At 37.1% G+C, this 52,115-nt stretch overlaps 1 protein-coding gene across 1 annotated transcript; it reads left to right on the top strand.

Annotated features, from left to right (window-relative positions):
- Window positions 1–12,937: 12,937 nt before the first annotated feature.
- Window positions 12,938–40,024, top strand: MTPAP (mitochondrial poly(A) polymerase). The gene is made up of 9 exons (XM_077771756.1): window positions 12,938–13,103; window positions 16,496–16,668; window positions 17,158–17,391; window positions 19,707–19,931; window positions 23,671–23,882; window positions 25,886–26,112; window positions 36,776–36,868; window positions 36,960–37,033; window positions 39,272–40,024. The coding sequence occupies exons 1-9, from the start codon at window positions 12,953–12,955 to the stop codon at window positions 39,632–39,634; spliced, it is 1,752 nt and encodes a 583-aa protein (XP_077627882.1). The 5' UTR covers window positions 12,938–12,952; the 3' UTR covers window positions 39,635–40,024.
- Window positions 40,025–52,115: the final 12,091 nt, after the last annotated feature.

The following is a 52,115-nucleotide window of genomic DNA, read 5'->3' as shown; positions in this document are numbered from 1 at the left end:
ACTCAGAGTGAGCAACCCACAGAAGAAAGAAACGCAGCGAAGCAAACTGGCTTCCCTCTTGCTTCTTCAAAGGATCTTTTCTTTCTTCTTTCTTCCTTTCTTTTCTCAAAGAAAAAATAGTATCAAATGTGGGAAGAAGAGAGGCTCCTGAATGGCTCAGTTGGTTAAGTGTCCAACTTCAGCTCAGGTCATTATCTTGCAGTTCGTGAGTTCTGGCCCCGTGTCAGGATCTGAGCTGACAGTTCAGAGCCTGGAGCCTGCTTTGGATTCTGTGTCTCCCTCTGTCTCTCTCTGCCCCTCCCCTGTTCATGCTCTGTTTCTCTCTCTCAAAAATAAATAAACATTAAAATGTTTTTAAAATGTAGCAAGAAGAGGGGTGCCTGGGTGGACCAGTTGGTTAAGCATTAAACTCTTTGGTTCAGGTCATGATCTCATGGTTTGTGAGCCCACATTGGGCTCTGTGCTGGCAGCGCAGAGTCTGCTTGAGATTCTGTCTCTTCTCTGCCGCTCCCCCTCTCCCCCCTCAAAAATAAATATAAACTTTAAAAAATGAGGCAAGAAAAGAAATGCCTATTTCTGCCCTGATGACTGTGTCTGAGTGTGCGGGCTTGTTAGGGTCTAAGTTTATAGAACTCAGTATTAAAGTTGGCTTCACAATCAAAATTGATATACAGTATCTGTGAATCCATAGAACTCTTTGTGATCCAAGCAGAAAATTAGTATAAGTGATTCAGCAGCTATAGCAGCTATTCTTATTATCATTGTTATTCTGAATATGGCCAGAAAGCATTAACCTATTCTCCAGGGAGAAAAGTAGCAATAATCTAGCAATCACTAGATTATGTGAAGTGTTTTTCATGTAAAAACAACCTCTTCAGAAAAGCTAGACTTCCATGGGATCATACACACATATAGTGACAGTCTTCAGCGGTGGTTCTCAAGTTTTAGCACACCTAACAGGTTGTAAAGAATGCAGATTCCTGAATCCCACCCCTAGATAGTCAGATTAATAGAACTGCAGGTAAAGCCCAGAACTCTTGTATTTTAATAAGCTCACCAGATGCTTCTGAAGCAAGAATCAGGTCCCTGGACCAATTTTAGAAAGCCTGGCCTCCCAAAAAACACTTAGTCTAGGAATTTACAAATTCAAACTGCAGCCACATTGGTGTGACATTCCAAAAGCTGATGTTCACATTTTCAAAACATTTATTTATAAGCACTTGTACATGAAGTTAAATCTAATTGACCACTCATGGTCCCAAAGTAGCAGCAACTGCTTAGAAAAAAAAAATCATACAGGAGGGGCAGCTGGGTGGCTCAGTCAGTTAAGCATCTGACTCTTGGTTTCGGTTCAGGTCATGATCTCATGGCTCCTGAGTTCGAGCCCTGTGTCAGGCAGCAAAGAGGCTGCTTGGGATTCTCTGTCTCCCTTTCTCTCTGCCCCTCCCCTGCTTGTCCTTTATTTAATAAATATAAATAAATAAACATTTTTTAAGAAAAAATCAAACAGGAAAGAGAAAAGTTGTCAATGCTACTTATTTGCATAAAGCATTTAAGAGGGTAGTGAAAGATAACAGAACTCTAACCTGGGGTAGAGTTACTAATTTTTAAAAAAATCTTAATGTTTATTTATTTTTGAGAGAGAGAGAGCATGAGTGGCAGAAGAGCAGAGAGAGAGAGAGAGAGAGAGAGAATCCCAAGTAGGTTCCGAGCTCTCAGCCCAGGGCTCAAACCCACGAGCTGAACTGTGAGATCATGACCCGAGCCGAAGTCAGTTGCTTAACCGACTGAGCCACTCAGGTGCCACAGAACTCTTTCAGTTAAGACAACTTTGTAGGTCAGAGTTCTATGAAATTCACTGAATCAAAGACATCGTTATAGTCCTGATGGAAATGCTTCCTATGATTTCAGGCCTGTCCAAAAGTCCTCTGTGTATTCTGAGGTGCCCGAATTACTTTGTTTGAGGAGCTTTGGTAGTTTTGGTTTTTTTTTTTTAATGTTGTTAAAATACTATATGTTTCCTTCAGAGAGAGGAGGAGAGAGACACTCAGAGATCTATCAAGTTGGGACTGTTGGTCACACTGATCACTTTGCTTATGGATTTTTTTTTAACCTGGAGCAAATTATTTAATCTCACTGTGCCTCAATTTCCTTACCCATAAAAAAAGAGGTAATAGCTTATTTTATTAATTCTAAGATAAACATTTTCTCCATATTTTAAAATCTCTGAAACTAAAGTGTGCTTCACCAATGACAATGAAAAAGCATAGTGTCCTAGGTTAATTGGCAGTGTTTTTCTTAGTGGTGCATAAAATAACGGAGTGTTTTATAATGATGGCATACCTACATCCTAGGTTCTTGTGGTGATTACCTGAGTCAAGAACCAAAATACTTAGAGCTGTGACTGGCTGGTATTATTCACTTAATAAATTAATGTTGTAGATTCTAAATGAACGAGTCACTCCTTGTTGAACCTCTATATTGTCTCCAATATCCCTACATCATATACTACATTGAATATCCTTGTATGTAAACCTTTATGTGTATTTCTATTTTTTTAAAATATTTTTTATTTATTTCTAGGAGAGAGAGAGAGACAGCGTGAGCAGGGGAGGGTCAGAGAGAGAGGGAGACACAGACTCTGAAATAGGCTCCAGGCTCTGAGCTGGCAGTCAGCACAGAGCCCGACGCGGGGCTCGAACCCACGAACCACGAGATCATGACCTAAGCGAAAGTCAGACGCTTAACCGACTAAGCCACCCAGGCGCCCCTATGTGTATTTCTAATCCAGAAGTGGAATTACTAGGTCAAAAGCACGAATAGATTGAAGGGATGGAGTTATAATCATGGTGACTAGAAGTCAGTCAAACCTGGGTTAGAGTTACTACTTTGTGATCTTGGTCATTTTACTTCATCTTTCTACATGTGTTTTTGCATCTATAAAGTAGGAATAATAACATTCACAGGCATATTGCGAAGTTCAAATAAGATGATGCAATTAGACATAATATAGCACAGTCCCATGGTAAGTTCCAAATCAGTGTGAGCTATTTTTTAAAATATTTTTTAACGTTTATTTATTTTTGTGAGAAAGAGAGACAGAACCTGAAACAGGCTCCAGGCTCTGTGCTGATAGCACAGGGCTCAACTCATGAGCCGTGAGGTCATGACCTGAGCCAAAGTTGGACGCTCACTGACTGAGCCATCCAGGTGCCCCAGAATAAGCTATTTTTATTAGGACATTGGGACACAGGTAGTACTGCATGGCCTCCTGCTAGCTTTGGAGAATTATGATCTCCAGTTTTCAACAGTGTCCCCATGTGGCCATAATTGGCACAGCAGCAGCAGAGAATGGGCGTGTGTAGTCAGAACTGGTCAGATTCGTCTGTTCTGGTAGTGCTGATAGAACATTTGGAAGGCAGAATCCTGTGCTGAGGATTCGTGCGTAATCTGACATAGACAGACTCAGGAAACAATGAATGTTGTCAATCTGATGAGGGCCTGAACGATTGCTTTAAATACTGAAGGACGATCTCATTTAGATCTCATAGATATATGCGACCTGGTGAAAGATTTCAACATCCTTTCTATGGATACACCATAGAAACAGTATTTCTTTGCATAGTAGAACCATGAGAATTCACTTAGACAATTTTATTTGGACCCTATAAATCCTGCCAAATTCTACTAAGACTGAATTTTAGTGAGTGGTTGGGATGGGCATGCTGATATCCAAGCTGTAATTCATGATAGGCCTCCTGGCTTGAACTTCTGGAAAAAATGGGATGCCTAGAGCTCAGAAAGACAACCGGAAGTGATCATGTAATAACCACGTTGAATATTCAAAGGCGGATGCTTAACTGACTGAGCCACCTAGGAGCCCCTACAATCAGTAAGTTTTATCAGCAAAACCATAGAAATGCAAAGATATGGGTGTGGATGATCAGTTTGAATTATAATAAATTTAGAATATATAACTATGAAGCTTTATATGATTTTTAAGTGTAGTTTGACTGTAATTAGGAATTTATGCAATCACCTTATTAACAAAGTTATATGAAGTATCTAAAGTGTTTAAAAATACATCTTTTTTCCCCTAAATATGCAGGGTACAAAATTTAAAAGGTGCAAAATGTAGACAAGGAAAAATAAGTCTCCCTGGATCCCCTGTTAACTAGATACTCAATTTATCGCCTCTGAAGCAAGTAGTAGATCTGAAGGCATTTTACATTTTTAATTAAGAAGTATTTTAAATCCTTAAAATAAAATTTAGAGCTACAGCATGTTTTTAAATATTTAAAAATTTAAAGGTACAGAAGGTATAAGTAATCCCTTCTCCTGCTTGTTTCCAGCCATTTAGTTCTGTCTCCAAAGTCAACCAAAGCTACCAGTTGTTGGTGTATCCTTCCAGAAATAGTTTGTACACGTACAAGCGTGTGTGTGTGTGTGTGTGTGTGTGTGTGTACAGTCTCCTACCTCTAGTTTGTTTTACTTAGCAATTTTCACAATGTACCTTGATAGTTTCAGATCGTTAAATAAAGATCCTCCTCATTCACGTAGGTTATTTCTTATCTCCTGCTGTAGGAAATCAGCTGTGAGATCCAACAAATATACACAATAAATTTCTACAAGTAGAACTGCTGACTCAAAAGTTGGATGCATTTGCAGTTCTGATAATTATTGTCAAACTTATCGAAGGACACTTTTATTTATTTATTTTTAATTATTTTATTAATTTATTTTTTGAGAGAGAGAGAGTGAGAGAGAGCGAGTGCACAGGCCAGGGAGAAGTAGATAGAGAGAGGAGGAGAGAAAGAATTCCAAGCAGGCTCCATGCCATCAGCGCAGAGCCCAATGTAGGGCTCAAACCCACAAACTACAAGATCATGACCTGAGCTGAAATCAAGAGTTAGATAGAGTCTTCACCGGCTGAGCCACCCAGGTGCTCCCCTCCTGCCCAGGACACTTTAAAAAAGCTATTCTTTAAGTAGTTCAAGGAAATTTAGATATAGTTACATTGTAATTTTCACTGCAAATCTTGGCTTCAAAAATAGCAGAAAGGTAACTGTCATCTAATCTCTGTCCAAATCATCTTAACTCCAAACTGGTAGAATATTAATAAATTTTTAAAGTTTTGAAACATGTAAAATTATAATAAAAATCTGTTTTCTTTAAGGGAACAAATTGAAGAAAAGGACGATTAAATTAGTTGACATGAAAAGCAACAGGCAAGCTTACAAATATATGCCCTATGTCAGCTGAGCTATTCTCAGCGGATACATTTGGCTTTGAACACGAAAATCCTTCTTAGTGACTTGAACAGGAAACTAGGATCTGAAAGGATATTAGTAAGGTAACCATATAATTTATTGTCCGAACTGGAACACTTTAAGAGTGAAATAATAATTGCATGGTCTCAAACAACATATATATATATAGTCTCTGAACCCTAAATCACTCATGTTCACTTTTTATCAAAGACTAGCTTAACTTACAATAAGTGTTTAGTAGCATGTGAAATAGAAACACATTTTTTTGCTCTTTTCCTATTGGCTTTCCAATATGCATAGGATTGTTTTTCTTTTTTTTAATGCTTACTTTCGAGAGCAAGAGAGCGAGAGAGCAAGTGGGCAGGGCAGAGAAAGAGGGAGACACAGAATCTGAAGCAGGCTCCAGGCTCTGAACTGTCCACATAGAGCCTGATGTGGGGCTTAAACTCAAGAACTGTGAGATAATGACCTGAGCCAAAGTCAGATGCTTAGCTGACTGAGCCACTCAGGCACTCCAAATTTTCTTTCTTTATAATGATGCAATGAATACCCATTTGTTTTTTAAGATGTCAATATGTTAAAAGTCCCTCATTTCATAGACTCCAGTTTCCCTCCTCACAGGGAACTGTCACTACTGACAGTTTGGAGAATGTCCTTCCAGACGTTTTCAATGGAGAATCTCTCAAATGAAGAGAAGGGCTCATTGCTTAGTGGTGCAAAATACACTGAATCTGATTGATAACTATGGCTTGACATAACAATAATATTGATAATAACTATACATATAAGGCAGATGTATTAGTTTGCTAGTTCTGCTCTTAGCAAAATGCCACCATCTAGGTGACTTGAAAATGACAGGAAGGTTTCGTTCACAATTCTGAAGGCTAGAAATCCAAAATCAAGTGTTGATGAGGCTATGTTCCCTCTGCAAGCTATAGGGGAATCCTTCCTTGTCTCCCGAGCTTCTGTGGTTTGCTGGAAATCTTTGGCATTCTCTAGCTGTGGCTGCATAACATAGTCTCTGTCTTGTCAACATACAGCATTCTTTTCTCTATCTCTGTCTTCACACGGCTGTCTTCTTAGAAGGACACCAGTTGCATTGGATTAGGGACCCACCCTAATCTAGTACGGCTTCGTCTTAACTAATTATACCTGCAACAATCCTTTTTCCAAATAAGGTCATATTCTGAGGTACAGGGGTCTAGGTCTCCAACATAGCTTTTGTGGAGGACACAATTCAGTCCTTAATAGTGGATACACTTTGCAAACAAAAAAAAAAAAATTAAGGTCACCATCTGTAACAAATATTCAGTAGTACCTGGAAACTTGATTCTTTCTTCCCGTATTTGAGAGAATCTATGTGGACAATTATTGACAGACAGAGAAACCTGGATGAATGTACCTCAGCTAACTAAGACCCTCAACTTTTGAACAAAGATTTATTTGCACTAACCCTTTCTTTTTTTAACTTTATTTTACTTATTTTGAGAGAGAGAGAGAGAGGCTGAGAGAGAGAGAGCAAGCATGGGAGGGGCAGAGAGAGAGAATCTCGAGCAGGCTCCACACTGTCAGCACAAAGACCTATGTGGGGCTTGAACTCATGAACTACGAGATCATGACTAGAGCCAAAGTCCAGAGTCAGTCATTAACCGGCTGAGCTACCCAGGAGCCCCTGTATCAGCCTATTTAAAAGAGAATCATTAACAAGAAAATAATCAGATATCATGGATATAACTTTTTATTAAATATTAAGTAGATACAAAATAATATTTACAAATATGTGTATGGTAAGGAGAATTCTAATACAATGAACGCATGTGGCCCCACCACAGTTTAGAAAATAAAACATTACTATATCTCTGAAGTGTCCTATATGGAATTTTCAAGTGATAAAGTTAATATATTGAGACATGCTCATTGTAAAAAAAATTGTATATAATTAGAACTCTGTGGTGTAAAAACTTGAAGTGTTGTCATGCCAGAGGTACCCTCTAAACAAAGTAACTCATTCTTTGTAATAAAGGAAGAGAGTTTCATGGTATGTGTATATCCTACCTGATGTAACCAACAATTGATATTGAAGTTATTTTTCTGCTTTTACATTTAATGCTGCCATAAGCCTTGTTGTATATATAAACTTGCTCACTTGTGCAAGTCTATCTAAGGATAAATTTCTAGAAATGGAAATGGTGAGTAAAAGTCATGAATGTATATTATTCTAAATTTACACAATTTGAGTTGGTTTTCTGATACATCACATTAAAGTGCTTCCACGTAAAAGAATTGTTGCAACATTCTTTAGAAAATGATAACAAGTCAGCATTTGAAACCAAATTTGATATTGTAGACTATAACTTAGTTGACCATACTACATACAAAGATGACTTCAGTTGACAGAGGAGACCAGGGAAAGCCCCACGATGCAGGGCCACTCGTCAGAATTTTTGGGGGCAAGTACTTTACTATTGGGATCAACAGTGAGTCATTCATTTAACAAACACACCGTCTACCTACATCGTTTCCACATAGTACAGATTCCGAAGTCCAGTCCCTCCTCTTGGGAACTAGATCCCATCCTCTCTCAAGAACTACTAGAGGACATAGCTTAGCAATTTTCTCCTTTGTCTCCCATAACGCCTATTTTCTATCTCTACTGGATTGCTTTGAGCAGCAAGCAAACATGCTACTCCATTTCTCTATTCACCTTAAGAGTAAAATCCCTAAAATAATTTTCTGTATCACTTGTTTTTATTCCCCCCCCCCATGTTCAATTGAACCCATCCCAATTGGGTTTTCATTGTCCATCTTCCATTAAAACTAACTTTTTGAAAAAAAATTGTTAATATTTATTTATTTTTGAGAGAGAGAGAGAGAGAGATAGAAACAGAGCATGAGCAGGGGAGGGCAGAAAGAGAGGGAGATGCAGAATTTGAAGTAGGCTCCAAGCTCTGATCTATCCACATAGTGCCTGATGTGGAGCTTGAACTCAGGAAGCATGAGATCATGACCTGAGCTGAAGTCGGATGCTTAATCAACTAAGCCACCCAAATGCCCCTAAAACTGTTGTTATCAAGAATATTAGTGACCTCCATATTTCTTGCAAAATCTTTCTCTATTCTACTTATAACCACTGACATACTCTATATTTTAATTATATCTGTTTATGGAATGTCTCTACTTACTAAAAGATAAGCTTCATAAGAACAAAGATTTTATGTGTTTTTGTTTTTTCATTTAATCTCCAGAATCTAGAACATTGTTCATAGTAATAAGTCAATAGTACTTGTCCAATAAATATGTAAATATATTTATTGAGCTTATGCTGTACTTGAAGAAAGATAGTAAGCAAAAACACCCATATATATATATATATATCCTTACTATCTTTTGTATATATATATGTATGTATGTGTGTGTGTATATATATATAATGTCAGATCATAAAATATGCTATCAAAAAAGAGCAGGTTAGGAGAATTCCAAGCCATATTTGGTGGGGTGAAAGCACTGTTATTTTATAAGGTGATCAAAAAATGCTTTTCTAATGAGGCAACATTTGAACAGAGAGGTGAAGGAAGTAAAGGAGTAAGCCATATGGGAGAAAAACAACCAAGGAAGAGAATACAGCAAGTGCTAATGTCCTGAGGTGCAAACTTTCTTGGAATTTTGAGAAATATCAAGTAGACTAGTATAGAAAGAGCAGAGTAGATAAGGCAGAGTGACAGGAAATGTGCTCTAGAAGAAGTGAGAAGCTGGTTTACAAGAGACCTGGTAAGTTTTTAAGCTTTTACTCTGGAGTGAGAAAGAATTCCCTTGAGGGTTTTGTAAAGAAGAATGGCATGATCACAACACTGTAGCCAATGGGCTGAGAACTGACTGTACGGAGCATGGTAGAAAGAGGCAACCCGGTTAAGAGGTTAGAGCAAAACTACAGGTAAGCTGAATGCAGCAATGCATAAAAAGGATTACACACCATCACCAGTGGGATTATTGCAGGAATGCAAAATTGGTTTAACAGCTGAAGATTAATTAACATTATATACCATATTAAAAGAATGAAAGACAAAACCATAAGACTATCTTGATAGATGCAGGAAAAAACAAAACAATCCAATGCCCTTTCATGATAAAAATGCTTAACAAAGAGAAAAGGAAGGGAACTTTCTTCAACCTGGTAAAGAGTATCTATAAAACACGCACAGCTAATATCATAAACTATACAGGAAGACTAGATGCTTTCTCACTAAGAACAGGAACAATACAGGATGGTCATTCTCACCATTTCTATTCAACATTGTGCTGGAGGTTCTAGCTAGAGTAATTAAGTAAGGAAACTAAATAAAAGCTTCCAAACCATCAAGGAAGAAGTGAAACTGTCTCTCTTTGTAGATGATCTTGTATATAGAAAAGTTCAACGCAGCTACAGAAACAAACAAATAAATAAAAGAAAACACTATTAGAACTGAATCTGAGTCATCAAGGTTACCAGATACGATATAAACATACAAAAACCAATTGTCTTTCTATACACTTGCAATGAACAATCCAAAAAGAAAATTAAGAAAATAATTCCATATATAGTAGCATCACAAAGAATAAAATACTTAGAAATACATTTAGTAAGTGTAAAACTTAAACACTGAAAACTGGAAAACATTGTTGAAAGAAGTGAGAGAAGACCTAAATAAATGGAAGGGCCTCCCATGTTCATGTTTTAGATTTAAGGTTGTTAAAGATGACAATACGCCTGAAGTTGATCTACAGATTCAACACAATTACTATCAAAATCTCAACTTCCTTTTTGGCAGCAACTGAGAAGCTGATAATAAAATTCATATGGAAATGAAAGGGCTCAAAATAGCCAGGGCAATTTTGGAAAAGAAGAACAAGGTTGGAAAACTCACATTTCTCAATTTTATAAAACTTTATACAAAGCTACATTGATCAAGACAGGGTGGTACTGATGTAAGGAGAGACATATAGATCAATGAAATAGAATTGAGAATCTAGAAATAAGCATGGGTATCTGTGATCAATTGTCTTCAACAATATTCTGATACCATTTGATGGGCAAAATAGAGTCTTTTAAACAAATAGTACTGGGACAAATTGAATATCCACATCCAAAAGTATGAAATTGGATGCCTACCTCATACCATATACAAAAATTGACTGAAAATCGATCAAAGACCTTAATGTATGAGCTAAAAATATTAAAATCTTAGAAGCAAACATAGGGGTAAATCTTCACAACCTTGGGTTAGACAATGTTTCTAAGATATGACACTAATATACAAGCAACAAAAGAAAAAATAAATTAGATTTCATCAAAATTAATTCTTATGTTTCAAAGGACACTATCAAGAAAGTGAAGTTGAACCCAAAAAATAGGATCAAGTGTTTGCAAATCACGTATCTGATAAGGACTTATATCCAGAATATATAAAGAACTCTTAAAACAGTAGTAGAAATAATTCAATTAAAAATGGGAAGAGGATCTGAATAAACATTTCTCCAAAGAAAATACACAAATGACCAATAATCACATGAAGAGAGCTCAACATTCATCAAATGCAAATCAAAAGTGGGTTACCACTCATACGCATTACAATGGTTATTTTTTAAGAAAGCAAAAACAAAAACCAGAAGGGGTGCCTGGGTGGCTCAGTCCTTTGAGCATCTTAGTCCTACTTCACCTCTGGTTGCGATCTCATGGTTCATTGGTTCAAGCCCCCCGCACTGGGCTCTGTGCTGACAGCTCAGTCTGGAGCCTGCATCAGATTCTGTGTCTCCCTCTCTCTCTGCCCCTCCCCTGCTCATTTTCTGTCTCTGTCTCTCAAAAATGAATAAACGTTAAAAAAATTTTTTTTAAGCAGAAAATAACAAGTATTAGTAAGAATGTGCAGAAATTGAAAACTTCTGGGGTGCCTGGGTGGCTCAGTTGGTTAAGTGTTCGACTTTGGCTCAGGTCACGATCTCACAGTTGGTGGGTTTGAGCCCCGCATCAGGCTCTGTGCTGACAGCTAGCTTAGAGCCTGGAGCCTGTTTCAGATTCTGTATCTCCCTCTCTCTCTGACCCTCCCCTGCTCATGCCATCTCTCTCTCTCAGAAATAAAGAAAACATTAACAAATTAAAAAAAAAAAGAAATTGAAAACTTCTTACACTACTAGTGGGAATGAAAATGGTGCAGCTGCTTTGGAAAACAGCCTGACATTTCCTCGAAAGATTAATCATGGAGTTACCATATGGCCCAACACTTCTACTCATATTTACGGCCCAAGAGAAGTGAAAACGCATGTTCATACAAAAACTACTACATGGATGTTCATAGCAGCATTATTTATAATATCCAAAAGACAAAAACAACAGAAATGAGTAACCATATGTGACATATCCATCGTTAAAAATAAGACAATAGGCCCCAAATAGCGTCACTTGTGTAAGCCTCATGTAACCAAAACAAACCTTAATTACAGTTTCAACTCTCCCAGAAATAGAATCTTAAGCCAGTCAATCAGGAATCACCTGATTAGCACTAGTTAATTAATTTGTCTGATACACTGGGACATCCCCTAAAGGAAAGTAATTTTGCAAAAACCAATGTGGTTTTTGCTTAGTATAACTTCCTCGTTCCTGCTCTCTTCTGCCTACAAAAATCTTTCACCTCTATTTTCAAGTCTTCTCTTCTGTCTATAAACACCCTTTCTATCTGCTAGATTGGATGTTGCCTGATTTGAATTTGTTTTTGTTAAAACAATCTCTTAAAAATTTTAATATGCCCCAGTTTATCTTTTAACATCATATTATGGAATCTTATTTGGCCATAGAAAGGAATGAAGTGCTGATAGATGCTATAACATGGAAGAACCTTAAAAGTATTATGCCAAGCGAAGGAAGCCAGTCACAAAAAACACAGAGCACATAATTCTATTTGTATGAAATGTCTAGAATAGGCCAAAAAATGGAGACAAGAAGTAGATAAGTAGTTATGTAGGGCTGGGGGGAGTGTGGTGATTGGGGGAGTGATAGCTAATGGGCACAAGATTTCTTTGGAGGTGATGAAAATGTTCTAAAAATGATTATGGTTATTGTTGCACAACTTTGTGATATACTAATGGTACACCTAAAGGGGTGAATTGTGTAGAATATGAACTAAACCTCAGTAACCTTGTTATAAGAAAAAAAATAAAAACTTTGTACCAGATAATCTAGGTTTAACTCCCATCTCCATCCCGGACCGGCTGTGTAACTTTAGAAATGTTACTTAACTTGCGAATGCCTAAATCTCCCAGTAAGTAAATGCAGATAATAATAGTCCCCATCTCACAGAGTTGTTGTAAGGGGTAAGAGTCAATACATCTAGCGGTCTGATAAAAATGTTATCATTTATTATACTCTAAGTACAGATTCCCAAGGAAGTGCTCCTTTCCTATAATCTTGCGTTCCGGTTCTATTTTCATGATTCTATTTGAAAGAGTAGGTGGCAGGCTCATTCTACCGGGGCCTCTTCTTTTAGAGAACTGCGGGAGAGCAAAACCGAAACCAACCTGAGAGCAAAAGCATCTTCAGGCTGGCAGCTTTGCTCTAGTTTGACCCTCTACGCTTCCCGTTCCTCACGCCTCAGCGCGCATGCGTAGGAGGCAGGTGCCCTTTTCGTCTTCCAGCCTCTCCTACTTTGACAATGGCGGCTCGCGCCGTGGGGTTTTTGGCCACTTTACCCCTATGTGCTCAGAGAAGTCAAGTGCTGCGTCCTATCCACAGGCTTTTCAGTTGCCCAGGAACTGCCGCAGAAGTTAAAAGAGAAGAGCGGTCGTCGGGGAGCCTAGAGACAGGTGATGGCACCGTGTCTTCGGTTTGCTCTGTGGCCGCTACCAGCTGCGGGGGAGGGAAGGGGGAAGAGACTGGGATCGCGGGCGAACGCGTGGCCTGTGAATACGGCCGAGGAGCCTTTGGCAATAGGGTGAGGTTGTGTCCCATCCTCCTCTGATCTCATGAGGGGAACTTAGAGCCACCCATTGCTCATGGTATATGACGTTTCTTCGGGGACGCCTGTGCACAGTAATGAAGTTATTTAAATCTCTGTGAACTTCAGGCCAAGTTTTGCTCATATTTTTTAATTTGGCAAAATAATGTTCCCAGTGATAACAGTGATGCCACATATCAGTTGCTTCATTCACGAATGTGCCTGATTTACAAGTTGTTGATGGAGGATGGGTGTATTGAAGCGTTAATGAAAAACAGTTTTCTTGGCTTCCAAATGTAGGATTCTTCCTTCTGAAAATTATTGCCTTGTCCTTAATTCTTTAGGCCATTTTGGTAACCTGGTAATAGGTTTGCATTCAATGGAACAGGCTGGCGACCCGCAGACGTTTTAAATTTATATGCTTCTTTGTGTGTTGAAGCCCTGTTGTGATGCCCAAGAACTGTGTGTGTACAACTTTTAAAACAATCTAGCAAGAAATGTATCACTGTCTCCTCTTAATAGATGGATATAGAGGCTCAAAGAACTAAGTAACTTGTGTAAGGTTACATAGCCGAGTTATTAGGCAAAATGTTGTTTCTACCATTTCTTGGAGCTCTAGTTTTAAGAGATGGAATTACTTCTGGTAATAGTTTTATATTAGACTGAACAAGTAAAACGTTTCCCTCTAAAATAAATGGTAGGATTGTTCTTCTCATCAGACCGTATAAGTTCATATCGACAGGGAGTGAGAATTGTTATTTAATATGACATTCATAGAAGTACTGATTGGATTGTATGGGATAGAAGCTGCTTCTGTTAAAAATTCTTAAGTAACTTTGAAAATTTGAGTAAGAATTCTGCCAAAGAAGCTGTTGTAATTTAGCATCTGAATAGTGGTTTAAATTTGGGAGTATTTTCATATGCTTTTTGAGAAAATAGAACTCTGTAAACTTGATATGGAAGGAGTTATTACTCTGGTTTACAGATGAGGAAACAGGCTAGTTCAAGTGGCTAGCTCACACTTACCCATCTATTAAGTAGCAGTGATAAGGGTAAAACCTGATTCCAAGGCTGTTCGCTTCATTTAGTACAGCTTTGTTATTTTTGTTAGGAAATGTGTTTTGTTTTATGTCATATAAGTGGCTAAATATTTAGGCACTCTTGGGCTGCGCAACAAAAACATCATTTGCATTTTTTTTCCATTTTAAAAAGAGAAGGAGGTAACTGCACCTTATGCTCAGAAGCATACAATTTTATCATTGGAAGGAACTTGGGAAATATCCAATTGAGGTTTCCATTTAGTGTGAGAATTTATTGGAAAACATTCCTAGTAATATTTTCTAGTAACAAGGAACACACTATTTCATTTATCAGCTAACTCTATTTTTTGGTTGGGCTGTAATGGTTGGAAAATGTTTATAATGAGCTAAAATCTACCAAAATCCCATTTCCATGTTAGTCTTAGTTTTGACATAGCTTTCATTTGAGTAGTGGTAAAGAACCCCAATTTTAAGAATAAGAATCTGTGACGTATATAGCGTATTATACTCTTTGGGGTGCAGGTGACAGAGGCTAACTCAGATTAGCTTAAGTAGAAAGGGGAGGATATACCAACCCACGTAACGCACTCCAGAAAGAGCCAGCTGTTTTAAGCTCAGCTGGATGGATAGGGTCAGTGTGAGGTATTGTTTTCCTCAGCTGTTGTTTGGTGGCCTCCTTATATCAGATTCTTCTACACGGAGGCATGGCCACCAGCAACTTCATGTTTACATGCTAGTAGCCTTTTCCAGAGGAAAAAATGAGATAATCTTATACCCGAATTTGAAGAATTCTGAGAAAGAGCTTTTGATTGATCACACCCCCACCCTTTGGACTAAGAGGAGCTATCCAAAATAGTCTGCTAGTCTTAGCCTCTCTAATGGGGTGAGGGTCAGTGGCATAGGTATGCTGACAGTATTGAGAGCCCCACACAGCCTCATAGAGTGGTTTCTTGCCAGCAGGGAGTGTGCTGTCACTTAAACAAGGGGGACAGATGCTAGGCAACCAGACAACAGGTACATTCTAGAAGAGATCTGTCAGTTTGACAACCTTTTGAAAGAAGAGGAGTCCAAAAGCATCTGTTGATTTCCATATATCAGTTATATTTTCTATATTATTTAATCTCTTTGGAAATTTTTGTGGGTATTGTTATCAGACTTGATAATTTTTAGTCTTTAGAATCTACCATTCCAGATATTTAAAAGAAACCCTTTAAGCACCCAACTAGAAGTGAATATCTTGGAGGAAAAAATATGTTGCTAAAATTCAGCGTTTGGCTTTAATATGCTCTTAGAACTTGAATGATTTTCTTTTTCCTTATACTTAGTTGTTGATCTTTGTGGTCAGTCAATTAATATCTAATTCTTGACAGTTACAACTCTTCTCTTCATTTCCTGTGATTGTAAAACCCCCAGCCCCAGTGTGGTTTTTAATGAAAAAGAAAATTACCCTCTATATCTTTAGTAAAATTATCATGAATTCTTTATGGGAAGCATCCGAGTTTCACATTGCTTGATGTACCTGTAATACACAGCACATGATAGTTGGTAACTCACTGTTAATTGTTTGGGCCAGATCAAGACCCATGACAAAGAAAAACTATAATAATTTACTAAAGTTTGTTTGTTTATTTTGAGAGAGAGAGAGTTGGGGAGGGGCAGAGAGAGAAAGAGAGAATCCCAAGCAGGCTCCACAGTGTCAATGCAGAGCCCAATGGGGGCTCAAACCCATGAACCCTGAGATCATGACCTGAGTCAAAGTCAAGAGTCAGACACTTAACTGACTAAGCCACCCAGGTGCCCCAAATACATTAAAGTTCTAAACTCATGCTCATACACTCAGGTTTATAATAATTTCTTTTAGACTTCAATATATTACAACCTTGTACAGGTTTTATATGTGTGTTTTTGGGGTAGTGCTAAATGGGTGATTTTACATTCCTGATTTTGCTTTTAAAACTTTGTGGATTTTTCTCTTTTTAGTGCTGTGCATTGACTATAGTAAATCAAAAACTGGGAACATGGACAGTACTAATGATAATTACAGGAAAATGGTAAAATGAAAATAAAAAGTATAATTTCATTCTTGTACAGATAAAGAAGAAAGAAGATGAGATTTGGATAAAGTGGTTTTAGTCAGCTGTAAAACTTTATATACCTTATCAAAATATGCTTTAAACTTTATATTTGTGTGTGTATTGGAAATGCTTTGTCTCATTTATAGGCTCTGAGGACAAGACTCCCAAAAAGAAGTTCTCTGAGGTGCAGAAAGAAAGACGAGAACAGGCTCAGCGAACTGTTTTGATACATTGTCCAAATAAAATTAGTGAGAAAAAATTTCTGAAATATTTATCCCAACATGGACCTATTAATAATCATTTCTTCTATGAGAGCTTTGTAAGTATGAAAAACAGTCTAATATTCATATTTTTGAAAGGTAAAGGTTCCATTCATTATTTGCAATGTGGTAAAGTTAGATATAATGTCCTTAAATTTCTTTAATGATTTTTTTATATGAGAATAGAAATCCTAATGGCGTTATTACAGAATTATAAGTAATTTATAACTGACTGATTTCCATTATTTGAATCCTTTAAGTAGCCTCTTGTCTTGTGGATAAAGTCCAAGGGGAGGGGATTTTTGTTTTGCCTTTTAATTTTCTCTTTCATCGTTTTCAGTTCTGTTGACTTACCAGTTTATAGTGTTCCTGTTCTTAATCTGCTTGTAATGATTAAAACCAGTGCTTGTGTTAGAAGTATATCATTTGTAAATTTAAAAAATTAATATATTTTTAGTATGATCATTGTTTGGAAATTTGAGCAGAAATACTATGTAAAATATATGATTCTGAGATGTGTTTTGTTTTTTCCTTTGGTTTTGGCATAGGGTCTTTATGCTGTTGTAGAATTTAGTCAAAAGGAAAGTATAACTTCACTGCAGAATGTAACTCGTACTCCAAGTATGGGCACAGAGGCTGCAATTCCATTCAAGTCACGTTTCTTCAATTTAAAGACAAAGAATCCATCAAACCCGACGTCAGAACAGTCAAGTGTACAGTGTAGTATTCATTCACCTCCTTCAAGCAAGAAGCTTCTTGAGTTACTTTGTTATGCAGAAAGTGTAAGTTTGTAGGTATACATCTCCAATATCTAAAAATACGTGTGTATGTATGACATTATTTTCTTTATCATTGGTTCTTATCATAAAATATTCAGACTACAGAATATGTTGAGTGAAAAGTGAAAGTAATCCTTTCACCACTCCCCTCCCCCACACCCTACTTGTGTGCCTTGCAAGTAACCACAGGCTTACGGAGTTTCGGCCTTTGGACTATTCAGGTTTTCTTCCTCCAGTCAACATAATGACATAAAGTTGTACCTGGCATTTTTCTATAAATTTAAAAATATCTTGGGGCACCTGGGTGAGTTGAGTGTCCAACTTCGGCTCAGGTCATGATCTCACCATTCTTAAGTACGAGCCCCACGTTGGGCTCACTGCCGTCAGCTTGTCGGCACAGAGTCCCCTTGGATCCTCTGTCCCCCTCTCGCTTTGTCCCTCCCCCGCTTGTGCTGTCTCAAAAATAAAAACAAAAAGTCAAAAATGAAAACAAAAACCTCATTTCTTTTTTTTTTTTTTTAATTTTTTTTTAATGTTTTATTTATTTCTAGGAGAGAGACAGCATGAGTAGGGGAGGGTCAGAGAGAGAGGGAGTCACAGACTCTGAAACAGGCTCCAGGCTCTGAGCTGTCAGTCAGCACAGAGCCCGACGCGGGGCTCGAACCCACGAACTGTGAGATCATGACCTAAGCGAAAGTCGGAAGCTTAACCAACAAAGCCACCCAGGCGCCCCCAAAAATCTCATTTCTGATTTAATCTATTTTTGCTGCCCCAACATTGTTTATATTAGTTTTGGTTTTATCAGTTCATGTTTCTTATCAAAGTAGTATTTTTTGTTTTGATTTTCTAATTTTAAACTTTTTATTTCTAACCGTACACATTTTCTTCTTTTTAAAAATTTTTTTTAATGTTTTATTTATTTCTGAGAGAGAGAGCGAGAGGCAGCGTGAGCAGGGGAGGGGCACAGAGAGAGGGAGACAAGGAATCGAAGCAGGCTCCAGGCTCTGAGCTAGCTGTCAGCACAAAGCCCGATGCAGGGCTCGCAACCACAAGCTGTGAGATCACGACCTGAGCCGAAGTTGGAGGCTTAACTGACAGAGCCACCCAGGCGCCCCTAACCTTACACATTTTCTTGACTCCCTGTTACTTATTTTTTTTTATTTGAACACCTAGTTCAGTTATTTTCAATATTTTTTCCAAATACGGGCAGTTGAGGCTATGATTTTGATTTTAAATACTCCAGTGCGCAGTTTCAAAAGGTGATGTTTTTAACACAATTTTCTGGTGAAGATACAGGATTACTATTCTAAGGAGTTGAGGGATCTTGGACCTTGGTTACCTGAAGCGTTGCTGATTTCTTGTGTTTCTTCCCTTAACGACTTTGTTTAAAATGTCTTGCTTTGTGGTTGTTTTGACCTCTTTCTGGAGCATTTTAACTATTTTCATTTTCCTAAAATAATACTTTATATATATTGCATAAATAAAGTAGTTTTAATTTGGGCAACCTTTGATTTTTGCCAGTGTCATCATTTCTTAGTCCTTTTTTTTTTGAAATTAATTTAACTATTAACCCAATAAATCTAAAATAGGCATTTCAACATATAATCAATATAAAATTATTAATGAGATATTTTATGTTTTTTAAAAAAAATCATCAAAGCAGGTGTATATTTTGCATATACAGCACAACTCCAATCAAACTAGCTACATTCCCTCCATAATCCTCAGACATTGTGAGGGATATTTTCTCACAGCGCAAGCTGTGGGTTTGAGTATATTCTATTTAAATATTAAATACCCAGGTTTCTTTAGTAGGTTAGAGACTTGAGTACATGATCCCTAGGTTATATGCAGACTGGTTGACTAACCATATTCCAGTTGACCATTAGGTGTGGAAACTTAATAACTGTTTGCAGAATAAATGGATCATGGTCTAGACTAGCAATTGACTCATAAATTTGGCTGTTCATCAGAATTACCTATAAAACATATTAAAAATTTGTTCACTGGCCCCAACCACAGAGATCCTGACAATTTAGTTGTGGATTGAAGCACCAACATTTTTATTTTCATTTTTATTTATTTATTCTTAAATTATTCTGTTGTTTTACACATTATTATTATTATTATTATTATTATCATTTTTCAGAACATTTTAAAGCATATTTTTAAAATATCTGCTTTAAGGTGTAAGGAAAAAAGTATATGTTTTTTCAGGTAGATCTCCAAAGCCATCAGATCCCTAGAAGTAAAATGGCAATTATTTTATGTGACCTGTACATTTTCTATATGCTTTTGTTTTTGTTTTGGCCAGCTAGATAGATGATCAGCTGAATACTCTCCTGAAGGAATTAGAGTTAACAGAGGAGAATACTAAACTCCGATATCTCACCTGTTCTCTTATTGAGGACATAGCAGCTGCGTATTTCCTGGACTGTACTGTCAGACCCTTTGGCTCTTCAGTGAACAGTTTTGGGAAATTAGGATGTGATTTGGACATGTTTTTGGATCTGGATGAAGTTGGAAAATTCAGCACCAACAAGGTAATTATATTGCTTGAGGTCACTAAAGATATAGAAGTAATCTTTGGACTTCATAAAATTATAACTTGGTTTCTAAACTTTAATAAACATTGTAGTTAAAGAATATGGTCCATTTGATATTCTTTGGAATTGTAAAGTCTTTGTATTGGTATAATACATAATCAGTTTTTGTGAATATTTTACACATACTCAATAAAATGATTATTTTTTCCATGGGTTCTGATATTTTTCCATTAGGCCAAGGTTATTCATTGTGTTACCAAATTATCTGTATCTTAACTAATTTTTTATAATCTGTGTGATCTAGTTACTGAAATATTTTGAAATCTCATGGTGTTTGGTTTTGTTAATTTCTCCGAGGAATTCTTTTGATTTTTGTTTTGTTTAAAGGCTGTGTTAGCAACATGTAGGTATATAGTTAATAAGATTATTATATCTTCTGACTGGGTTTATCATTAAATTATGTCTTTTATCTCTATACGCATGCTTTTTTCTTAAATTCTTTTTTGTTTATTAAGATAACCATTTGTTACTTGCTTCACGTGTCTTCTGTAGCTTCATTTTCGGCCTTTATATGCTGTTGTATTTTGGATATCTCTCTGATGAATAGCAGATCACTGAATTTTGTGCTTTTACTCTGATCTTGAGTCTTTGAAGTCACTGTATTTATTCATTGTTACTGATAACTTTTTGGATTCATTTTTACTGTATTATTTTTTATTTATGTTTTTCAGTGCTTTTTCTTTGCTTTTCATTCCCTTTTCCTTCCTCCTATTGGATTCGTATTTTTTTAAAAAAATAAAACTGAAGTGTAGTTGACACAGTGTTACATAAGTCTCAGGTGTGCAGTGTTTAAAAAGTCCACATGTGTGCTCTCCTCACCACAAGTGTGTGTCTTACCACATCTGTCGCCATACAGTCCTCTTGTGGCACCACGGACTGTATTCTCTCTCCTGTACCTTCCATTCCTGTGGATTACTGCTTTATTCCTGCCTCATCCCACTTTCTTAGAGTTTAGAAATTATGTATTCCAGTTAGTTCTTATTAATATGCATCTGTAACAGGTAAAGTTAACCAGTATCTCCCCCATTCTCCCAAACAATATAAGGGATGCTTTAATTTAATTACAACTTTGAAAAGGCTTCTGTGTATTTCTAAAATGTAGGTTTTTATAAACCTCTCTCTTTTATGTATTTCAAACTAGGAATCATTTCTATGTTGATGTCCAGTTGACCCTTAAACCTACTATTTTGAAAATAAAACTGTTTTCATTCTTTCTAAATATTCTTTGTTAGTTTTCATGAAAGTTCTTATGTATGTTTCACATGTTACTTCGTGGCCTTTTAGTTTTCCTGACATTTGTCATCTTCTTTAATTCTGTTCTAAGTTATCTCTTGTATCTCCCCTTTATGTACATCCTCAAAGCTGTAGTGGCACAGTTCCTTAGAAACTCTCACTTAGATTATTGTCACAGGATCCTGTGTTCTACCTCTTATTTCTTGTGTCATCTCTTGGTTTTCCAATCTTTGGGCTGTGCTGGAGTTATCCTAAAATACAGATTGGATCTTCTCACAGACATAGAATGGGGTCTTCTCGTTAGCATAGTATTGAAATGATCTGCCTCTTAATTAATGTTAGCAATGATTTCTCACCTATGCAGATTTCCAATCACGTCATTTAGTTACCAAATTATAAGGCACTTTTAGAATATGAATAATGACTGAACAGTTGTTCTGTCTCTTCAGTGGGGTGTGCTCTTTCCCACTCTTCCCTGTGATTCCTGGGTAGTTTTCAAAGGCCAGTTCTGACTCTACCTTTTTGACACCATCTTGTTTTTTTCCCCCCTCAGAATTAATTACTGTTTTTTTGTAGTATCTCGCTCATATTTCTCTCTGTCTCCAAATTCCTCCTTTGTTATGTTTAGGTAGCGATTGATATATTCCTCCCACTGTTTCATAAGCTAGGACAGGGCAGCTGCCACGTCTGCTCATTTTCTTATCCCAAATAGTGCCTGACATAACTTAATATGCTCAGTATGTACTTACTGAATAAAACTGGCCAAAGAATACAAAACACATCAAAATGAAATGGATTATTCTTAGACTAACATATACTTGAAATTGTTTTAAATTCCTGGCAGGGACACGACTTAAGTTGTGTTAGGTTATTTTTATTTTAAGTACAAGACTTTGCTAAATAATCAAGGAGCATAATAATGTATTGTAATAGCTAAAGCCCGGCTTTAGAGCCCAACTGCAGAAGAGTAATTCTTCTACTTACTAGCTGTGTGATCCTTGGTAAGATATTTTGGTCTTCCCTGTGCCTAAATTTTTCTAGCTGTGGGATTGGAATGGGGCCATAGTACCTCTTTCGTGGAGTGCTTGGAGGGCTTGATCGAGCTAATACATGTGAAAAGCTTAGGATGGTGCTCAGCATGTAATAAGTGTTCAAATGTTGATCACCGTCAGCAGCAACATTACTAGTTATTTCATTATTATGCAAATAGGAAACACACAGTTTTTTCCGTTGGAAGCAGAGGAAAGAGTTGGAAACTTTTATTTGGGTCTTAGATTTCTGAAATATAGAGGTATTCCAAAAAGATGTTTTAAAAGTGCTCCAATCTCACTAAACAATTTGATGTTATTTGGTATGTAGTTTTAACTAATGAAATGTGTTATAAATGTGTACCTTGAAATATTTGCTTGTGTAAGATGATACTGGCTTTGCTAATAGAAACATTAAAAATGAAATATAATGAAAAGCAGAAGCACTTTTAAATTCATCTACTTCATAAAAGAGCCTCTTAGACAGCTTTGTGCAATTGTGAACTCTCCTTCCTCTTTCCTCTCGGTGTGTGTCTCCTTTGGAACACCACCTTGCTTTATAATTTTAGGTGCTTGTTTTATTCACCTGGAGTTGAGGGGAGTTAGTAAGAGTGTATGAGTCTCTTGTATATCTTTTAGCACTATGTGGAATATGTTGTGTACCACAGGCGCTAAAGAGATGATTTGCTAATGAATAAGTGAAAGTTATTTGCCAACTAAAATTGTAAACTTTTGTAAGTTTCTTAATGTGTGACATGCTTACAGGTGAAATGTGCCACCGAAGTTATCACAAAGCTCATTTTAGTACACAATTAAAAAATTTTTTTAATGTTTATTTTTGAGAGAGGGAGAGACAGAGCGTGAGCAGAGGAGGGGCAGAGAAAGAGGGAGACACAGAATCCAAAGCGGGCCCCAGGCTCTGAGCTGTCATCAGAGTCCAATATGGGCTTGAACCCACGAACCATGAGATCATGACCTGAGCCGAAGTTGGACTCTTAACCAACTGAGCCACCCAGGCGTCCCAGTATAAAATTTTAGGCTAAAATCTTTGCTCTTTGCTTAACCCACTAAGCCACCCAGGCTCCCCTCTTTATTTTTTGTTGTTTTAAGTTTATTTATTTTGAGAGTATCAGCAGGGGAGGGGCAGAGAGAGAGGGAGAGAGAATCCTGAGCAGGTTCCACGCTGTGTCAGTGCAGAGCCCAACATGGAGCTCCATCTACTGAACTGTGAGATCATGACCTGAGTGGAAATCAAGAGTCAGACACTTCACCAACTGAGCCACCCTGGCGCCCCTTGTATGTGTGGTTTTGTTTTTTGTTTTGCCAAAAATGACTTAGAGCTTCCTTCTAGAAAGTTTATTTAAGAAATTCCTTCTTATTAAAAGCTCCCATTTACAAATATTCTTATTGTTCAGACCTCAGGAAATTTTCTGATGGAATTTCAAGTGAAAAATGTACCTTCAGAAAGAATTGCAACTCAGAAGATCCTGTCTGTGATAGGAGAATGCCTCGACAACTTTGGTCCTGGTTGTGTGGGTGTACAAAAAATCTTAAATGCTCGGTGTCCCCTTGTGAGGTTCTCACACCAGGCCTCTGGATTTCAGTGTGATTTGACTACTAACAATAGGTATGATCTCTTTGTTTTGTCACCTTAAATGTGAATATGATAAGGTTTAGCATAGTTTTTCTTGTACAGAAACAGTGGCTTTGGACTCCTATACACGCTTTGCTAATAACTTTAAAACATTTTGAATAACTTGCATTTGAAAATTGGAAATATTTTCTCTTACACATATCTGTTGACCTTTTGGTATTCATGAATAAAATGTTAGGATGCTGTGTTTAAAGTGTTAACGTACCTAACTAACATCTTAGGAGAACTGGTTCATTGTTCTTAACTTACATAGCCTGGTAACATGAAAACACCTATACCAGATTTTCTGTACGTAGTCATCTAAGTATACTTAGAAAATAAAGTAGCATATTGAGTTTGATCTTTGAACCTACTCCGGTATAGACAATTTTGGGTCCTATGTCTAGATGGTGTTTGCTTTGGTTGGAGCAGCTTCAGTCTGTATAGTTCTTTAGCATATTTTCATTTTATTATCCTAGCAGCCTGTTTCCTTAAAAAAAAAAATGGGGTGTGAATGACAAGTTCTTTCCTACTCTGATTCCTCTTCTTTCATTCTCAGCAGGGAAAAGTTCTCAGTGGAGGAGTTGAAGTTAGAACTCTGGTGTTCTTACTGCACGCATTAGATTTCACTGTATTATATCTGTTAGATAATCAGTATTAACAATAGATTCAGAAAATCCATTCAAGAGCAGTTTTGCTTAAACTCATGTTCACTAACAAGTCAGTGCTAAGTACTTCTGAATTTCTCTCAAGTAGCCCAGGGAGTAAAAATAAATAAATATACATACTGCATTTTCTGTCATTATTACATTTTCTGTATAGCATGTGTGATAGAACAAAATGATATCTGTGTCTGTAGCAGTGTTATTTTTATTGTCTTGTTGGGACAGATTTTTAAATATTTGTTTTAAAATCTTTCAGGTTTCTATACTCCTGCATTGTTTCTTTGTATCAAATACCTTGCACTATTTGATATTTATTTTCAACTTAATTTAGATTCATTTACGTAAAACATTTAATCACCTTGAATTTCTAATTTGCCATTTTTTCTGTTATCTGTAAACTGAAGAGGTAAATGCCATGATGATACTTTACAGTTTGAAGTTGATACTGTTAATGATTTTGTGCCCTCTGTCGGTTCTTTGGGAAATTACAAGACATATTTTGATTGGTAGGAGGTTAATTTTAGAATATTTCTGATTAGTAATTTTTTTTATTTTAAATTTTTTTGATGTTTTTTATTTATTTCTGAGAGAGAGAAACAGTGTGGGCAGGGGAAGGTCAGAGAGAGAGGGAGATACAGAATCTGAAGCAGGCTCCAGGCTCTGAGCTAGCTGACAACACAGAGCCTGACACGGGGCTCGAACCCACGAACTGTGAGATCATGACCTGAGCAGAAGTCGGACGTTTAACCGACTGAGCCACCCAGGCACCCCCTGATTAGTAATTTTTTGCATTGTAATATGAGTAGGAAACTTTTTAAGATTGACTCTAAAGTTTGATTTCTTTAAAAGACATTTTATCTTCCTAGGTTTTGGTTTTTATAAATGTTAGACTTATGTAATGTGGGCTGAATTTTTAGACATTTATACTCTTGATAAAATTAGTAGTGTTTTCCTTGCTTGCCAAGGACTAGATAACCAAAGTGTGAACGTCAGGTGTAGAGCCTCTCACTTACAAATGTGTCAGTGTCTTCATCTGTAGCATTTCTCTTAATTAAGTTATGTTTAGGAACTTTGATTTAAAAATTCTGAGTTTTACAACTACATCACAATCATCATGATTTAAAAGAATGTTTTAGTGGTAATGAATGTGTTTGACAGTCAACCATTCACATTCAATTTTATTTTGTAAATACATAATGCCTTTGATTATCTGATCATGGTGTTCTGAATACACTTAGAAATGGTAAGGTGTTTACATATGTTCCCAGGTATGTGTCTTATTCTAACCATAATTTGGCGGTTTGAAAATTCTTTTTTTTTTTTCTTTTGAAGGATTGCCTTGAAAAGTTCTGAACTCCTTTATATATACGGTGCCCTTGATTCACGAGTGAGAGCCTTGGCGTTTAGTATTCGATGTTGGGCACGAGCACATTCATTAACAAGCAGTATTCCTGGTTCTTGGATTACAAATTTCTCTCTTACACTGATGGTCATCTTTTTTCTCCAGAGGAGATCACCTCCTATTCTTCCAACACTAGACTACCTGAAAACCCTAGCAGGTAAGACAGGAAGCAATCTATTTTCACTTTCCGATGTTTTAAATGAATATAAATACCATGTGTTATCAAAGACATGTGTGTTTGTTTATTAGTCATATAGTTTGTCTTCCGTGTTTTTAAGGCTTTGTGAATCTAAAATTTAAGTGCTTTTTATATTTTTAATGCCCACCAGGGGTCATGAGAGCAGAGGATTTATAAAGCTGAGGCCTTTAGAGTTCTGCCTTATTTGTGTCAGTTGGCAAGGTTGTTTATAACTATCATGAGACATTTGGAGCCTCTCTCTTAGTTGACCAATCCTGGAATGACCTTGGAGGGGGACACTTATCCTAGATACAGCTTTTGAGTGGATTATAGTTTCAGGATGGCTTTCCAAATCTGAATTTCTGGATTTTTTTTTTTTTTAAAGAAGCTAAAAACTGTTTCATGATGTTTGAAAGATCCTAAATGTGATTTTTAGTTAAAAGTTTACAAGCAATCTTAGATGAATTATTTTAAAATTGTTATGTTATTTCATTTATGTCACAGATTATTTGACATTTTGGTAGACTGCCAGAAGAGCTATATTAAAGTGTTAGAGTTCTAAATTCTAAAAGGCAAATAAGGGATACGCTGAAAATGTGTAGACGCTCCGTCTTCTACCTGTCTTGTATGTTGCTGCTAGAGAATACTTTTAAAGTATATCCCTGAACCCTCTGTGTTTACAATGACTGTAAAAGAGATTTTATTCCCAATGGAATGAACCTCCGTTTATTCAGCTTCGTATTTGGGATCTTTGCTTACATAGCCATACCTGATTTCCCAGCCTCTTCCCCGTTCTTCCTCTTCACGTGTTCCCACATTCCACTCAATACTGTGATGATTCTCATCGCATTCTGCCTTAGCTCTTTTGTTCACACTGTTTGTGTTTCTGCCTGGACTGTGACTTCTCTAAATTCTCTCTTCTATGCCACTTTCTTTTAGTATCCAAATTAAAAATAATTCCTTCCTGTGAACACTGTAAGTACTACATGGTTTGAAGTTGAGCTTTAGAAAAGCTCAGTGTGATGTTAATGGAAAGTAGGAAGCTTTCAGAAGGTAGGGCAGCGTTCACTATCTCACTGTTAAAGTTGAAATAAAGGGGCAGCATCCATGGCTGTGCTCATCTCATTGTTTGGTGTCATTCATTTGCTAAATATTTATTGGTTACGTATTCTATGTCAGGTGTTATTTTTGGTGCAGTGACGATTATGGACATTGTGCTCAGGTGGCTCGATCTGTTAGATGTAAGACATATACACATATACGCACGTATTAAATGTGGAGGATCCTCACCAGTAAACAGCCTGTATATAGCACTTCTTCTTTAACCTCCGCTGTGTGCACTGATGCTTAAAACTGCCCTCATAGAGACCATTTTGGGGAAAAAAATCATGGAACTTTGGGACTTCAGCAGCTAAGGAAAGAATAGAAGCTATAGGAGGTAGGAAGGACTGAGGCAGGTTTACGTTGGGAGAAAACTGTTCCTCACTTCTTGATTGCTCTAGTCCTGTCTTACACGTACTGCTGAACCTCCCAGAGTTGAGTGAGCCCTTGACATTCCCTCTCTGGGAACATTTCTCCTGCCTTCTCTCCTTACTCCATTTGTTTCCCACCAATCTAGTTGTAAGTAGCAGAGTGATGTTCACAGATTCATCTCTGATTGTATTTCTCGCTCTTGAAATCCTTCAGTAAGTTCCTAGTAACTTTTAAAAAACTTTCTGCTAATTGTTTTAGAAAAAGAATATGATTTTATGGACACATTTATAGTATGTTGAGTTTTTATTTTAAATCTATTTATTTTTTAATTTATTTCGGAGAGAGAGAGAGACAGCATGAGCAGGAGAGGGTCAGAGAGAGGGAGATACAGAATCCGAAACAGGCTTCAGGCTCTGAGCTAGCTGTCAGCACAAAGCCCAACACAGGACTCGAACCCACGAACTGTGAGATCATGACCTGAGCCGAAGTCGGACGTTTAACCGACTGAGCCACCCAGGCGCCACTGAAATCTATTTTTTTAAAACAATTTAAATTTATTCACATCTAATGGCATCAAAACAGACAAAACTAGTTTTGGAATTGTTTAATTTTATGTTTTAAAATACCACATTAGTGGTTTAAAATTTTTCTGCGTTAGATTTTAAACACTGTAAGTTTCAAGTTGTTTTTGCAGTTACTACTCTGCATTTGCCAATAAATGAAATGAATTGCCAATAAATGCAAAAGCATATTTGACAAGAATTATTGCTGCTTTTTTATCTTTGATCTTTGAAGTTCTAACAGTATCTTAAATTTGCTGTAAAAGAATTTTTCATAAGTGAATGTATATTAAGGATATGGTGAAGATTATTTTAAGAATTTATCAAAATTTCTTTTTCTGTTCGTTTAGGTATTTTTCAAATTCCATGTTTTTTAAACTTTCCGATTTTAACCAGTGGTCCCACATTGGTATATATTCAACAGTCTCTGGCTAAGAATGAAAACAATGTTAAACTATGAAATAATCAAAACCATCTTGGGTGTTCTAGCATTGATTGGCTGAGTGAGTTAAATCTTATATACAGTCATTTTGTTTCTTCTGAGTTGTGCCTCTCACTTGATATTCAAATATTCAACTTGTGTTTCTAATAAGAAAAGAAAAAATACATTTGCTTGCTTGTTTGTTTATTAATAAAAGGTGTATAAATTTATGGAACACCTATAAGTGCTATAGGACTTGATAAACCACTGTTTGGAGCTTAGGATAAGTCCAAACATTGTAGAGTTGTATTTAGGGTCTCTTTGATCTTCCTTTTCCTCCTCTTTTCACACATTCGCTTCTGTGTGCAAATCAGGAGCAACTCCTCGCTGATCCTCAGATGTATTGGTCTTTTTTACATCTCTGCCTTTGCCTAAAATTGCCTTCCTCTCACTACCTCCTCTTTTTATGTGGAGAACCTCTTCAGGATTAAGCCAGTGAAGAAAGAAGATAAGTCGAGGCCCAGGTCTCTTGTGTTAGGTCACCCGTGTGTGGCTCCTCCTGCCTTCTTCCCGGGAGGTGGCGCTCGGGTGGCCTTGTAACAGCTGTAATGTGGCTGGATTCTTTCACCCACCCAAGGTGGCCAGGCCTTTCCAGGGCAGGCAGGCTCTGGTTTGTTTCTGCGTCTTCTGTTCCTGGCATAGTATTGGTAGAGGTGTAAGTTCAGTTAAGTAGACTTCAGATGATTGGGTGAACATTTTAAAGTTGGAAACTTTTTATACTGAGCATGGTGGGAACTTTCATATTTTGGTTACTCTCGAATTTCTGTTTCTCTGTTTTTGTATAATCTCCACTTCTTCCCTGTCCCAAATGTCTCTTATTGTGTGTTCTCTCCTTTTCTGTGCTTAGTGCTTTATGTGGCATTTTCCTTTATAAACAGTTGTTTGATTACAGTTTTTTTGTTTAAGACCGTGTACTTCTTTCCTGTAATGGATTAAAGGTTTGAGGAAGAAATGACTGGGTATAGTATCCTTGGCAGTGTTGATGCAGAAACCCCTGAATGGAAGAAAGTTTTCATTGGTAGCTCTGTGACTGACTTCGTAACAATTTCTTGAGTGCTAACTCTCTGCCAGACATTTAGCTAAAAAATCGTATACATAGTCTCATTCAGTCCTCCCAGCAGGTTTTAAGAGGCAGAATTACTATTTTCATTTTATAGGTGAAGAGACTGAGGCTTTGAGAAGTTTTCTAAATTTCTTAAGGTAACCTAAATATAATACATATAGAAGTACGTGTGTGTGTGTACGCACACACACCAATTTTCACAAACTGAATACACCCATGTGACCATCACTCAGACTGAATAAATATCGCAGAAGTGCTCGTGTGTTCCCCCCAAGTCCCTACACACCCCCACACCCCTTTCCAACAGCGTGGACTTAATTTTACCTGTTCATGTCTCTTAGGTAAAGGGCATCATGACATGTGTATTGTTTTGTGTCTGGTTTCTTCCCACTCAACATTATGTTCAGGAGATTCATTCCTACTGTTAGTATATTTGTGGACCATTCATTCTCATTGCTGTTCAGTGTTCTTTTACATGAATATACCAAAAAATATTTTTTATTCTCGATGGGTATTTGAATAATTTGTAGTTTGGGACAATTGCAAGTAATTGTTCATATCATTCTAGCACGTATCTTTTGGTGAGCATAGGTACTCCTGTCTTTCAAGTATAAACTAGGAATAGAATTTTGGAGTCTTAGGATTTGGGTATATTCAGCTTTAGTAGACACTGCCAAATAGTTCTCCAAAGTGTAAACTCCCACAGGCATTATGTACAAGTTCTAATTGCTCTCTCCCACAGGCATTATGTACAAGTTCTAATTGCTCTCTGTCTTTGCCAGCACATGGTACTATCTTTTTTTATGGTAGCTCTTCCAAATGCACGTGTGGTGGCATCATGGTGTGTTTTGGTTTTCTTTTCCCTAACGACTAATGACAGGTGAACACCTTTTCATACATCTGTATATATATATATATATATATACAGGTATATATGTATGTATATATACCTGTATATATATTTGTCAGCCATTTGGGCATCTCTTGTGATGTTTCTTTAAGTCTTTTGCCTATTTTTCTCTTGCACTGTTTGTCTATTTATTTAAAAAAATTTGTTTAGTGTTTATTTATTTTTATAGAGAGAGAGAGCATGCACAAGTAGGCGGTGGGGCAGAGAGAGAGAGGAGAGAGAGAATCCCAAGCAGGTTCCTTGCTGTCAGTGCAGAGCTCAAAGGAGGGCTCAGTCCCAGGAACCCTGAGGTATGATCTGAGCCAAAATCAAGAGTAGGATGCTTAGCTGACCTAGCCACCCAGGCACCCCTATCTGTCCTTTTTAAGATTCAGTAGCAGGAATCCTTTATATATTCTGCATATGTATCCTTTGTCACGTGTTACAGATGTATGTGTGTATCTTTATATGTCAAATAAATACATAACGGTGGTTCTCTTTTCACTCTCTTAATGATGTTTGGTGAAAAGAACTGTGATTTTTTTTAATGTTTATTTACTTTTGAGAGAGCGAGAGACAGAGTGCGAACAGAGAAGGGGCAGGGAGAGGGAGACACAGAATCTGAAGCAGGCTCTAGGCTCTGAGCTGTCAGCACAGAGCCCAACGTGGGGCTCGAACTCACGAACTGTGAGACCATGACCTGAGCTGAAGTTGGATGCCCAACTGACTGAGCCACCCAGGCACCTCAAAAGAACTATGATTTTTAAAATTCAGTTTTATCAAAATTACAGATATACATAGTTAAATAGTTAAAGAGTAAAATACTCTACAAGCTTTGTAACCGTAATTTCCACTCTGAGCCTCTGTGCTCTATTCATTTTGCCTCACTCTGTGGGCATCACTTTTAACTCTTAGCTGATCTGTTTGCTGCTTTAAACCATATTCTCAATATAAAATGCTTTAATTTCTTTAATTGGGGAGTATAATTGAAATATACATTATATTGGTTGTAGGTATACAGTGTGATGATTCAGTATTTGTATATATTGCAAAATGATGACCATGTTTCTTGATTTTTAGTTTTAAACATCATATATGAGTTCCCTTTATGAAAGAAGAGGAGTTAACTTCTTTCCCCCTGTAGCCTTCACCATACACAACGTCTCTTCTACTCCTCATATTCTGAATATGGCTGTAGTATAATTTTGCTATGTACTCTTTTTTTTGATGCTTATTTATTTGTTTTGAGAGAGAGAGAGAACGTGAGCAAGGAATGGGCAGAGAGAGAGGGGGAGACAGAATCCCAAGCAGGCTCCACGCTGTCAGCACAAAGCCCAACACAGGGCTTGATCTCGCAAACTGCAAGAAATCAAGAGTTGGATGCCTAAGCAACAGAGCCACGTAGGCTCCCCTGCTTTGCACTCTTTATATATTATGACTGTGTAAATGCTATTCGAGTCTAATCCATGGAATAAACTAAAATTAATTTCCTTTCCTGCCCAACTTTTTCTGTTCTTTGGAGTTCATAGTTTTTAATACTACTTATTTTCTTGTTTGCTTAGTTTTTTATGTGCTTAACAAACAGTACTTAAATCTCCAACTTGCTTCCGGTTGACTAAATCTTTTCTCAAAATAGTCAAAATCATCAATTATTTTATGAATTAATTCTTCCTTTTGTAGCCTCTTTTGTTTCTAAATAGCTTTCTTTCATTTTGTTTCATTTTTTAAGTTTAGTGTTCTGTTAGGGGCCTTCCTCAGGTGTGTAATGACTTTGATTTTCGGCTCATGTTTGAGTTAGAAACTAAGAAGTTAATTTGAATCTCTGAGCCTAGGTGGGACTGTTGACTCTGAGCTTCACTGTAGAGCAGTGTAGCTGGACTGGTTCATTGGTGGGCACTTTTTATGCCACTATCCCCAGGTCATTCCTCTTGAGCTATACAGATTCTCCAGAAATGACTTTAATTTTTTTATTCTGGAAGAAAAGACCCAGTTACTAGCATGCTGTAACTTTGACATTTACTGTGCTTTTGTTCACTTACTGTTGCTTTTAGAAGAATTTTTCCAACCTCAGCTGTGTCTTGTATCTCCTGTGTAGATATCCTTTCTTTGACCCTCTCCAAAGTAAGCCCAAGGTTTTCTGTCAGGGAACAAGAGATCTGGGGAATCTAACTGCTGCTTTGACTGGGGAGCTTCCAGTCACCGTGCTTCTGGTTAGACCTGGTGTTTCCATTTCCTGAGTTCTTGGGAGCTCTGCCTTGTAGATCTGGTTTTTCTTGGCTTTCTTTTCTTTCTTTTTTTTTTTTTTTTTAGTTTATTTATTTATTTTGAGACAGAGTGGGGAAGGGGCAGACAGAATGAGAGAGAGAATACCAAGCAGGCTGTGCACTGTTAACGCAGAGCCTGATAGGAGTTTTAATCCCACAAACCATGAGATCATGACCTAAACCAAAATCAGGAGTCAGACACTTAACCGATGAAGCCACCCAGGTGTCTCTCTTCTTGGCTTTCTTTATTACTAGTTTAGGATTTAGTCTTTTCAGAGCCAAAGTCGGACATTTTTTCAGAGCTCCTGAGTCTTTGCTACTTGTCCATCTATTCTTCCACTGAAAAATTTTTGGTTCTTATTTCTTCTGTTCTCTATCTTTAAGATTTTATGTCATTTTACTGTCATTTTGTTGGTGTTTTGGGAGGTTGAAGGTGAAAATAGATGCTTGTGTTCATTTTATCATCTTTATCCCATAGCGTGTGCTCATAACCAGTATATAGGCTTCCTCCCAGAGAGGCTGAGTGTCACTGGAGCATAGCACATGGTAGGAGGAGCAGGTGGAACTTCACCTCGTCTGTTGATTAGCAGAAGTGATTAATAGGGAACGTGTGTATTGTAGATGTACATTGTGAAGAATAGTGTCTAAGTATGAGTCCCATTCTGGAGTTGAGTGAGCTACAAGGCTATACATAAAGGTATTTTGAAACATGGATATAACCATAATGCTTACATTCTTCACAAGGTTAGATCCAGGCACTCGAGAGGTGGTTGCTTAGATGTGCATTTTCTTTTTTTTTTTTAATGTTTTTTTAGTGTTTTTTATTTATTTCTGAGAGAGAGAGAGAGAGAGCAGGGGAGGGTCAGAGAGAGAGGGAGACACAGAATCTGAAGCAGCCCCAGGCTGTGAGCTAGCTGTCAGCACAGAGCCTGAATTGGGGCTCGAACCCATGAACTGTGAGATCATGACCTGAGCTTAACCGACTGAGCCACCCAGGTGCCCCTGGATGCACATTTTCATAAAGGGTTCTAGCTGGGTGGGTTAGAAGGAAGCAAAATGCTGATGTTTCTAACGTCTAAGTGTACAGCACCCCTTGCCCCATATTCAACATTCTGCATTAATTAGTACAGCAGGGATCACCTATTGGCTTATCCCATTTAATTACTATTGACCTGCGGCATACTCTGAAAGGTTTTGATCTGTTAATAGTTATAATAGAAGCTGAATATAGTTATGATTTTTTAGCTATTCAAGTTTTGTTCCAGTTCCTCTTATAAAAGCAGGACATCATAAAAGATTTGTTACCAAAGAAAGAAATCATAAGCCTTCATATGAACTCTATGCCTGTTATGTCCCTAATATATGTGCCTCTCAATTTCAGGTTACTTACTAGAAATACGTATAGTTGGCACAGTGTAGGTTTTGCTCTTTTGACCAGAAAGATTAATGTAAATAATTACAACCCACAGACATGATTATCTGTACTACATCCCCTGGGTAATCTATTAGGAGTGCCAATGGTGATCTCTGTGACTAATTATGAGTTACTGTAGTGTGGATATTAGTTCCTTGAAAAGATGTGAGTAAGTTTATTGATCTGGTGGTGGCTATGGGAACATTATTCAGTAAATTTCGTTTGTCATGTGTACTGTGCTGAAAGAGTTACTGATGTACCAATCCATGAGACTCTGGTTTCCCAAGAAAGCAAGATAATCAAATTTAGTAAATGCATAACCTTACTTTTTCATAGTGTTTAAGTTCACTTAAAGTGAAGGTGAAGAAATGTGTCGTCAAGTTCCTAATATGACTTAATTAAGGTGCTTATTACATGGCTATTTTCCTCACAACTGAGAGAGTTGGTATTTACTTATGAATTTTTGCCAACGTTTCATACAATACTTTTAAGTAAAAGGTGCCGCGGGTTTAAACCAATAGTGGTAGGGTTTCCTGTGTCTGAATAAGTTGAGAATCATTTTTTCTTTTTTTTTTTTTTAATGTTTATTTATTTTTGAGAGTGAGAGCACACAAGTGAGGGAAGGGCAGAGAGAAGGAGACTGAGGATCTGAAGCAGGCTCTGCACTGATGGCAGAGAGCCTGATGGGCGGCTGAAACTTGCAACCTGTGAGATCATGACCTGAGCCAAAGTCAGATGCTTAACCGACTGAGCCACCCAGGAATCCTGAGAATCATTTTTCTAAGGCAATACTATCCAATAGAACTTTCTATGATGATAGAAGTGTTTCTTAGATCCATGTTGTACATAGGGTAGGCCCTGGTCACTTGCGGCTGTTAGGCCTTTGAAATATGGTTCGTGTGTTCCAGGGACTGAATATTTTATTTTAGCAGCCGCCTGTGTCTAGTGACTGTTACATTGGACTGTGTAGATGTTGTCTGGGTGTGCTGGTAGAACGTTGGGGGAAAGAGAAAGGAGTAGAGAGCCTGGGCAGCCAGGCTGCTAGGTTTGAAGCCTTAGGGATTTTGAAAAAACAAAGATGGTCCTATCTTAAATCAGAAGATACTTTTTTTTTCTTCAACTTTAAATGCTTTCTGTTAAAAAACCCTTTTATTGAAGAGCAGCGATCACATTAAACAGACAGGTCACAGAGACAGCCTCAGCCCCATGTGGAGCTCATTTTTCTATGGTAGAAATGCTTTAATTGGACATAACATTCCTGAGAAACTAAAAGAACATCAATATATGTGACTGGCACTGTGTCACAAGAAATATAAACTGTTTAAAAGAGTAAAACATGTGTCTGGGTCCCATAAAAAGTTCTAAGTGTAACTGTGTACAGGTTCTTCAGGGTACTCTAAGTTATATAGTAGAGGACATAAAATTTGCTATTAAAACTAACATGCTAAGATCTAGAATAATTTTTGAGAAATTANCCAAAAAAAAAAAAAAAAAAAGACAAAAATTTGAAGGACCCTTATTTATATCTTTATTATTTTTATATTTAATTCTTCTGCTGGGGATTATAATAGGCATTCAAAATACCATTGATCACTCACATTGCTGGTTATGTGCCTGCTGTGTGCTGGACACTTGTGGCTGGACTGGATGTGGGGAGGGGGAATAACGAATAGGACCATGACATTTGTCATCCCAGAGGGACAGAGGAGTAGGCAGCATGCTATATATAATCACAGTGCAGCCAGATAAGTGCTAATGGAGCATGGGACAACAGGGATGGCCCACTTGTTAGGAAATGCTTTCAGAAGAAGTGGCTGTTAATTAGAATTTTGACGAGTGGGAATTTGCTTGCTGATTGTACATTGGAAGTAGATTAGAGTGGGCGAGGGATTTCATGGTAGTTGTAAATTTAATTGTGAGGGAAGTGATTACCTCTAAAGATACAAATACTACTAGAAAAGGTGAATGCTAATATCCAGTGTGCCGTTTACTTTATGGCAGTAAATTCTGACTGCTAGATTACTGCATTTTAGAAATTGCCAGAGGTTTTTCAGAACTCTTAGAGCATTCAGTTTGTGTCATGAATGAATTGTTGAAAATAATATGCATGAAAGTGTGGTAAGGATGGGAATGGAGATGAGATTAAATATTATTGATCAAAAATAGGCCAAGATTGGAGTTGGTGAAAGATGGGAACTATCTACATTTTCATTTATGACTGAAAAGCTGATTTCCTGAAAAGATAGATTAGGAGTCGTTGGGTTGATGTAATGCTAATTTCATTGTACTATAATTAAGTCTCAAATCTTTTTTTAATGGAGTTTTAAGCCCTATTTACATATACATAGCACTGACTAATACATATACATAGCACTGACTAATAACAGGACACATTAATCTGTAACTTTGATATAGTTAATTACAGATTTCTTTTCTGAAGTAGGCAATGTCTTTGAAATAGAATATGAAACACTTTCTTCCTTTTCTGTTTATTTAAGATGCAGAAGATAAATGTATAATAGAAGGCCATAACTGTACATTTGTTCGTGACCTGAATAGAATTAAACCTTCGGGAAACACAGAAACACTAGGTAGGTGTTTTCTTTCTCTTTGTTGTTGTTGTTGTTGTTTTTAAATTGTAATAGACCTTCCTCTTATTTTCCTGGTTTTATTTTCTTGCAGAATTACTCCTGAAAGAATTTTTTGAGTATTTTGGAAATTTCGCTTTCAATAAAAATTCCATAAATATTCGACAGGTAAATAATATTTTAGTATTTGGTGATGAAGTATCTGGTCTTCTGCTGTACTAATACTGAATTAGTTTAGTTTACAAAGAGCACTCTTAATGTGTTACTGTATTTCAGTTCTACAATAATAGATACTAATAAGAAAATTGACGCCTATAGGAGGTGCCTACCTTGAATAAGATCAGTCATCTAATTATTTGGAAGAGCTAAGCCAGCTCTTTCAGCATCTAATACTGTATCCTTCAAAATAGGGAAAATATTCTAAAAATATTTCTGGAAAACATAATTTTATATATATACAGTTCTTTTTTTCTGCTTTTTTTTATTCTGAGAGAGAGAGAAGAGAGGGAGAGCACACAAGCAGGGAAGGGGCAGAGAGCAGGAGAGACAGAATCTCAAGGAGGCTCCACACCAACAGCATAGAGCTTGATGTGGGGGCTCAAACTCCAGAACTGTGTGATCATAACCTGAGCTGAGATTGAGAGTCAGACTGAGCCACCCAGGCACCTCTATAGTTCTTTTTCTTGTTTAAAGTTTTTAAAATTTTTTTATTTGAGAGAGAGAGAAGGAGAAAGAGAATAACTGGGGGAGAGGCCAACGAGAGAGGGAGAGAGAATCTTTTAAATTTTTTTATGTTTATTATTGAGACAGAAACGGAGCACGAGTTGGGGAGGGGCAGGTAGAGAGGGAGACAGAATCCAAAGCAGGCTCTGGGCTGTCAGCACAAAGCCCGACGTGGGGCTCGAACCCAGGAACTGCGAGATCATGGCCTAAGCTGAAGTCAGACGCTTAACTGACTGAGCCACCCAGGTGCCCTGAGGGAGAGAGAATCTTAAGCAGGTTCCATGCTCAGCTCAGAGCCCGATATGTGGTTCAGTCCCACAACCCTGGGATCATGACCTGAGCCGGAATTGAGAGTTGGACACTCAGCCAACTGAGGAGCCCCTATAGAGTTCTTTTTAATCTGTTTTTGTGTTCATGGAAGAAGTAGGATACACAGCCCTGGAGATTTTAGTGATTCTCTGAATTTGAGCCCTAAATTTATTTAGGGGAATGAATTTATGATTTTGGTTCATCTGAGTAGCTGGAATGATAGACACTTTTCTAAAAAAGAAAATCTAGAGGAGAACCCTAGGCACAGTTTGTTCACAGATGTGGGATACTTGAGGTAGCTCTCTGGGTTTATTGTGTTTAGCATTTGGGTACTTAGTTATATCCATTGTAAGACTGGCTACATAAAACACATGCTCTGATAGTCTTTTCTTTTGCTTCTTCAGCTCTCCTTTGTTCATTCTCACCTAACCCTTATCTTGCTCGTGGAGATTTTCTTTAACAACCACAAAAAAAGTGTGGGGAAGGGCAGGGGAAGGGACACAGCCTCTGAAATGCAAGCTAATATGGAATTAGATTCCATATGAGAAAAAGGTCACTTTAGCCTTTTGGTACTTTTACCCCTGGGGCTCAGAGATGATGGACAGGCAGGACCCCTGCTGGGCAGGAAATAAACAGGTGCTGCTCACATTGGAGAATCTTGGCCATTTGTTTTATAATATTTTAGTAATACATGTGCCATCCTTTGAAAGGAGAAACGATTGTGGAGGCTGCTGCATCTTCTGGCCATGTGATCACAGCTTTAGCATTTCTTTTTATTTCTGTGAGATGTTGTCTTACCTGTCAGAGCATTATAGAAGTTGGATCTTTAGGAATGTAATAGGAAACGGTATAATCCTTTGTTCCTTCTCTTCCTTTCTGATTTTATACTTGTGAAACAATTACTGTATTTAATTTAAGGATTCTAATTTTGTGTGCTTCTATTATGTTTTTAGCAAGTCTTAAAAATAAGTGTGTCTTCATCTTATTTTCTGCTATTTTTCTTTTTCATGTTTTTTTTTTCCCTTCCTAGCTTTATCTGTTAGGTAAAAATTATGTTATTTTAAGAATACTTCTGTTGGTTGACTTCATTGAGATACCTCTCATCTGAGCACCATCATCCATAACCCATAAACCTAATTGATTTTTCTCTATAAAGAATAATCACAGAACTACAGTGGTAAAAAAAAAATCAGAAGTACATGCGCACACACAAATGCATGCACTGTATGCACACATACCCAGATAAGAAATTCTTTACTGTGTAAAGTTCGTGCTGGGATTTTACATGTTTTTGACATTTTATTAAACCAAATTGTTATTCTATCTGAGCCTTTTATATATTTATGCATTTCTCTTCCTTATAAAAATCTATAGGGAAGGGAACAAAACAAACCTGAATCTTCTCCACTGCACATTCAGAATCCTTTTGAAACTTCTCTCAACATCAGCAAAAATGTAAGTCAAAGCCAGCTACAGAAATTTGTTGATCTGGCCAGAGAAAGTGCCTGGATTTTAAATCAGGAAGATAAAGATCGGCCTTCCTCATCAGGGAGTCAGCCCTGGGGGCTGGCAGCCCTGCTGCTGCCGTCTGTCATGAACAGTGTGTGTCTTGCCAAGAAGGTAAGGAAGAAGCCTGCAAGTGAAAGAATTAAGAACCTGCTGGAATCCATAAAAAGTAGAGGTTCAGAAAATGCCACAAGCACTGACGGGAAAAGAACAGTTAGTACTCAGGCATGATGGCTCCTCCTCCAGGAACTGGTTTTCCCCAATAACATGCTCCTTGGACTACAAGGAAGAATTGGTGTGAGATTTTCGCGGGTCTCCACTTTCCCCTGATGTCACCCTTCATCGTCTTCTCATGGGGCCTCTTTCTGGTCTGAAGTTCTGGGACCGTTTCAGTCTGATAAGCCTCCTTTCCCTTGGCACTTTGAGCTGTCAGCCACAAGGAAAAGGTGGAAGGAGATTGGAATGTACTTTAAGTAAACTGTACAAACAAAGCGGTAAAAGTCCGTTTTCAAACCATTGTTGGTCTCTACATCAGTCCCTGGATGGAAATCGTTTAAAAGGACTTCTGGATATGTACGTATGCAGTCTGTGGATGCAATAAAGTTTCAGAATTTGCTAGTACTCTTTAGTATGTATTTTTGTATTCTTCAAGGTACTGTACTCTTATTCACGTATAAATTAAAACAGGTTGGTATTGGTTTCCAAAACTGGTCACGTTTTTAAGATACGAATGCAGACACTTGATTCACTGCATTCTAGCTATTCCAAGCCAGATCTATAAAAGTATTGGTACATTGTATTTTAAAATATTAGTCACTTTTCCTGTTTTCAGAAATAAAACCCTACTTCTACTATATATTTCCAATATTCTTTTACTTTTGAAACTTCCTTTCTTCCTGTTCAAAATAGATACATATTGAAGTAGAATTTCCATTGCATTCCCTGTGGAATAACTTTCAGTTTTAGAAGCAAATAGTGTGGTGCTAAAAAACAGGGGATGGAGCCAGACTGGCTTCCTGGTAAACCACTTAGCCTGTCAGGGGCCCCGTTGTTTTATCTGTCAGAGGGGGCGACACTAGTGCCTACTTCACATGTTGTTTTGAGTGAGGTGTGTAGGAAAGTGCTAGATTAAGAGCCTGGCGTTCCATACAGGTCACTTTTCTTTAGCCATTACTTTTTGTGTTTGTGGTATGTAGTTATTACTCTTGCTACTCAGAATTCAGATTTACAGTTTGTAGTGCTTTTCAGAATAGTTTCCTGTCTCAGTTTTAGGTCAGAAACTATAATGAGCTCTGCTTGGAATATTTTGGGGAACTCACTAATACAATTGTTAGGAAGCAAATTAAGTTCTGCACCCACATGGCTCTGCTGTTTTGATTTCACATCTGAAACCAATAAACAAGTGTCCGTGTTCTTGTATACATGTACAGCATTTTTTTCATACAGTTCTTTTAAAAGCTAGTTTTCATTTGTTCTTTAATTAGGTTTTTTTCTGTTGGGCTAGAAATCTGTACTAAGAATTAAAAAGTTTAAAAAGCATATTTACTTTAGAGTTTCCAAATGAAGTGATTTTCTGTTCACAGATCTTTGGATGGATATTTTCTTTTTAAGGTTGGTGTTAAGTCTAAAATGATCATTTAGGCACATCCATGTGAGCATTTTCTTTTTATTTGTAATCCATAGAACAACTTTGACACTGTAGGCTTATGTTACTTTTTAGGATCAGATTTAATTATGTGATGAATTTTAGTCTACAAAGATCTTTTAATACAAAATTTTAATTCTAATTAACTGAATATAGACTACAAACAAATTTAATGTTTTCTCATAACTTCTTTGTATCACCTCCCAAATTTTTAAAAATAGTTTAAAATCCTAGAGATAATCTGCAATTACTTACCATTGCCATTGCTTAAATAAAACCGATTGCAGCAATAAGGTAAGGAAAAAATTTTATTCAGTATGTGAAAGACTTGATATGAGCCCACCTAGATCAGATCAGTTTCAGTTCTACATTTTTCTGGATTTTATGGCCCACTAGTATAATCCTGGAGTTATTACCCATCCTTAGGAATTTAGAGAATTGGCCAGAGACATTCTAGGAAAATAATCTATAATCTGTCTCATTCGCAAAACCCCTGGTGCTCATAGAGAAGAGAAAATACAGTTGAAGTCAGTAGCACTTCCTTCCGGTCATTTATTCTTTGCCTCTTTTGCTCAGGGGCTGTCGCCAGGTGAGAACAGAATTAGATGGTTTCAGGTTATGTCATGTTCCTAGAAATTCCTCGGCCTTTAAAATACAGCTCTATTCAATTCCTTACAGCTTGTTGGTGCCACAGTAGGGAAAAGCTACATTTGCATGTATAGTTTAAGCCAACACGGCGAACATCTGCAGCAAAGCCAGCAGAAAGAGCAGTCAAGCTGTCACAACTTGTCCAGGTAGCAACTATCCTCTCTCCAGAATTTGGCATTCATTCAGTTGGTGAGTAGCTGTCATCGTGTCTCCATCCAGTCCCTTCAGAAAATGTGGTAGGAGTGGAACATTCAAAATGCCATAGAAATGAACAAATCATTTTTGCCTGAGACGATCAGAAAAAGCTTTATTGATGGATAGCATAGGTAGATCTTGAATGATAGGTAGACTGAGAGGGACACAGGGCTTCTTGTTCTGAAAAAAGAGGACAGTTAAATAAGAGGAAGTGGAAAGTGTATTGGAGAACCAGTTTGGATCGGCTGGGTTATAGTTTTCACCATGATACTCCGAAGACTTAAGGTTGAGTGAGATTGTGAAGGACTGCAAGGCAAAGTTATGGAAGTTGAGTGTATTTTCAGTCATAAGCTATTGAAGGTTTTTGTGTAAGAGAATAATAAAAAGGCAATGCTTTTAGACAGTCTGTTGATAACAAGTAGTTTTAGATCACCGCTCTTTTTTGCAAATTTGAGTTTCCGTGGATCTCGTTAAGTTAGATAAAATTTGGCTGTTAGATTTTCCACAGAGGTTCAGAAGCTGACTCCCAGATACCTCAGAGGAGTCTTTCTCCTTAATATTTAATAAGGAAGTAAGGTTTAAGTAGTTGAAAGTTATCATCAGGAAATAATCAGGTCACGACACAATTTCATGTAAATCCTTATTAATGAGAGATTCTTTGCCATACATACTTGGAATGAGAGCATGACCAAAAATCACTTTTCAGCTTGGGATGATGTTAGAAATTTATTTTAGATACTTGAAAGGCTTATTTTGGTTTCATGCAGAGTTCAGTTACTTGTGGATACATATTCCAAAGAATATAAACATTACAATGATCCTCTGGAATTCCCATGGAGCTACTCCCAGAAAATGTCTATTTTAGATAGACTCTTTAATCTGTAATATGTATAATACAGGATATATAAAGTCACCACAAATTATTTAAAAATATACTGTTCATATTTTAAATATGTTTCGTATGTTATCTGTAGCCTGTGTATCCTACCCACCTTTAAGAACTCAGTGGAGTGAAGCTAGATTAAAGGTGTTACTTTTTCTGTCTACTTTTAGATACATATATTTAAACTTCTCCCCCCTGTGGTAAAGTTTCTAACTAAGCTGTTAGAATGTAGTGCTGAACCATTTTAAAAGAGGGTATTGGAAAGATTCAACTTGAACAGTAAATGTTCTATGAAGACAATAGAGTATGGTAAAATACCTAATTTAGAATAGGCCAAGGCAAAATTAATGAAAAATAGAAGTTACAGATTGTTATTTTTTCTGGGTTTATTTTACATTATGGCACATTGAAAACTTTATTATAATGGATGCTGTCAAATAAAATGGCTCAAATTAACATAAAGATTACAAATCAGGTGTGTGTTATGTTCTGTGTTACCAAAATTCTTTAATTTATTAAATTGTTCGGTACAATGAAAGTCTTAACGTTTTTGAAGCTTTTCCTGTTACGGAGTTACTGGTACTTGGCTTAGATTAATGCCGCCTAATGATGAGAGTTTTAAATAATCGTTGCTGAGGTTACACATGGGCTTGGAGACTGGTGTAAAATAGCATATTGACATGTTCTTCCTCCCAGAAACTAACAGTAAAAGGTGCATTATGAAGCTGGCTGATGTCATGAGATGAAATTTGAATCTTGAAGCCTTTTTTTAAAATTCTGTTTAAAATGTGCATTGTAATTCTGTAAATACACGTATCAATATAAAACTAGCACAGGCTCCACCTTGTTATTCATTAACAGTTAATTTTGGTGATGTAGAAGGGCTGTTTGTTAATGATTTATGTGATAAAGTCCCTCACTCTCCCCTCTCTTTGCATTCTCTAATAGTCCCAACAGTAAACGTCTGTGGAGTTTCCCTGCTTGGTTTCTTGGTATCACTGTTATAAGGTTCAGTTATCAGTATTGACTGGTTTCCTTCAACTTTATGTAATGGAGTCTTTTGAAAAGAGAACCAGAGCAGGTGTTACATATTTTTATATTTGATTGAGTCACCTTTTTTTTTTTTTTAAGAGGTAACTAAACTTAGAATAACGATGAGCTATAGCACTTAGTTTTATCTTTTGTTAACTAGCAAGATGGGTTCAAATAAACCATTTTCAGATAACATTAATTTCCATAGCTTCGTTGTCTCTTCTGGGCATCTGTCAAATCATTATCTCTTAACCCATCGTCCACCCTCGAGAACTTCATCTTTATTGTGCACTGGACTTTGTGCTCTATCATTCTTCACCTCTAATTCATCCTGCATTGTTAAAATATCTTCCTTAAAATTGGCTAACCTCATAATTTGCCCATTTCTGTTGTTAGTGCCATTATTTTCTCTGCCATTGAAGCTCAGACTTTGGGATCCTTTTAGACACCTTTTCCCTTTTGTTTGACTAATCTTTTTCTATATCCATTGCCATTAGCTTAGTTCATGTCTTTATTACTTCTCTCCTAATTTAATGCAATAGTCTGTTTGCTTGTTTTTCAGCTTAATGAATTCCCTCTTCTATGTACCATTTAAACCATTTTCAAATGAGTAGGATTTAAAACAGTACATGTTATGGTAAATTAATATTAAGTCATATGTGTTTATTGTGACTCTACAGATACTTTGGAATTCTACAGAGCCTTTTTTTTTAATTTAGTTATTTTTTTTGAGAGAACAGCATCACTTAATGACCTAAAAATAATCTTTATCAATTTTAGAAAACTTTCAACCATATATTTTCCCCCTATTTTCTATTCTTTTACCCTCTTCCTTTGGTTTTTGTTTGTTTGTTTTCTGGTCCTAGAATTTCCTCTTGGTACCTAAAATTTTTTTATTCCAACTTTTGGACAAAATTCTCAACTTTGATTTTCTTGTAGTAAACAGTTACTTTAAAATCTGTGTGTGATAACTGGATTATCGGCTCCCCTGTGGGCATCTCTGTTTTTCATGATGTTGATCTCCTAGTACACAGAGTTATTTTGTGTTGACATTGTATATGAAAGAGAGCAGAGATTATCTTGGGAAAAAAGGTGTTCATCTTCCTTCAGAATTGATTTAGTTTTGCTTTCAAAAGGTGGGTAGGGGTACTTAGGATCCTCAATCCCCTTAATCAAAAGTGCATGAGATTTTGAAGTCGGATTCAGTTCCTCATTCTAGTTACTCTTTAGTTTCAGAGTGTGTCTCCGTCCAAAGCCACACAAACCTTTAGGAGGGTCCTTTCTCCTTGGTAAACCCTGAACTTTAGTTTTTGTCCCTTTTCCTGTGAGCTTTTTGAAAGCTCTGCTCAGCTCTGAGTTGCCTCATCAGCAGATTGTCCCTCTGGGAACAGCAGCCCCAAATGCTAGGCTTACCTGTGATATTTCATTGCCTTGTTAGCGTTTGGATACTTTCAAGGAACTGTTCTTGGTTTTGCCCACCTTTTGTAGTGTTCAGAGAGTTGGTGTTTATTACCTAGTCTGCCGTTACTGGAACCCATTGAGTTCCAGTGATTCCAGCTTCTCATCCCCATGTAGTGTGTGTGTGTGTGTGTGTGTGTGTGTGTGTGTTAACCTTATAGAAATGATGTATACTATTCATTTCATTTGCTTCCTTGTAAGGAGCTTTCAAGTGCAGTCTCTCACCAACATGTGTTGAGTTGGGCTTTGGGCAACTGAACGCCTGGCGAGAATGAATGCCTGATTCACTGCTGAGGAAACAGGGCCTTGCCAATGTTTCATGTTCTGTTTCAGAAATTAGAAATTGCTTTTCTTTCTGGACTGTGATTTCCTCATAGAGATTTTTGTGCATGCCAGTTCAAAGTTTAAATTTATGCCATGTGTGAATGCGTGCAGAATGCCCAAGTAAGAATGGGGAAAATATCTTTTTCCAACCATATTGAGGCACCTCAAACAGCTATGAAATATAATTCTTCTTCCAGTTTTCCAAAATATTTCTCTGGGTTGAGACCAAGAATGTAGTATTTTTGGCCAAAATGCTTCTTAAAATTTTGATGATTTTATAAGAAATGATTTTCTTTTGAACTTTAAGCATATGTTATTATCATGATCTCTTATTTGTGAACACAAAAATTTTAGTGCATTTTTACATCAGTGAAATAATTTAGTTTTTCTGTATTATGAGTCAGTTATTTCTTTGATGTTTGGCCATTTCATATTCGTACTATTTTAGCTATGTTATCAGCCTGTATTTGTTTAGGTAACAGAGAAATAGCAATTAAAAATAACTGTCATTGGGGCGCCTGGGTGGCTCAGTCAGTTAGGCATTTGACTTTGGCTCAGATCATGATCTCTCCATTCAAGAGTTTGAGCCTGTGTTGGGCTCTGTGCTGACAATTCAGAGCCTGGAGCCTGCTTCGGATTCTGTGTCTCCCTCTGTCTCTGCTGTCTCCCTCCCCTGCTCACACTCTGTCTCTCTCTCAAAAATAAATAAACATTAAATTTTTTTTTTGAGTGGGGGCGGTGCTGGTGTTGCTTAGTTGGTTAAACATCTAACTTCAGCTCAGGTCATGATCTCACAGTCTGTGAGTTCAAGCCCTGCATCAGGCTCTGTGCTGACCGCTCAGAGCCTGGAGCCTGCTTCGGATTCTGTGTCTCCCTCTCTCTCTCTGCCTCTCCCTCGCTTGCTCTCTCTCTCTCTCTCTTTCTCAAAAATAAATAAACATTAAAAAAAATTTTTTTAAATAACTGTCATTATTTTTAGTTGGTTTTCAACTTGTATTTATAATTTGCTCCATATATTCTAACATTACTATATTGCCAGAAACATTCAAATCTTTAAATATTTAATAAAACCATTTTGAAAACTGAAATTATTTTATGTTTTTACCTTGATTGCTCTGAACAAAGACAGTACTTTAGACTTTGATGCTTCAGGATGAAAGTTGTGTTTAGCAGTATTTGAATATAAATGTGGTTTAAAATGTTTCTTAATTTTAAAGTCCTTTGTAGTTTTTATTTTCTAAGCAGTATTAGCTGTATTTGATCTTCTAGATGAAGAAAGATTTGACTATGATTAAATATGTGCAGTGCCATCCTGGAATAAATTCTATTCATAGATTAATAAAATATGTCCAGCATGATTTAGGAGAAAATATTTTAGGCCATTAAATTTGTTACATAAGCTGCAGTCTGTTTTAAATTCTGTGAAACTAAAATCTGTTTTGCTTTATAAAAAAAAATTCATTACACTAGGAAATGTAGAATACTTGTTTTCCAAAACCATTAAAAGCATTCTCATTCACTCATTTAGGAAAATTTAGGAAATACTAGTGTAGCCTTTCAACTTAATGACAGTTACTATCATTGTCTAATTTTCTTACCTGTATTTAAAAGCCTGAAGAACACACCAATAATTGATTTGGTTACGTACTTTTTTTTAGTAGCTCTGTTGTTCAAATGCTATTCTTTCCTCGGATATGGAGTAACTATAAAGTAAAGGAATCTAGCAGGGTACCTGCCATATATTTGGTAATCAGTAAATTACTTTCTTGCCCAACCCCGACCCCATACACATGTTAGCTCATGATTTTAAATGTATCAAGATACAAAAATAGTATCAAGAAAAATATGAGCTCAACTTCCATTTATATCTTTAAACTTCTTTTTCTAAAAGAAAGATGGAAAGTGCATGATGTAGGCAGAATTCTGTTATAGCTTCTTGGATTCCCACCGCTGGAGTACACACCCCATGTAATTTCCTGTCCTTGAGTGTAATCAGACCTTTGAATAGGGTAGTCACTCTCTTGATGGAGTCGCATTACATGGCAAAGGTGATGGTTGAGCCATTCCTGTGATTATATGATCTGAGTTTCCTCAGCTGACTGGAGATAGATGCCTGCTGGCTTTGAAGAAGCAGGAGGCTGTGTTGTGGAAGACCACATGGCTGGGACCTAAGAGGAACTTCATAGAGCTGAAAGCTATGGCTGCCAACAGCCAGCAAGAAATCAGGACTCAGTTCCAGCCAAAAAGAGAATGTGAGATAATAAATGAATAAGCTCTTAAGAGGATCCCAAGGCTCAGGTAAGACCACATGCTGGCCAAGACCTTAATTTTATTGAGCCTTCTAAGACCCTGAGCAGAAGACCTGTTAAATCAGCCTCCGACCCCAGAGCCACAGAAACTGAGAAAATAAGTATATGATTTTAAACTGCTAAGTTGGTGTTGTTTGTTATGCAATAACAGAAAATGAATACATTCGGGAAAACTCTTTCTTTGTGCAAGTTAAATCACTATCTTAACACTAAGTATCTATGTTCAGGACTGGCCATGAAAGGGTAAAGATTACTAGATGTGGGAGGCTGAGTAATGACCCCAACTGTATCTGTGTTCTAATCTCTGGACACTGATTATGATCATTTACATGGCTAAGGGACTTTGCAGATGTGGCTAAATTAAAGGTGTTGAGATGGGAAGATTATTCTGGATTACCTGGGTGGGGCCAATATAATCACACGGCTGCTTACTAGAGGGAGGCAGAAGGGTCAGAGGGAGGGAAGAAGATGCAATGATAGAATCAGAGGTATTGAAGATGATACTCTGCTGGCTTTGAAGGTGGAGGAAGGGGCCATGAGCCAGGGAGTGTGGGGAGTCCCTAGAAACTGGAAAGGACAAGGAAATGGAGTGTCTTCTAGAGCCTCCACAAGTAATGCAGCACTGCTGACACCTGGTTTTAGGATTTCTGACCTCCAGAATGGTGCTATTTTAAGCCAGTAAGTGTGCAGTAATCTGTGCAGCAATAGAAAAATAATGCACAAAGTATGTGAGAAGCACTTCTTAACAGGGAGAAACCAAAACAGTGATTACAGAACACACTGTATCCAGGAGAAGGAAAACACCTCAAAGATAGAAACTCTCCCTAATATGCTTGGAGAAACGAATGAAAGAACAGAATGATATGTATACATATAAACACTCAAAAAAATCTTAAAAATTGAAATATAGAAATTTAAAACTCAATATAAGGGTTGGTAAATAAAGGTAAGGAAATTGCTCAAAAAGATATATATATATATATAAAATAGGAAATGGAAAGCAAGAATGAAAAGATAAGAAAATTAAAGGAGCAAAGAAGTAGGTTCGAAACCTGGACAGTAGGACTTCCATTGAGAGAAAAAAAAAAAAGAGAGAGAGAGAGGGAGAGAGGGAAAAATCATTAAGAAAACTTGCCAAAGTTGAAGGATATGAGTTTTCAGGTTGAAGGTGGTTGAGTGACCAGCACAGTGGATAAACTCCTACTATCTACTAAAGCACATTATAAACTGATGGGAACAGTTAGAAAATCCCACAGGCCACCAGAGAGAGGGAGGGAGTGAAGAAAAGGAAAGATCATGTATAGAAAATAATGCCAACATACAAAGGAATATTATCAGGAATAAGAATAGCTTTGATCTTTTTAACAGCAACAAGGAAAACAAGGTAATGGCCAGTGCCTTCCAAATTTTGATAGAAAAGGAATTCTGACCTGAAATTCTATGCCTAGCCAAGCTGTCATAGGAATACTGTTCAGATAATTTTACAGAAACACCCTTTTTGGGGTGGGAGGTGGGAAGAGGGAGAATCTTAAGCAGGTTCCATGCTCAATGCAGAGCCCGACTTGGGGCTTGATCTCACAACCTTGAGATCATGACTTGATCCAAAATCAAGACTCAAGACACTTAACTGATGAAGCCACTCAGGCTGCCCAGAAATGCCCTTTCTCACAGTATCACTGAAGGGTATCTTCTATAACATGAGGGAGAAAACCAAAAAAGAGGAACACAGGATTCAGAAAAAGAACAAAAACAGAAAATTGAAGAGACTACCCAGAATAATGGTTAGGAGGAGATCTGAGAAATGCCCCAAAGCACAATCCTTAGGACTCTTTTCTGTCAAGTTCTCAAGGTGAAATTTCTCAGTCTTTAAAAAAACAAAAAAACCCAGGGAGCCTGGGTGGAGCATCCAACTTTGGCTCAGGTCATGGTCTCATGGTTCGTGAGTTCGAGTCTTGCTTTGGGCTCTGTACTGACAGCACAGAGCCTGGAGCCTGCTTCAGATTTTGTGTCTCCCTTTCTCTCTGCCCATCTCCCACTCATGCTCTATCTGTCTCTCAAAAATGAATAAACATTAAAAAAATAAAAACTAAACAAAGTTCAATTTCCATATAAAATCACTGCACATACCTAAGGTGTAAAACTTCGTTAAGTTTTGGAATAGGTATGCACCCATCACCAAAATCAGGATGCTGGATATATTTATAATCTCTGAAAGTTCCGTGTTACATCCTTGTAATCTCTTCCTCCTGTGTCTCTGCCACCGCCCCCACCCCCAGCACCTTTGTTCCATTCCCAGCCTAGTCTCCAACCACTTACTGCTTTCTACCACTGAAGATATTTGCAAATAGAAATTACATAAGTGGGACAATACAGTGTGTATTCTTGTCTTTTAATTTGCATAATTATTTTGAAATTCATCCATATTTTTACATTTATTACTAGTTCGGTTTTTTAAAATTACTGAGTAGTATTTTATGAACTGTTTGGCCATTTCTAGTTTTTGGCTATTATAAATAAAGCTGCTATGAATATTCCATGTATTAATTTTTATTAGAGCATATGCTTTCTTTTCTCTTGGGCAAATACCTAGGAGTAGAATTGCTGGGTCATATGGTCAGTATCTATTTGGCTTTTTAAAAAACTGACGAATTATTTCCAAAGCAGTTGTGTATTACTTTCTCATATGTGTATTATTTCCACTTCCTCCTCATCCTCACCAACATTTCATATAGTCAGGCTTTCTAATTTTAGCTATTCTAATGGTGTGTTTGTCACGTAGTAGGATAGACCCCTCCCCCCGCCACAGTTAAAATTTGGCTTGGATTTCAAGACTGATACCACACACAGACACACCAAGGTGGTATGAAAAGGTTTTTCATATAACAAGATTTTCTGAGGAGACCAGGGAAGGCTTCCCAAGCTGCTCTGAAATTGGCTTGAGAGAGCAAAGAAAGGAGAGTGGCTTGGGGTTTTCGTGGAGGTTAAGGGGTGGGATTGGGGTGAATGTTCCTTTGTATGGGCTGCGGTTGTGTGGTTTAAACTTCCTGCTGGCATTAAAGCTGGGAGCGTGTGTGTGTGTGTGTGTGTGTGTGTGTGTGTGTATTTTTAAGTCCACTTTCCCAGTTCTTTCAAGGGAAGAGGAAAAGATGGGCTTGAAAGCTGTTAGCAATCAAACATCAAAATTGGAGTCAGATATTTTATTACAAATGATCAAATCCTACTTTTGTGTTAGTTTGTATATTCTTAGTAATTAATGATATTTAACATCTTTCCATAGGCTTACATGCCATATTTATTTTGAAAACATTTTTTTGGTGAGGAATTTGAATGTACAATCCAGTTTTATGCTTGAAGTTGCACCCCTAATTTCTGGTGAAGTCCCTTTAATACAACCTCTTCATTTTCTTCTTTTTAAACAGTTTTTTTCTTTACAACTCCTTTTATCCACCCCCTTCAGCTTTGTATATAATTGACAATAGAAGTCATATATATAATTAAGGTATATAATTTGATGTTTTGATATGTATATACATTGTGAAATAATTACCAAAATCAAGCTAGTTAACATATCTATCACATAGAATTACTCTTCCTGCCTGCCTTCCTTCCTCCTTTCCTTCCTTCTTTTTTTTTGTAGTGAGGACATTTAAGATCTATTCTTTCAGCAAATTTCAAGTGTATAGCTCTGTATTAATTATAGTCACATCAATGTCCACTGTATCTTCATAATTGATCCCGTATAACCAAAATTTTATACCCTTTGAACATCTCCCCATTTTCCTCTCTATTCAGCTCTTGAGAACTACCATTCTGTTCTCTGCTTCTATGAGTTGGAATATTTCAGATTTCATATATACATGAGATCGTGCAGTATTTGTCATTCTCTCTGGCTTATTTCACTTATTGAAATGTCCTCCCGTTAATCTATGCTATCACAAAGGACAGGATTTCCTTTTATTTAGGTTGAATAATATTCCCGTGTGTGTGTGTGTGTGTGTGTACGTGTGTATGTGTATGTGTGTTGTACTTTATCCATTCATTTATCGATGGACATGTAGGTTGTTTCTGTATCTAGGCTATTGTGAGCAGTGCTGCAGTGAATGTGAGAGCGCAGTTACCTCTTTGAGATATTGATTTCATTTCCCTTAGATATATACCCAGAAGTGGGATTCCTGGATCATATAGTAGTTCTATTTAATTTTTTGAGGGGCCTCCATA

The sequence above is a fragment of the Crocuta crocuta genome, unplaced genomic scaffold, assembly GCF_008692635.1.
Source record: "Crocuta crocuta isolate KB4526 unplaced genomic scaffold, BGI_CrCroc_1.0 scaffold457, whole genome shotgun sequence".
NCBI classification, from domain to species: Eukaryota; Metazoa; Chordata; class Mammalia; order Carnivora; family Hyaenidae; genus Crocuta; species Crocuta crocuta.
Note: the sequence above shows the minus strand (reverse complement) of the source record. Positions and strands in the feature narration are given on the sequence as shown.

Excerpts from the sequence above, each read along its gene's own strand:
- MTPAP (XM_077771756.1), top strand. The coding sequence starts at position 12,953 with ATGGCGGCTCGCGCCGTGGGGTTTTTGGCCACTTTACCCCTATGTGCT. Across the intron at positions 17,392-19,706 it reads TACTTTGTTATGCAGAAAGT|ATAGATGATCAGCTGAATAC; the intron begins GTAAGTTTGTAG and ends TTGGCCAGCTAG. Across the intron at positions 37,034-39,271 it reads ATTCCATAAATATTCGACAG|GGAAGGGAACAAAACAAACC; the intron begins GTAAATAATATT and ends AAAAATCTATAG.